The 67,507-nt window shown below is 38.7% G+C and overlaps 1 protein-coding gene across 2 annotated transcripts; it reads right to left on the reverse strand.

The window, feature by feature from the left end:
• Nucleotides 1-35,013: 35,013 nt before the first annotated feature.
• LOC309857709 (ankyrin repeat domain-containing protein 26-like) lies at nucleotides 35,014-59,946 on the reverse strand. Of its 2 annotated transcripts, XM_082750440.1 has the most exons (6): nucleotides 59,470-59,946; nucleotides 51,201-51,373; nucleotides 50,039-50,250; nucleotides 48,583-48,811; nucleotides 36,646-36,691; nucleotides 35,021-35,549 (listed from the first exon to the last, which is right to left on the reverse strand). In XM_082750440.1, exons 3-6 carry the CDS (start codon nucleotides 50,179-50,181, stop codon nucleotides 35,410-35,412), a joined length of 558 nt encoding a protein of 185 aa, XP_082606566.1. In that variant the 5' UTR covers nucleotides 50,182-50,250; nucleotides 51,201-51,373; nucleotides 59,470-59,946; the 3' UTR covers nucleotides 35,021-35,409. The 2 variants fall into 2 exon arrangements, 1 of the variants encoding a protein (XP_082606566.1); XR_014307866.1 differs by having other exon boundaries at nucleotides 35,014-35,549; nucleotides 36,587-36,691; nucleotides 50,039-51,373.
• Between the last annotated feature and the right edge of the window lie 7,561 nt (nucleotides 59,947-67,507).

A 67,507-nucleotide genomic window follows, 5' to 3' on the forward strand; every position in this document is an offset into this window, starting at 1 on the left:
GTCAGGAGCCCAGCTGGAGGGGGGCCTGCCTGGAGATGCCCTATATCTAGGCAAGCTAAGGGCAGTAGGATGGACTCTAGACCCTGCTGGCTGGTGAAGAATGAACTTGGTATACAAGCACAAGCCTGGGAGGAGCCCCCATGGACAAAGCAGGCAGGTTGCTACCGTGTCACTGTTTGCAGGCCAGTTATAATAATCCTACACAGTGGGGCTCTGCGCCTGAAAACAAACAAACAAACAAACAAACAAAAAACCAAAAAACAAAAAAACAAAAACAAATAATCTGTATGTATTTTATATGTTATTTATTTAAACAATGTCATATACTGTATTTCCCTGTTTCATTAAATCTTCTACAAGCTTATTGTAACAACAATAACAAAAAAAAAAAAAGAAAAAAGAAAAACAAAAAGACTCCCCACAAAGCTGCTAGCACTGATAAACAAATTCAGTAAAGTTGCAGGATACAAAATTAATGCAAAATAATCTGTTCTATCTCTATATACCAAAAAAGAAGCAACAGAAAGAGAAATTTTTTAAAAAACATTCCATTCATGAATGCAATGAAAATAATAAGATACCTAGAAATAAACCAACGAGATGAAAAGCTTGTACTCTGAAAACTATAAAAAAAAACTGATGAAAGAACTTGAGGATGACACAAAGAAATGGAAAGACAGTCCATGCTCATGGATTGGAAAAAGAAATATTGTTAAAATTCCTTTGATACCCAAAACAATCTACACATTTAATACAATCCTATCAAAAAAACCCACAATATGATTTTTCACAGAACCAGAACAAACAGGTTTGCAATTTGTATGGGATCACAAAAGACCTCAAATAGCTAAAGCAATCTTGAAAAAGGACAGCCAATCTGGAGGCATCACAATTCTGAAATGCAAGTTATATTACAAAGCTGTAGTGATCCAAACAGTATGGTATTGGCACAAAAATAGACACAGAGATCAACTGAACAGAGTAGAAAACACAGAAATAAACCCACAATTATATGGCCAATTAAATTATCTCTGACAAATCAGGAAAGAATACCCATGGGTAAAAGTCCTTTCAACAAATGGTGTCCAAAACTGGACAGCAACATGCAAAAGAATGAAATTAGACTACTTTCTTTCAACATACACAAAATAAATTCAAATTCAAAATGGATTAAAGACCTAAATGTGAGACCCGAAACCACAAAAATCATAGAAAAGAACAAAGACAATAATTCCTCTGGCATTGGCTATAGCAACGTTTTTTCTAGATAGGTCCCTGAAACAAAGGAAACAAAAGCAAAAATAAACTACATCAAAAGAAAAAGCATTTGTGCAGTGACAGAAACAATCAACAAAACTAAATGGCAAACTATGGAATAGGAGAAATTTACAAATAACACACCTGATAAAGGGTTGACATATGTAATAAAGAGTTAGAATCCAAAATCTATAAAGAAATTACAAAGCTGAACACACACAAAATGAATAATCCAATTTTAAAATGTACAGAAGACACAGACATTTGTCCAAAGAAGACTTACAGATGATCAACACACACATTTGAAAAGATGCTCATTATCATATATCATCAGGGAAATGTGAATCAAAACTACAATGAGATATCACCTCATACCTGTCAGAATGGCTAAAATAAAAAACACCAGATATCAGGAGTGGTGAGGATGTGGAAAAAAAGGAAGTCTTGCAATGTTGGTGGTAGGAATTCAAACTGGTACAGCCACTGTGGAAAACACTATGGAGGTTCCTCAAAAAGTGAAAAATAGAAATACCCCACAATCTAGTAATTGCGCTACTGGGGTTATTTTTTTCGGGGGGGGGGGGGTGGGGGTGGGGGTTGTTCTTGTTTTTGTTGTTGCACTACTGAGTTTTTAACCAAAGATTACAAAAACACTAATTCAAAGGGACCATGCACCCTTATATTGACTGCAGAATTACTTAACAATAGCCAAGATATGGAAGCAACCCAAGTGACCATTGATAGAGGAATGGATCAAGAAGATGTGGTATATATACACAATGGAATACTATGCAGCCATCAAAAGAAATGAAATCTTGCCATTTGCGACAACATGGATGGAACTAGAGCGTATCATGCTTAGCGAAATAAGTCAGGCGGAGAAAGACAACTATCATATGATCTCCCTGATATGAGGAAGTGGTGTTGCAACATGGGGGCTTAAGTGGGTACGAGAAGAATAAATGAAAGAAGATGGGATTGGGAGGGAGACAAACCATAAGTGACTCTTAATCTCACACAACAAACTGAGGGTTGCTGGGGGGAGGGGCTTTGGGAGAAGGGGGTGGGATTATGGACATTGGGGAGGGTATGTGCTTTGGTGAGTGCTGTGAAGTGTGTAAACCTGGTGATTCACAGACCTGTACCCCTGGGGATAAATTATATGCTTATAAAAAATAAAAAATTATATTTAAAAAAATTGAATTTGGGGAAAGTATATGCCACTGTAATATTTAAAAATGTGAGAACTTCCAAATATATATTCCTGAAGTAACAGATCTTGTGGGTCAATATATTTAAAATATATCATTAGGATCATAAGATAACAAATAATCTGGATGGGGAGGAGCGGGCGGCGCGAGGGAGGGGCCTGCGGAGCAGCAGCGGCGGCGGCGGCGGCGGCGGCGGCGGCGGCGGCGGCGGCGGCGGCCCCAGCCCGCGCAGCCCGGCTCGGCCCTGGCTCGGTGGGCGCAGCGCCGCGGGGTACCCTCCCGCCGCCGCGCAGCCAGGCGCCCGGGCACCAGGCCGCCACTGCCCCCGCCGCCGCCGCCGCCGCCGCCGCCGCTGCTGCCGGGCACAGGACGCAGAGCGCACCGGCCGGGATGAGCGCCCGGGCCCTGGCCCGCCACCACCCGCGGCCGCCGCCCGCCGCGCGCTCGCCTGACCGCGGCGCCCGCCCCGGTCGCCCCGCCCGTCCCAGGCCGCCCCCAGCCACGATGCCCGGCCCCCGGGGCCCTGGCGGCCGCGCCCCTGCTAGGCTGCGGCGGCATGGCCCGCGCGCCCGGCGCGACCTCTGCGGATTGCATCGGTGTGCAGCGGCGGGGCATGCCCAGGGCACCGGGCACGGCCTTCAATGGGCGAGGACACGGACACGCGGAAAATTAACCACAGCTTCCTGCGGGACCACAGCTATGTGACTGAAGCCGATATCATCTTACTGTTGAGTTCAACCATACCGGAGAGCTGCTGGCCACAGGCGACAAGGGTGGCCGTGTGGTCATCTTCCAGCGGGAACCGGAGATTAAAAATGCGCCTCACAGCCAAGGCGAGTATGACGTCTACAGCACCTTCCAGAGCCATGAGCCTGAGTTCGATTATCTCAAGAGTCTGGAGATAGAGGAGAAAATCAACAAGATCAAGTGGCTTCCGCAGCACAATGCCGCCCACTCCCTGCTGTCCACCAACGATAAAACTATCAAACTATGGAAGATCACGGAACGGGATAAAAGGCCTGAGGGATATAACCTGAAAGATGAAGAAGGGAAGCTTAAGGACTTGTCCACGGTGACGTCACTGCAGGTGCCTGTGCTGAAGCCCATGGATCTGATGGTGGAGGTGAGCCCACGGAGGGTCTTCGCCAACGGCCACACCTACCACATCAACTCCATCTCCGTCAACAGCGACTGTGAGACGTACATGTCGGCGGATGACCTGCGCATCAACCTCTGGCACCTGGCTGTCACCGACAGGAGCTTCAGTATCCTTTCCCGCACCATCTCTCAGGGGGCTTCCGGAAGGGGGGTGCTGGCTCAGTTCTGCTTTTACTCAGTTTCTTCAGCAAGTGAGGCTCCGATCTGGAATCCTGATGAACTGATTTATGAAAACTCTAAATCCATGGCTGCCGAGGGTTATATTTGACCCCTTGCCTTCTCTGGATGGCTGTTTTCTCTGTCGTTCTGGGACCGCCTCGGAGACCCCAGAGGAGAGAGAGTTCTGGGGTCTGTCCTCCCAGAGGAGGGATGGCAAACCCATTGGAGAGTCAGACGGAGGCTGCTCTGGACTCTACTCCCTGCAGCCCAAGGCAGGGGCCTGAGTGTGTGATGAGCAGCCTTGGGGTCCCGGCTTAGGGGGATAGTCGAGGTGTCAGGAGCCCAGCTGGAGGGGGGCCTGCCTGGAGATGCCCTATATCTAGGCAAGCTAAGGGCAGTAGGATGGACTCTAGACCCTGCTGGCTGGTGAAGAATGAACTTGGTATACAAGCACAAGCCTGGGAGGAGCCCCCATGGACAAAGCAGGCAGGTTGCTACCGTGTCACTGTTTGCAGGCCAGTTATAATAATCCTACACAGTGGGGCTCTGCGCCTGAAAACAAACAAACAAACAAACAAACAAAAAACCAAAAAAAAAAAAACAAAAAAACAAAAACAAATAATCTGTATGTATTTTATATGTTATTTATTTAAACAATGTCATATACTGTATTTCCCTGTTTCATTAAATCTTCTACAAGCTTATTGTAACAACAATAACAAAAAAAAAAAAAAGAAAAAAGAAAAACAAAAAGACTCCCCACAAAGCTGCTAGCACTGATAAACAAATTCAGTAAAGTTGCAGGATACAAAATTAATGCAAAATAATCTGTTCTATCTCTATATACCAAAAAAGAAGCAACAGAAAGAGAAATTTTTTAAAAAACATTCCATTCATGAATGCAATGAAAATAATAAGATACCTAGAAATAAACCAACGAGATGAAAAGCTTGTACTCTGAATACTATAAAAAAAACTGATGAAAGAACTTGAGGATGACACAAAGAAATGGAAAGACAGTCCATGCTCATGGATTGGAAAAAGAAATATTGTTAAAATTCCTTTGATACCCAAAACAATCTACACATTTAATACAATCCTATCAAAAAAACCCACAATATGATTTTTCACAGAACCAGAACAAACAGGTTTGCAATTTGTATGGGATCACAAAAGACCTCAAATAGCTAAAGCAATCTTGAAAAAGGACAGCCAATCTGGAGGCATCACAATTCTGAAATGCAAGTTATATTACAAAGCTGTAGTGATCCAAACAGTATGGTATTGGCACAAAAATAGACACAGAGATCAACTGAACAGAGTAGAAAACACAGAAATAAACCCACAATTATATGGCCAATTAAATTATCTCTGACAAATCAGGAAAGAATACCCATGGGTAAAAGTCCTTTCAACAAATGGTGTCCAAAACTGGACAGCAACATGCAAAAGAATGAAATTAGACTACTTTCTTTCAACATACACAAAATAAATTCAAATTCAAAATGGATTAAAGACCTAAATGTGAGACCCGAAACCACAAAAATCATAGAAAAGAACAAAGACAATAATTCCTCTGGCATTGGCTATAGCAACGTTTTTTCTAGATAGGTCCCTGAAACAAAGGAAACAAAAGCAAAAATAAACTACATCAAAAGAAAAAGCATTTGTGCAGTGACAGAAACAATCAACAAAACTAAATGGCAAACTATGGAATAGGAGAAATTTACAAATAACACACCTGATAAAGGGTTGACATATGTAATAAAGAGTTAGAATCCAAAATCTATAAAGAAATTACAAAGCTGAACACACACAAAATGAATAATCCAATTTTAAAATGTGCAGAAGACACAGACATTTGTCCAAAGAAGACTTACAGATGATCAACACACACATTTGAAAAGATGCTCATTATCATATATCATCAGGGAAATGTGAATCAAAACTACAATGAGATATCACCTCATACCTGTCAGAATGGCTAAAATAAAAAACACCAGATATCAGGAGTGGTGAGGATGTGGAAAAAAAGGAAGTCTTGCAATGTTGGTGGTAGGAATTCAAACTGGTACAGCCACTGTGGAAAACACTATGGAGGTTCCTCAAAAAGTGAAAAATAGAAATACCCCACAATCTAGTAATTGCGCTACTGGGGTTTTTTTTGGGGGGGGGTGGGGGTGGGGGTGGGGGTTGTTCTTGTTTTTGTTGTTGCACTACTGAGTTTTTAACCAAAGATTACAAAAACACTAATTCAAAGGGACCATGCACCCTATATTTACTGCAGAATTACTTAACAATAGCCAAGATATGGAAGCAACCCAAGTGACCATTGATAGAGGAATGGATCAAGAAGATGTGGTATATATACACAATGGAATACTATGCAGCCATCAAAAGAAATGAAATCTTGCCATTTGCGACAACATGGATGGAACTAGAGCGTATCATGCTTAGCGAAATAAGTCAGGCGGAGAAAGACAACTATCATATGATCTCCCTGATATGAGGAAGTGGTGTTGCAACATGGGGGCTTAAGTGGGTACGAGAAGAATAAATGAAAGAAGATGGGATTGGGAGGGAGACAAACCATAAGTGACTCTTAATCTCACACAACAAACTGAGGGTTGCTGGGGGGAGGGGCTTTGGGAGAAGGGGGTGGGATTATGGACATTGGGGAGGGTATGTGCTTTGGTGAGTGCTGTGAAGTGTGTAAACCTGGTGATTCACAGACCTGTACCCCTGGGGATAAATTATATGCTTATAAAAAATAAAAAATTATATTTAAAAAAAATTGAATTTGGGGAAAGTATATGCCACTGTAATATTTAAAAATGTGAGAACTTCCAAATATATATTCCTGAAGTAACAGATCTTGTGGGTCAATATATTTAAAATATATCATTAGGATCATAAGATAACAAATAATCTGGATGGGGAGGAGCGGGCGGCGCGAGGGAGGGGCCTGCGGAGCCGCGGCGGCGGCGGCGGCGGCGGCCCCAGCCCGCGCAGCCCGGCTCGGCCCTGGCTCGGTGGGCGCAACGCCGCGGGCTACCCTCCCGCCGCCGCGCAGCCAGGCGCTCGGGCACCAGGCCACCACTGCCCCCGCCGCCGCCGCCGCCGCCGCCGCCGCTGCTGCCGGGCGCACGACGCAGCGCGCACCGGCCGGGATGAGCGCCCGGGCCCTGGCCCGCCACCACCCGCGGCCGCCGCCGCCCGCCGCGCGCTCGCCTGACCGCGGCGCCCGCCCCGGTCGCCCGGCCCGTCCCAGGCCGCCCCCATCCGCGATGCCCGGCCCCCGGGGCCCTGGCGGCCGCGCCCCTGCTAGGCTGCGGCGGCATGGCCCGCGCGCCCTGCGCGACCTCTGCGGATTGCATCGGTGTGCAGCGGCGGGGCATGCCCAGGGCACCGGGCACGGCCTTCAATGGGCGAGGACACGGACACGCGGAAAATTAACCACAGCTTCCTGCGCGACCACAGCTATGTGACTGAAGCCGATATCATCTTACTGTTGAGTTCAACCATACCGGAGAGCTGCTGGCCACAGGCGACCAGGGTGGCCGTGTGGTCATCTTCCAGCGGGAACCGGAGAGTAAAAATGCGCCTCACAGCCAAGGCGAGTATGACGTCTACAGCACCTTCCAGAGCCATGAGCCTGAGTTCGATTATCTCAAGAGTCTGGAGATAGAGGAGAAAATCAACAAGATCAAGTGGCTTCCGCAGCACAATGCCGCCCACTCCCTGCTGTCCACCAACGATAAAACTATCAAACTATGGAAGATCACGGAACGAGATAAAAGGCCTGAGGGATATAACCTGAAAGATGAAGAAGGGAAGCTTAAGGACTTGTCCACGGTGACGTCACTGCAGGTGCCTGTGCTGAAGCCCATGGATCTGATGGTGGAGGTGAGCCCACGGAGGGTCTTCGCCAACGGCCACACCTACCACATCAACTCCATCTCCGTCAACAGCGACTGTGAGACGTACATGTCGGCGGATGACCTGCGCATCAACCTCTGGCACCTGGCTGTCACCGACAGGAGCTTCAGTATCCTTTCCCGCACCATCTCTCAGGGGGCTTCCGGAAGGGGGGTGCTGGCTCAGTTCTGCTTTTACTCAGTTTCTTCAGCAAGTGAGGCACCGATCTGGAATCCTGATGAACTGATTTATGAAAACTCTAAATCCATGGCTGCCGAGGGTTATATTTGACCCCTTGCCTTCTCTGGATGGCTGTTTTCTCTGTCGTTCTGGGACCGCCTCGGAGACCCCAGAGGAGAGAGAGTTCTGGGGTCTGTCCTCCCAGAGGAGGGATGGCAAACCCATTGGAGAGTCAGACGGAGGCTGCTCTGGACTCTCCTCCCTGCAGCCCAAGGCAGGGGCCTGAGTGTGTGATGAGCAGCCTTGGGGTCCCGGCTTAGGGGGATAGTCGAGGTGTCAGGAGCCCAGCTGGAGGGGGGCCTGCCTGGAGATGCCCTATATCTAGGCAAGCTAAGGGCAGTAGGATGGACTCTAGACCCTGCTGGCTGGTGAAGAATGAACTTGGTATACAAGCACAAGCCTGGGAGGAGCCCCCATGGACAAAGCAGGCAGGTTGCTACCGTGTCACTTTTTGCAGGCCAGTTATAATAATCCTACACAGTGGGGCTCTGCGCCTGAAAACAAACAAACAAACAAACAAACAAAAAACCAAAAAAAAAAACAAAAAAACAAAAACAAATAATCTGTATGTATTTTATATGTTATTTATTTAAACAATGTCATATACTGTATTTCCCTGTTTCATTAAATCTTCTACAAGCTTATTGTAACAACAATAACAAAAAAAAAAAAAAGAAAAAAGAAAAACAAAAAGACTCCCCACAAAGCTGCTAGCACTGATAAACAAATTCAGTAAAGTTGCAGGATACAAAATTAATGCAAAATAATCTGTTCTATCTCTATATACCAAAAAAGAAGCAACAGAAAGAGAAATTTTTTAAAAAACATTCCATTCATGAATGCAATGAAAATAATAAGATACCTAGAAATAAACCAATGAGATGAAAAGCTTGTACTCTGAAAACTATAAAAAAAACTGATGAAAGAACTTGAGGATGTCACAAAGAAATGGAAAGACAGTCCATGCTCATGGATTGGAAAAAGAAATATTGTTAAAATTCCTTTGATACCCAAAACAATCTACACATTTAATACAATCCTATCAAAAAAACCCACAATATGATTTTTCACAGAACCAGAACAAACAGGTTTGCAATTTGTATGGGATCACAAAAGACCTCAAATAGCTAAAGCAATCTTGAAAAAGGACAGCCAATCTGGAGGCATCACAATTCTGAAATGCAAGTTATATTACAAAGCTGTAGTGATCCAAACAGTATGGTATTGGCACAAAAATAGACACAGAGATCAACTGAACAGAGTAGAAAACACAGAAATAAACCCACAATAATATGGCCAATTAAATTATCTCTGACAAATCAGGAAAGAATACCCATGGGTAAAAGTCCTTTCAACAAATGGTGTCCAAAACTGGACAGCAACATGCAAAAGAATGAAATTAGACTACTTTCTTTCAACATACACAAAATAAATTCAAATTCAAAATGGATTAAAGACCTAAATGTGAGACCCGAAACCACAAAAATCATAGAAAAGAACAAAGACAATAATTCCTCTGGCATTGGCTATAGCAACGTTTTTTCTAGATAGGTCCCTGAAACAAAGGAAACAAAAGCAAAAATAAACTACATCAAAAGAAAAAGCATTTGTGCAGTGACAGAAACAATCAACAAAACTAAATGGCAAACTATGGAATAGGAGAAATTTACAAATAACACACCTGATAAAGGGTTGACATATGTAATAAAGACTTAGAATCCAAAATCTATAAAGAAATTACAAAGCTGAACACACACAAAATGAATAATCCAATTTTAAAATGTGCAGAAGACACAGACATTTGTCCAAAGAAGACTTACAGATGATCAACACACACATTTGAAAAGATGCTCATTATCATATATCATCAGGGAAATGTGAATCAAAACTACAATGAGATATCACCTCATACCTGTCAGAATGGCTAAAATAAAAAACACCAGATATCAGGAGTGGTGAGGATGTGGAAAAAAAGGAAGTCTTGCAATGTTGGTGGTAGGAATTCAAACTGGTACAGCCACTGTGGAAAACACTATGGAGGTTCCTCAAAAAGTGAAAAATAGAAATACCCCACAATCTAGTAATTGCGCTACTGGGGTTTTTTTTGGGGGTGGGGGTGTGGGTGGGGGTGGGGGTTGTTCTTGTTTTTGTTGTTGCACTACTGAGTTTTTAACCAAAGATTACAAAAACACTAATTCAAAGGGACCATGCACCCTTATATTGACTGCAGAATTACTTAACAATAGCCAAGATATGGAAGCAACCCAAGTGACCATTGATAGAGGAATGGATCAAGAAGATGTGGTATATATACACAATGGAATACTATGCAGCCATCAAAAGAAATGAAATCTTGCCATTTGCGACAACATGGATGGAACTAGAGCGTATCATGCTTAGCGAAATAAGTCAGGCGGAGAAAGACAACTATCATATGATCTCCCTGATATGAGGAAGTGGTGTTGCAACATGGGGGCTTAAGTGGGTACGAGAAGAATAAATGAAAGAAGATGGGATTGGGAGGGAGACAAACCATAAGTGACTCTTAATCTCACACAACAAACTGAGGGTTGCTGGGGGGAGGGGCTTTGGGAGAAGGGGGTGGGATTATGGACATTGGGGAGGGTATGTGCTTTGGTGAGTGCTGTGAAGTGTGTAAACCTGGTGATTCACAGACCTGTACCCCTGGGGATAAATTATATGCTTATAAAAAATAAAAAATTATATTTAAAAAAATTGAATTTGGGGAAAGTATATGCCACTGTAATATTTAAAAATGTGAGAACTTCCAAATATATATTCCTGAAGTAACAGATCTTGTGGGTCAATATATTTAAAATATATCATTAGGATCATAAGATAACAAATAATCTGGATGGGGAGGAGCGGGCGGCGCGAGGGAGGGGCCTGTGGAGCAGCGGCGGCGGCGGCGGCGGCGGCCCCAGCCCGCGCAGCCCGGCTCGGCCCTGGCTCGGTGGGCGCAGAGCCGCGGGGTACCCTCCCGCCGCCGCGCAGCCAGGCGCCCGGGCACCAGGCCACCACTGCCCCCGCCGCCGCCGCCGCCGCCGCCGCCGCCGCCGCTGCTGCCGGGCGCACGACGCAGCGCGCACCGGCCGGGATGAGCGCCCGGGCCCTGGCCCGCCACCACCCGCGGCCGCCGCCGCCCGCCGCGCGCTCGCCTGACCGCGGCGCCCGCCCCGGTCGCCCCGCCCGTCCCAGGCCGCCCCCATCCGCGATGCCCGGCCCCCGGGGCCCTGGCGGCCGCGCCCCTGCTAGGCTGCGGCGGCATGGCCCGCGCGCCCTGCGCGACCTCTGCGGATTGCATCGGTGTGCAGCGGCGGGGCATGCCCAGGGCACCGGGCACGGCCTTCAATGGGCGAGGACACGGACACGCGGAAAATTAACCACAGCTTCCTGCGCGACCACAGCTATGTGACTGAAGCCGATATCATCTTACTGTTGAGTTCAACCATACCGGAGAGCTGCTGGCCACAGGCGACCAGGGTGGCCGTGTGGTCATCTTCCAGCGGGAACCGGAGAGTAAAAATGCGCCTCACAGCCAAGGCGAGTATGACGTCTACAGCACCTTCCAGAGCCATGAGCCTGAGTTCGATTATCTCAAGAGTCTGGAGATAGAGGAGAAAATCAACAAGATCAAGTGGCTTCCGCAGCACAATGCCGCCCACTCCCTGCTGTCCACCAACGATAAAACTATCAAACTATGGAAGATCACGGAACGAGATAAAAGGCCTGAGGGATATAACCTGAAAGATGAAGAAGGGAAGCTTAAGGACTTGTCCACGGTGACGTCACTGCAGGTGCCTGTGCTGAAGCCCATGGATCTGATGGTGGAGGTGAGCCCACGGAGGGTCTTCGCCAACGGCCACACCTACCACATCAACTCCATCTCCGTCAACAGCGACTGTGAGACGTACATGTCGGCGGATGACCTGCGCATCAACCTCTGGCACCTGGCTGTCACCGACAGGAGCTTCAGTATCCTTTCCCGCACCATCTCTCAGGGGGCTTCCGGAAGGGGGGTGCTGGCTCAGTTCTGCTTTTACTCAGTTTCTTCAGCAAGTGAGGCACCGATCTGGAATCCTGATGAACTGATTTATGAAAACTCTAAATCCATGGCTGCCGAGGGTTATATTTGACCCCTTGCCTTCTCTGGATGGCTGTTTTCTCTGTCGTTCTGGGACCGCCTCGGAGACCCCAGAGGAGAGAGAGTTCTGGGGTCTGTCCTCCCAGAGGAGGGATGGCAAACCCATTGGAGAGTCAGACGGAGGCTGCTCTGGACTCTCCTCCCTGCAGCCCAAGGCAGGGGCCTGAGTGTGTGATGAGCAGCCTTGGGGTCCCGGCTTAGGGGGATAGTCGAGGTGTCAGGAGCCCAGCTGGAGGGGGGCCTGCCTGGAGATGCCCTATATCTAGGCAAGCTAAGGGCAGTAGGATGGACTCTAGACCCTGCTGGCTGGTGAAGAATGAACTTGGTATACAAGCACAAGCCTGGGAGGAGCCCCCATGGACAAAGCAGGCAGGTTGCTACCGTGTCACTGTTTGCAGGCCAGTTATAATAATCCTACACAGTGGGGCTCTGCGCCTGAAAAAAAACAAACAAACAAAGAAAAAACAAAACAAAAAAAAAAAACAAAAAAACAAAAACAAATAATCTGTATGTATTTTATATGTTATTTATTTAAACAATGTCATATACTGTATTTCCCTGTTTCATTAAATCTTCTACAATCTTATTGTAACAACAATAACAAAAAAGAAAAAAAGAAAAAAGAAAAACAAAAAGACTCCCCACAAAGCTGCTAGCACTGATAAACAAATTCAGTAAAGTTGCAGGATACAAAATTAATGCAAAATAATCTGTTCTATCTCTATATACCAAAAAAGAAGCAACAGAAAGAGAATTTTTTTAAAAAACATTCCATTCATGAATGCAATGAAAATAATAAGATACCTAGAAATAAACCAATGAGATGAAAAGCTTGTACTCTGAAAACTATAAAAAAAACTGATGAAAGAAATTGAGTATGACACAAAGAAATGGAAAGACAGTCCATGCTCATGGATTGGAAAAAGAAATATTGTTAAAATTCCTTTGATATCCAAAACAATCTACACATTTATACAATCCTATCAAAAAAAACCCACAATATGATTTTTCACAGAACCAGAACAAACAGGTTTACAATTTGTATGGGATCACAAAAGACCTCAAATAGCTAAAGCAATCTTGAAAAAGGAAAGCCAATCTGGAGGCATCACAATTCTGAAATGCAAGTTATATTACAAAGCTGTAGTAATCCAAACAGTATGGTATTGGCACAAAAATAGACACAGAGATCAACTGAACAGAGTAGAAAACACAGAAATAAACCCACAATTATATGGCCAATTAAATTATCTCTGACAAATCAGGAAAGAATACCCATGGGTAAAAGTCCTTTCAACAAATGGTGTCCAAAACTGGACAGCAACATGCAAAAGAATGAAATTAGACTACTTTCTTTCAACATACACAAAATAAATTCAAATTCAAAATGGATTAAAGACCTAAATGTGAGACCCGAAACCACAAAAATCATAGAAAAGAACAAAGACAATAATTCCTCTGGCATTGGCTATAGCAACGTTTTTTCTAGATAGGTCCCTGAAACAAAGGAAACAAAAGCAAAAATAAACTATGGGAACTACATCAAAAGAAAAAGCATTTGTGCAGTGACAGAAACAATCAACAAAACTAAATGGCAAACTATGGAATAGGAGAAATTTACAAATAACACACCTGATAAAGGGTTGACATATGTAATAAAGACTTAGAATCCAAAATCTATAAAGAAATTACAAAGCTGAACACACACAAAATGAATAATCCAATTTTAAAATGTGCAGAAGACACAGACATTTGTCCAAAGAAGACTTACAGATGATCAACACACACATTTGAAAAGATGCTCATTATCATATATCATCAGGGAAATGTGAATCAAAACTACAATGAGATATCACCTCATACCTGTCAGAATGGCTAAAATAAAAAACACCAGATATCAGGAGTGGTGAGGATGTGGAAAAAAAGGAAGTCTTGCAATGTTGGTGGTAGGAATTCAAACTGGTACAGCCACTGTGGAAAACACTATGGAGGTTCCTCAAAAAGTGAAAAATAGAAATACCCCAAAATCTAGTAATTGCGCTACTGGGGTTTTTTTTGGGGGTGGGTGGGGGTGGGGGTTGTTCTTGTTTTTGTTTTTGCACTACTGAGTATTTAACCAAAGATTACAAAAACACTAATTCAAAGGGACCATGCACCCTTATATTTACTGCAGAATTACTTAACAATAGCCAAGATATGGAAGCAACCCAAGTGACCATTGATAGAGGAATGGATAAAGAAGATGTGGTATATATAAAATGGAATATTTTTCAGCCATTAAAAAAAAGAACAAACGTGATTAAAACTAGAGAGTATAAGGGTGTATAGAGGGAGAAGAAACAAGATGACAGAGGAGGAGGAGACCTAAAATCATCAGGTCCCAGGAGTTCAGTTATATAGTTATCATACCATTCTGAACACCTACAAACTCAACAGGAGATCGAAGAGAAGAAGAGCAACAATTCTAGGAACAGAAGAGCAACCACTTTCTGCAAGTTAGGATGTATGGAGAAGTGAATCTGAGGCAATATACAGGAAGATAGACTGTGGGGGGAGGGGCTGGCTCCCAACAAACGGTGGAGCAACAGAGCACAAAATCAGAACTTTTAGAAGTTGGCTCCACTGAGGGACCTCACTCCAGAGGTTAAGCAGGAGTTAGAGCCCTCGCAGGAACAGTGTGGTCACAGAAAGAACAGGGGTGTCTGAGTGTGGCAGAGCTCCAAGGTATCAGAGCAGGGAAGCTGGCAGCAGAGATGAAGCCAAGGAGGCGGCTCTCAGCTTGGGGTTACCTTAAACTGTGATCTCAAAGAGCATGGACCCCACAAGTCGCTGACCCAGAGAGACTCACCTTCCTCTTCTGGGAGGAACAGGATGGCAGGAATCTGCTGGGTTTGGAGACTCCAAACAAAGCCCTGCGCCAGAGATAGAAATGCTTGGACACAGGTTGGAGACCAGAGAGATATGAGAGATTGACTGCTTTTCTCGCAGGGCGCACTGAGGAGTGGGACCCTGAGCTCTTGGTTCCTCCAGCCAGAGATTGGGAGACTGGTATCATTATTCCTGTCCTCCAGAGCTCTACAGAAAGCATTCGGGGAACAAAATCTCCCGAGACCAAAATTGTGCAGATTAGTTAGCCTGGCCCCTGGCAAAGGCAGTGCAATTCCGGCTTGGGCAAAGATATTTGAGAATCCTGGCTACAGGCCCCTCCCCCAGAAGATCAGCAAGAAAATCCAGCCAAGACCATGTTAACAGATCACTGAGAACTGCAGAACTCTGGAATGCAACACATAGAATTCATGGATTTTCCTCCATGATTCTTTAATCTTTCAAAGTTAAATATTTTTCATTTTATTTTCTTCTTATTCAGGTTGTAAAATTGTTCCTCTTTACTATTTTAAACTTTTTAACTATTCTATCTTATCTATACCTTTTTAAAAAATCTTTTAAAATTTTCATTGTTATATTCTATCCCTTCGTTGTATTTAACCTTACTTTTTGTATACATATAGGCTTTTCTTTCTTCAGGGATACAGTTTCTTCTAATAGATCAAAATATACCTTAAATCTATTGCATGGCTTTTTTTTAGTCTCCAGCCTGCTCACATTCTTTCCTATTTTTTTTTAACCAACTTGTCTTATCAATTAACTTTTTTTTTTTTAGTTGCTCAGCATCAGGGAAATACATATCAAAACCACAATGAGGTACCACCTCATTTAGTCAGAATGGCTAAAATTAACAAGTCAAGAAATGACAGACGTTGGGAGGATGTGGAGAAAGGGGAACCCTCCTACACTATTGGTGGGAATGCAAGCTGGTGCAACCACTCTGGAAAACAGCATGGAGATTCCTCAAAAAGTTGAAAATAGAGCTATACTATGACCCAGCAATTGCACTACTGGGTATTTACCCTAAAGGTACAAGTGTAGTGATCTGAAGAGGCACACGCACCCAAATATTTATAGCAGCAATGTCCAAAATAGCCAAACTACGGGAAGAGACTAGATGTCCATCAACAGACGAATGGATAAAGAAGATGAGGTATATACAATGGAATACAATGCAACCATCAAAAGCCCCAAATCCTGCCATTTACAATGTTGTGGATGGAACTAGAGAGTTTAGGTTAAGCAAAATTAGCCCATCAGAGAAAGAATTATTATATGATCTATCTGATATGAGAAATTTGAGAGGCAGGGCAGGGGTTTATGGGGGGTAGGAAGGGAAAAAAAGGAAACAAGATGGGACTCGGAGGAAGACAAAACATAAGAGACTCTTAATCTCAGGAAACAAATTGAGGTTCGCTGGGGGGTGGAGGGGAGAGATAGAGTAGCTTAGTTATGGACATGGGTGAGGGTATGTCCTATGGTGAGTGCTGTGAATTACAGAAGACTGATGATTCACAGACCTGTACCCCTGAAGCAAATACTATATTATATGTAAAAAAGAAAAACACAAACAAAAACAAACAGAAAAAAAAAAACCTAGAGAGTATAAGGCTAAGTGAATTAAGTCAGTCAAAGAAAGACAAATACCATATGATTTTTGGAACTTAAGAAACAAAACAAATGAACAAAGAGGGAAAAAAAGAGAGACAGACAAACCAAGAAACAGACTCCTAAATATAGAAAAGAATCTGATCATTACCAGAGGGGAGGTAGGTGGGGAAGTGGGAGAAATAGGTGATGGGAATTAAAGAGGGCCCTTGTTCATCATCACTAGCCATCAGGGAGATTCAAATTAAAACCACATTAAGATATCACCTTTCACCAGTTAGAATGGCCAAAATTAGTAAGACAGGAAACAACATGTGTTGGAAAGAATGTGGAGAAAGGGGAATCCTCTTCCACTGTTGGTGGGAATGCAAGTGGGTGCAGCCACTTTGGAAAACAGTGTGGAAATTCCTCAAGAAATTAAAAATGGAGCTTCCCTATGACCCTGCAATTGCACTACTGGGTATTTACCCCAAAGATACAGATGTCGTGAAAAGAAGGGCCATCTGTATCCCAATGTGTATAGCAGCAATGGCCACGGTCGCCAAACTGTGGAAAGAACCAAGATGCCCTTCAACGGACGAATGGATAAGGAAGATGTGGTCCATATACACTATGGAGTATTATGCCTCCATCAGAAAGGATGAATATCCAACTTTTGTAGCAACATGGATGGGACTGGAAGAGATTATGCTGAGTGAAATAAGTCAAGCAGAGAGAGTCAATTATCATATGGTTTCACTTATTTGTGGAGCATAACAAATATCATGGAGGACAAGGGGTGTTAGAGAGGAGAAGGGAGTTGGGGTAAATCGGAAGGGGAGGTGAATCATGAGAGACTATGGACTCTGAAAAACAATCTGAGGGGTTTGAAGTGGCGGGGGGATGGAAAGTTGGGGTACCAGGTGGTGGGTATTATAGAGGGCATGGATTGCATGGAGCACTGGGTGTGGTGAAAAAATAATGAATACTGTTATGCTGAAAATAAATAAATTTAATTTAAAAAAGGCAACCTATGAAATGGGGAGACAATATTTCCAAACCATAATCAGTAAGTTGTTAATATCTAAAAAATACAAGGAACTCATACAATTCAATAGATAGCTAGATAACCTCATTGAAATCTGGTCAAAAGACCTGAACATTTTTCCAAGATAAAAACACATACATGAAAACATGTTCAACATCACTAATCACCAGGGCAATGAAATCAAAACTATAGTGAGAAATAACTTTATACTTGCTAGAATGTCTAGTACCAAAACAAAAACAAAAAACAAAACCAAAAAACAAAAAAAACCCAAGAGGTACCAAATGCTGCTGAGAATGTGGCGGAAAGGAACCCTAATTTATTGTTGGTGGGAATGTAAACTGTTACAGTTACCACTGGAAACCATACGGAGGTTCCTCAAGAAATTAAAAACAGAACTACCATAGGATCCATGAGTCCCACTTCTGGTATATGTACCCAAAGAAAATTCAATTATCTCAAAAAGATATCTATTCTCCTATGTTCACAGCAGTATTCACAACAGCAGTATTCACAACAGCCAAGGTACAGGAAAAAGCCTGTTTTCATTAATGGATGAATGGAATATATATATATATATATATATATATATATATATATATATTCCATATATATATATATATATATATATATATGGAATATTGGCCTTTGGAGAAAGGAAATCCTACCATTTGCAAGAACATGAATAGATTCGAAGGCATTATGCTAAATAAAGCAAGTGAGAGAAAGACAAATACTGCATGATACCATGTATATGTGGAACCTACAAAAGTTTTTTTTTTTTTTTAAGTTGAACTCATATAAAAAGAGCAGAATGGTGGTTGAAGGGGCTGGAGAGTGGGGAAAATGTGTAGAGGTTTGAGAGAAGGACATAAGCTTTTAGTTGTAACATGAATGCGGTTTGAAGATCTAATGTGTAACATGGTGGCTATAGTTGATAATTCTGTGTTGTTTAATTGAAATTTGCTAAGAAACTAAAACAACTGTTCTCACTAAATAAATAAATAAATAAATAAGTAAATATGTGGGGGGGCAGAATGTATTAATTAGATTGTGAGAATCCTTTCAATAGTATATATATATCAATCTGTCACACTGCTCATTTTATTTTTTGTTTTTTAGAGTTTTTGTTTGAATTCTAGTCAGTTAACATGCAGTGCAATATTGATTTCAGGAGTAGAATTCAGTGATTTATCACTTACATAAAACACCCAGCGCTCATCACAACAAGTGCTCTCTTTAATACCCACCATCCATCTAGCTCATCCTCTATGCACCTCCCTCCATCACCACTGTGTTTGTTCTCTATAGTTAAGAGTCTCTTATTGTTTGAGGCACACCTGGGTGGCTTAGTTGGTTAAGCACCTGCCTTTAGCTCCAGTCATGATCTCAGGGTCCTGGGATGGAGCCCCACTTTGGGCTCCCTGCCCAGCTGGGAGCCTGCTTCTCTTTGTCCCCTTGCCTCCTCCCCCCTGCTCATGCTCTGTCTCTCTCTCTCAAAGAAATAAATAAAATCTTTAAAAAAAAATAGAGTCTCTTATGGTTTGGTTCCCTCTCTTCTTTCCCCTCCCATATGTTCATCTGTTTTGTTTCCTAAATTCCACATATGAGTGAAATCATATGGTATGTCTTTTTCTGACTGATGTATTTTGATTAGCATAATACACTGTAGTTCCAACCGCATCTGTGCAAATGGTAAGATTTTATTCTATTTGATGGCTGAGTAATATTCCATTATACATATATACTACATCTTCTCTATCCATTCATCAGTCAATGGACATTTGGGTTCTTTCCATAGTTTGACTATTGTTGATAAAGCTGCTATAAACATCAGGAGAACTCTACCTCTTTGAATCTGTAGTTTTGTATCCTTTGGGTAAATAACAAGTAGTACAATTGCTAGATTATAGGGTAGCTCTATTTTTAACTTTCTGAAGAAACTCCATACTGTTTTCCAGAGTAGCTGCACCAGTTTTCTTTCCCACCAAAAGTGTAAGGGGTTTCCCCATTCTCCACATCCTTGCCAACACCTGTTATTTTGTCCATTGTTAATTTTAGCCATTCTGGCAGGCATGAGGTGGTATCTCAATATGGTTTTGATTCGCAATTCCCTGATGGAAAATGATCTTGAATATCTTTTCATGTGTCTGTTATTCATCCAGATGTCTTCTTTGTAAAGGTGTCTATTCATATCTTCCTCCCATTTCTTAGCTGGATTATTTGTTTTCTGGGTGTTGAGTTTGGTAAGTTCCTTATAGATTTTAGATACTACCCCAGTATCAGATATGCCATTTGCAAATATCTTCTCCCATTCCATAGGCTGCCTTTTAGTTTCATTGTTTCCTTCACTGTGCACAAGCTTTTTATCTTGGTGAAGTCCCAATAGTTCATTTTTGGTTTTGTTTACCTTGCCTCTGGTGCCAAGGTCAAAGAGATTCCTGCCTATGTTCTCCTCCAGGAGTTTGATGGTTTCCTATTTCACATTTCAGTCCTTCAACCATTTTGAATTAACTTTTATGTATGGTGTAAGAAAGTGCTCCAGTTTCATTCTTCTGCATGTTGTTATCCAGTTTTTCCAAACCATTTGTTAAATATCCATTGGATATTCTTTCTGGCATTATTTAAAATTAGTTCACCATGTAGTTGGGGATCCATTTCCAGGTTATCTCTTCTGTTCTATTGATCTACATATCTGTTTTTTTGCCCGTAGTATACGGTCTTGAAGACTACAGCTCTGTAATGTAGCTTGATATCTAGAATCACAGTGCCTTCAGTTTTGCTTTTCCTTGTTCAGGAGTGCTTTTGCTACTCAAGGTCTTTTGTAGTTTCATATGAATTTTAGGATTATTTGTTCTAGTTCTATGAAAAACCCAGGTGGTATTTTGATAGGGATTGTGTTAAATGTGTAGATTGCTTTTGGTAGCATAGACATTTTAACAACATTGGTTCCAATCCATGAGCATGGAATGTTTTTCCAATTATTTCTGTCTTCTTCAATTTAATTCATAAGTTTTCTGTAATTTCCTGTGTACAGGCTCTAGTTTTCTGTATACAGTCTGTAGTTTTCTGAATACAGACCTTTTATCTCTTTGTTTAGGTTTATTCCTAAGTATCTATTTTTTATGCAATTGCAAATGCTATCAATTCCTTAATTTCTTTTTCTGCTGCTTTATTGGTATATAGAAATATAACAGATTTCTGTATATTGATTTTATGTCCTGTGACTTTGCTGAATTCATGTATTAGTTATAGCAAATTTTTTTGGTGGTCTTTCAGGTTTTCTTTTTTTTCAGATTTTATTTATTTATTTGACAGACAGAGATCACATGTAGACAGAGAGGCAGGCAGAGAGAGAGGAGGAAGCAAGCTCCCTGCTGAGCAGAGAGCCTGATGTGGGGCTCGATCCCAGGACTCTGGGATCATGACCTGAGTCAAAGGCAGAGGCTTTAACCCACTGAGCCACCCAGGCGCCCCTCTTGTAGGTTTTCTACATAGGGTATCATGTAATCTGCAAATAGTGAAAGCTTGATTTCTTCCTTGACAATTTGGATGCATTATATTTCTTTTTGTTGTCTGATTTCTGAGGCTAAGACTGCCAGTACTATGTCAAATAGTAATGGTGAGAGTGAATATCCATCTTGTTCCTGACCATAGGGGGAAAGCTCTCAGTTTTTCCCAGTTCAGGTTGATATTAGCTGAGGGTCTTTCTTATATGACTACTATGATATTGTGGTATGATCCATCTATATCTACTTTGTTGAGGGTTTTTATCAAGAACAGATGCTGGGGGCGCCTGAGTGGCTCAGTGGGTTAAAGCCTCTGCTTTCGGCTCAGGTCATGATCCCAGGGTCCTGGGATCGAGCCCCGCATCGGGCTTTCCACTCAGCAGGGAGCCTGCTTCCCCCTCTCTCTCTGCCTGCCTCTCTGCCTGCTTGTGATCTCTGTCTGTCAAATAAATAAAAAAAAATCTTTTAAAAAAGAAAGAACAGATGCTGTATTTTGTCAAGTGTTTTTTTTTTCTGCCTCCATTCAGAGAATCATGTGGTTCTTATCCTTTTATTAATGTGGTGTATTATATTGATTTGTGAATATTGAACCATTCCTGCAACACAGGAATAAACCCACTTGATTATGGTGAACACTTCTTTTAATGTATTATTCAATTTGATTTGCTAGTCATGTTCATCAGAGACACTGGACTGTAGTTCTCCTTTTTAGTGGGGTGTTTGGCTTTCACATTGTACATTTTAAAGCTTAAATTTTTTTTAAAAAGAACAAAAATGTAGTCATTCCTATTGTCTGTTTAGTGGTCCCTACCCTTAACCTTTATTTCTTTTTAAAAGCAGATCCCCGGGCACCTGGGTGGCTAGTCTTGAGCACCTGCCTTCAGCTCAGGTCATGACCCCAGGGTCCTGGGATCAAGTCCCACAACAGGCTCCGTACTCTGTGGGAAGCCCCACTTCTTCTCCCACTCCTCCTGCTGTGTTCCCACTCTCACTGTGTCTCTGTCAAATAAATATATAAAATCTTAAAAAAAAAAACCTCAGTTAATGAATTAAAAAAAAAACATATTCTCAAATAATGAAAAACTAATTATTTTAATAGATTTTTTAAAAACCCAAAGAAAATGTATTTTAAAATACAATTACCCCAATTTAAATTCCTATTCATAGGTCAGACAGTAGCCTGGATACATCAGAGTGACAACTAGGAAAATGGAAGAAATAATTGAGAATATAAGGAGAAAGACCAAAAAGCTACCATGGAAACATGAAAAAGAGGTTAAGAGATATGAAGTTTAGATTAAGTCTAAATATCTTTTGAGACACCAAATAATAGATTCAAAAAGCCAAATGAAATTTATCATGTTGTTAGACAGGATACAGTATATCATAAGTTTTTGTTGTACTGTTCAATGATTTATTAGTTGCACATAACAGCCAGTGCTCATCCCAACACATGCCTGCCTTAATACCAATCACCCAGTTTTTCCCTCGTTTGTTTCCCGGAGTCCAGAGTCTCTCATGGTTTGTTTCCCTCTCTGATTTCATCCCATTCTATTTTTCCTCCCTTCCCTGCGGTCCTCAACTCTATTCTTTATCTTCCACATATGAGTGAAACCATATGGTAATTGTCTTTCTCTGCCTGACTCATTTCACTTAGCACAATCCCCTCCAGTTCCATGTCAATGCAAAAGTAGGTATTCATCCTTTCTGATGGCTGAGTAATAGTCCATTGTATATATAAACCACATCTTTATCCATTCATCTGTTGAAGGGCATCATGGTTCCTTCCACTGTTTGGCTCTTATGGACATTGCAGTTATGAACATTGGGGTGCTGTGCCCCTTCTTTTTACTACATCCTTATCTTTGGGGTAAAGACCTGGTGGTGCAATTGGTAGGTCACAGGGTAGCTCTACTTTAAACGTCTTGAGGAACCTCCACACTGTTTTCCAGAGTGGCTGTACCAGCTTGCATTTCCACCAACAGCACAAGAGGATTCCCCTTTCTCCATAACCTCACCAACACTTGTTTCCTATCTTGTTAATTCTGGCCATTCTAACCGGTGTAAGGTGGCATCTCATTGTGGTTTTTGATATGAATTTCCCTGATGGCTAGTGAAGTTGAATATTTTTTCCATGTGTCTGTTAGCCATTTGGATGTCTTCTTTGCAGAAGTGTCTGTTCATGTCTTCTGCTCATTTCTTGACTGGATTGTTTGGTTTTTGGGTGTTGAATTTGAGAAGTTCTTTATAGATGTAGGATATCAGCCCTTAATCTAAAATGCCATTTGCAAAGATCTTCTCCCATTCTGTGGATTGTCTCTTAGTCTTGTTGACTGTTTCCTTTGCTGTGCAAAAACTTATCTTGGTGCAAGTTCCAAAAGTGCATTTTGCTTCTGTTTCCCCTACCTTTAGAGAGGCATCTTGAAAGAAGTTGTGGCCAGTGTCAAAGAGGTTACTGCCTATGTTCTCCTCTAGGATTTTGGTGGATTCCTGTCTCATGTTGAGGTCTTTCATCCATTTTATCCTTGTGTACGCTGTAAGAGAATGGTCTAATTTCATTCTTCTGCATGTGGTTGTAGAGTTTTCCCAGCACCATTTATTGAAGAAAATATCTGTTTTCCATTGGATGTTCTTTCTTGCTTTGTCGAAGATTAGTTGATCATAAAGTCCATTTCTTGGCTCTCTATTCTGCTCTTTTGAGCTGTGTGTCTGCTTTTGTGCCAATACCATACTGTCTTGATGACAATGGCTTTGTAATATAGCTTGAAGTCAGGCATTGTGATGCCTCAGTTTTGGTTTTCTTTTTCAACATTCCTTTGACTATTTGGGTTTTTTTCTGGTTCCACACAGATTTTAGAATTATTTGTTTTAGCTCTGTGAAAAATGTGTATTATATTTTGATAGGGATTGTATTGAAAGTGTAAATTGTGCTCTGGGCAGCACAAACATTTTAAAGATGTTTGTTCTTCCAATCCATGAGTATAGGATGTGATTTCATCTCCTCAATTTCCTTCAAAAATGTTCTGTAGTTTCTAGAGTATAGATCCTTTGCCTCTTTGGTTAGGCTTATTCCTAGGTATATCATGGTTTTTGGAGCTGTTTTAAATGAAATTCTAATTATGGATCATTATTAAGATAAATAATAAGACACCCAAATCTAGACACATAAGAGCATACCTGCAGTAAAAAAAAAAAAAAAATTTTTTTCCCATAAGTAAAATCTTTAAAGTAACCAAAAATTGTGGGAAAAAGGAGCAGAGTGGGGAATAGATTATGTTCAAAGGAGAAACAGGTAGACACCTGATTTCTAAAGAGCAATTATGAAAGACAAAGGGCAGTGTAATGACATTTTCTGTATTATTAAAGAAAATAACTATTCACCTAGGATTTTCTATGCAGTGAAAATGTATATAGAAAGTAAGAGGAAATAAAGACATATACTTATTTTTAAAAATATTTTATTCATTTGTAAGAGAATGAGAGAAGAAAAGAGAAAGAGGGAGCACAAGTGGTGGGGAGGGGTAGTCAGAGAGGAAGAAGACTCCAGGCTGAGCAGTGAGCCTGAAGTGGGGCTCAATCCCAGGACACTGGGATCATGACTTGAGCCAAAGCCAGACATTTAATCAACTGAGCCATCCAGATGCCCAATAAAGACATTTTTAAGCAGAGGTTCATTACCTGGCAGTTCTCATTATGAAAATTTTAAAGTATGTATATGATGTATGTACCTAACGTATGTACATAAAGTATGTATATAATCCCAAATAGAAATTCTGAGATGTAAGAAAAAAGAAAAAAACTAAATACATAGTTCAACTTAAATGAACATTGAGAGAATCATATAAAAGTTATAAAAATGGTCAATTATTTTTTAAAGATACAAGACAGAAAACACAAAGCAACAATACACATAAGTTTGAAGCCAAGTAAATTGAGTTAAATGTATTCAAAATTCCTTGTATTAACATTATCCATGGACAGGAGAAATTCCTCACTAGGATATTAGCATATCAATAGTAGCAATATATGAAACAAATGAATGAAATCACAATGAAATGAATGAAATTCAGTTTCCCTGAGAAATGCAAGGTTGGTTTAACATGAGCACATAATGTAATTCAACACATTGACAAATTAAAACAATTATCTCAATATATGCAAAAGAAACATTCATTCAACATTCATCCATTATAAAACTTAGAAAACTAGTAGTATAAGGGATCTGTTAATATAATTATAAAATAAAGACCCTTGGTGACCCCATAATAAATGCTCTTTGGTGTTCTCACCTTTTATAATCCTTTTCCCTTAAGTGTAGCCAAGATCTGTGACTTGACTCTAGTCATCAGAACATGGCAACTGTAAAGAAATCTTGCAGATATAATTAATTGTTAATTTCGAGTTAATCAAAAAGGGATTATTCTATGTAAGCCTGATTGAAGCAGGTGAAATCCTTAAAAGACCACTGAGACCTCTCTGCAGGGAAATTCTCATTACTGGCCTCACGAGTTAAAAAGCCATATTGGAGAGGTCTACCTGGCAAAGAACAAGGAACAGCCTTGCTACAGACTGAATATTTCTGTCCCCCCAGCTCCCAAATTAGTGTGTTAAATCTTAGTGTTCAATGTAATTGTATTTAGAGGTGGAGACTTTGGGAAATGATTACTCGTGAAGGTGGAACCCTCATGAATGGGATTAGTGTACGCATAAAGGAGTCCTGAGAGAGCTCCCTCGGCCCTGTGCAGTACGAAGAAACAGGAGGAAGGCCACCATCCATGAACCAGGAAACAGGCCCTCACTGGACACTGAATCTGCTACTGCCTTGAATTTGGACTTCCCAGCCTCCAGAACTGTGAGAAACAATGTAATAAGATAGTTTAGCAAGATAGGTGAATCTAAGCTCAATATGCAAAATAATTTTATTTCTATAACCTAGCAACAGGAAATGAAATTGACTTTTTAAAATAATATTTATAATAGGATCAAAAGTATTAAATAACTGGGAATAAATCTAAAAAATATCTGCAAGATCCTTATAGGAAATATTTTAAACATTGAGAGTTAATCAATTAAAATAGTATTTGGAAAACTCAGTATTATTAGAGAGAAAACACAAGCAGGGGGAGCAGCAGGCAGAGGGAGAAGCAGGCTCCCCAGTGAGCTCAGAGCTCGATGCAAGACTCAATCTCAGAACCCTGGGATCATGATCTGAACCACCCAGGCATCCCTAATCTCAATTTTATCATAAGGAAACATAAGAAAAACCTGCACTGAAAGACATTCTACATTACTGGAATTAACTCTTCAAAAAATTAAATGTCATGAAAATCTGGGAAAGACTGACTAAGGAACTGTTCAAAACTGAAAGAGACTAAGAGACACAACATCGGAATTAAATACATGGCTCTGAACGGGACCTTCCTTGCTGTAAAGGATATTACAGACAAGTGACAAAAGTTAAAAGAGCATGAGAATTAAATGATTAAATGATAGAACATATAGAATGCTTAGGTGGCTCAGTCGGTTAAGCAACTTCCTTGGGCTCACGTCATGATCCCAGGGTCCTGGGATGGTGTTCTGTATCAGTCTCTGTTTTCAGCAAGGAGCTCGCTTCTCCATCTCCATTTGCCTGCCACTCTGCCTACTTGCACTCTGTCTCTCTCTCTGTCAAATAAATAAATAAAATCTTAAAAATTGTATAGTTAACACAGTTTGAATGGGTGGAGCTATATGCAGATTTTTTCAATAAATACATGACAGTACTGTCAGTGTATTTTCTCTACCTTATGATTTTTTCTTTTTTTTATTAAATTATTTATTTTAAGAAAAACAGTATTCATTATTTTTTGACCACACCCAGTGCTCCATGCAATCCGTGTCCTCTATAATACCCACCACCTGGTAACCCAACCTCCCACACCCCCGTCACTTCAAACCCCTCAGATTGTTTTTCAGAGTCCATAGTCTCTCATGATTCACCTCCCCTTCCGATTTACCCCAACTCCCTTCTCCTCTCTAACACCCCTTGTCCTCCATGATATTTGTTATGCTCCACAAATAAGTGAAACCATATGATAATTGACTCTCTCTGCTTGACTTATTTCACTCAGCATCATCTCTTCCAGTCCCGTCCATGTTGCTACAAAAGTTGGGTATTCATCCTTTCTGATGGAAGCATAATACTCCATAGTGTATATGGACCACATCTTCCTTATCCATTCGTCCGTTGAAGGGCATCTTGGTTCTTTCCACAGTTTGGCGACCGTGGCCATTGCTGCTATACACATTGGGGTACAGATGGCCCTTCTTTTCACGACATCTGTATCTTTGGGGTAAATACCAATGAGTGCAATTGCAGGGTCATAGGGAAGTTCTATTTTTAATTTCTTGAGGAATCTCCACACTGTTCTCCAAAGAGGCTGCACCAACTTGCATTCCCACCAACAGTGGAAGAGGGTTTCCCTTTCTCCACATCCTCTCCAACACATGTTATTTCCTGTTTTGTTAATTTTGACCATTCTAACTGGTGTAAGGTGAAATTTCAATGTGGTTTTAATTTGGATCTCCCTGAGGGCTGGTGATGATGAACCCTTTTTCATGTGTCTGATAGCCATTTGTATGTCTTGACTGGAGAAGTGTCTGCTCATATCTTCTGCCCATTTTTTGATATGTTTGCCTGTTTCAGGTGTGTTGAGTTTGAGTAGTTCATTATAGATCCTGGATATCAAACTTTTGTCTGTAATGTCATTTGCAAATATCTTCACCCATTCCGTGGGTTGCCTCTTTGTTTTGTTGACTGTCTCCTTTGCTGTGTAGAAGCTTTTGATTTTGATGAAGTCCCAAAAGTTTATTTTTGCTTTTGTTTTCTTTGCCTTTGGAGACATATCTTGAAAGAAGTTGCTGATAAAGAAGAGATTACAGCCTATATTCTCCTCTAGGATTCTGATGGATTCCTGTCTCACATTGAGGTCTTTTATCCATTTTGAGTTTATCTTTGTGTACGGTGTAAGAGAATGGTCGAGTTTCATTCTTCTACATATAGCTGTCCTGTTTTCCCAGCACCATTTATTGAAGAGACTGTCTTTTTTCCACTGTATATTTTTTCCTGCTTTGTCAAAGATTAATTGACCATAGAGTTGAGGGTCCATAGCTGGGCTCTCTACTCTGTTCCACTGGTCTGTCTGTCTGTTTTTATGCTAGTACCATGCTGTCTTGGTGATCACAGCTGTGTAGTAAAGCTTGAAATCAGGTAACATGATGCCCCCAGCTTTATTTTTGTTTTTCAACATTTCCTTAGTGATTCGGGGTCTCTTCTGATTCCATACAAATTTTTAGGATTATTTGCTCCAGCTCTTTGAAGAATACGGGTAGAATTTTGATCAGAATGACATTAAAAGTATAGATTGCTCTAGGCAGGATAGACATTTTAACAATGTTTATTCTTCTGATCCAAGAGCATGGAATGGTCTTCCTTTTTTGTGTGTCTTCAATTTCTTTCATGAGTGTTCTGTAGTTCCTCAAGTACAGATCCTTTACCTCTTTGGTTAGGTTTATTCCCAGGTATATTATGGTTCTTTGTGCTATAGGAAATGGAATAGATTCTCTAATTTCCCTTTTTATATTTTCATTGTTAGTGTATAAGAAAGCCACTAATTTCTGCACATTGACTTTGTATCCTGCCACGTTGCTGAATTGCTGTATGAGTTCTAGTAGTTTGTGGGTGGAGTCTTTTGGGTTTTCCATATAAAGAATCCTGTCATCTGTGAAGAGAGAGAGTTTGACTTCTTCATTGCCAATTTGGATACCTTTTATTTCTCTTTGTTGTCTGATTGCTTTTGCGAGGACTTCTAATACTATGTTGAACAAGAGTGGTGAAAGTGGGCATCCTTGTCTTGTTCCTGATCTCAACGGGACGGCTGCAAGCTTTTTCCCATTGAGGATGATATTTGCTGTGGGTCTTTCATAGATAGATTTGATGAGGTTCAGGAATGCTCCCTCTATTCCTATGCTTTGAAGCGTTTTAATCAGGAACGGATGCTGGATTTTGTCAAATGCTTTTTTCTGCATCAATTGAGAGGACCATGTGGTTCTTCTCTCTTCTCATATTAATTTGTTCTATCACATGATTGATTTGCGAATGTTGAACCATACTTGTAGCCCAGGGATGAATCCCACCTGGTCATGGTGCATACTCTTTTTAATGTGCTGTTGGATCCTGTTGGCTAGGATCTTGTTGAGAATCTTTAGCATCCATATTCATCAGTGATATTGGTCTGAAATTCTCCTTTTTGGTAGGGTCTTTGCCTGGTTTGGGGATCAAGGTAATGCTGGCTTCATAGAAAGAGTCTGGAAGTTTTCCTTCTGCTTCAATTTTTTGAAACAGCTTCAGGAGAATAGGTGTTATTTCTTCTTTGAAAGTTTGGTAGAATTCCCCAGGGAATCCGTCAGGTCCTGGGCTCTTTTTCTTTTCTTTTCTTTTTTTTTTTAAAGATTTTATTTATTTATCAGAGAAGGGGGGGAGAGCAAGCACAGGCAGACAGAATGGCAGGCAGAGGCAGAGGGAGAAGCAGGCTCCCTGCTGAGCAAGGAGCCTGATGTGGGACTCGATCCCAGGATGCTGGGATCATGACCTGAGCCGAAGGCAGCTGCTTAACCAACTGAGCCACCCAGGCGTCCCCTGGGCTCTTTTTCTTTGGGAGGTTTTTGATCACTGCTTCAATCTCGTTACTAGATATCGGTCTATTCAGGTTGTCGATTTCTTCCTGGTTCAATTTTGGGAGTTTATAGTTTTCCAGGAATGCATCCATTTCATCTAGGTTGCTAAGCTTATTGGCATATAACTGTTGATAATAACTTCTGATGGTTGTTTCTACTTCCTTGATTTTAGTAGTGATCTCTCCCTTTTCATTCATAATTTTATGAATTTGGGCTTTCTCTCTTTTCTTTTGGATTAGTGTGGCCAATGGTTTATCGATCTTATTGATTCTTTCAAAAAACCAGCTTCTAGTTTCATTGATATGTTCTACTGTATCTCTGGTTTCTACCTCATCAAACTCAGCTCTAATCTTGATGATTTCCCCTCTTATGTGTGGAGTTGGTTTGATTTGTTGTTGATTCTTCAATTCTTTAAGGTGTAGAGACAGCTGGTGTATTCTAGATTTTCTATTTTTTTGAGGGAGGCTTGGATGGCTATGTATTTCCCCCTTAGGACTGCCTTTGCTGTATCCCATAGGTTTTGGACTAAAGTGTCTTCATTGTCATTGGTTTCCATGAATTGTTTCAGTTCTTCTTTGATCTCCTGGTTGATGCAAGCATTCTTAAGCAAGGTAGCCTTTAGCTTCCAGGTGTTTGAGTTCCTTCAGAACTTTTTCCTTGTGATTGAGCTGCAGTTTCAAAGCATTGTGATCTGAGAATACGCAGGGAATCATCTCAGTCTTTTGGTATCAGTTGAGTCTTGATTTGTGACCCAGTATGTGGTCTATTCTGGAGAAGGTTCCATGTGCACTTGAGAAGAATGAGTATTCTGTTGTTTTAGGGTGGAATGTTCTGCATATATCTGTGAGGTCCATTTGGTCCAATGTGTCATTCAATGCTCTTGTTTCTTTATTGATTTTCTGCTTCGATGATCGGTCTATTTCTGAGAGAGGCATGTTAAGATTTCCTACGATTAGGGCGCCTGGGTGGCTCAGTGGGTTGAGCCGCTGCCTTCGGCTCGGGTCGTGATCTCAGGGTCCTGGGATCGAGTCCCGCGTCGGGCTCTCTGCTCAGCAGGGAGCCTGCTTCCTCCTCTCTCTGCCTGCCTCTCTGCCTACTTGTGATCTCTCTCTGTCAAATAATTAAATAAAATCTTTAAAAAAAAGAAAAAAAGATTTCCTACGATTAGTGTATTCATATCAATATGACTATCTTGATTAACAGTTTTCTTAAGTAATTGGCTGCTCCCATATTGGAAGCATAGATATTTACAATTGTTAGATCATCCTGGTGGATAGTCCCTTTAAAGATTATGTAGTGTACTTCTTTATCTCTGACTACAGTCTTTAGTTTGAAGTCTAATTTCTCTGATATGAGAATCGCTACCCCAGCCTTCTTTTGAGGCCCATTGGCATGAAAAATGCTTCTCCATCCCTTCACTTTCAGTCTGGGTATATCTTTAGGTTCAAAATGGGTCTCTTGTAGAGAACATATAGATGGGTCCTGTCGTTTTATCCAATCTGCAACCCTGTGCCGTTTTAGGGGCACTTTAGGCCATTCACATTGAGAGTGATTATTGATAGATACGTTTTTGTTGACATTGTGTTACCTTTGAAGTCTTTCTTTCTGTAGACTGTCTCTATATTTCTGTTCAATGCTATTCTTAGTATTTTTACTCTTTTATTAAACCCCCCTTAATATTTTCTGCAGTGTCGGCTTGGTGGTTGCATAGTCTTTTAAGCATTGCCGGTCTTGGAAACTCTTTATCTTTCCATCTATTTTGAATGTCAGTCTTTCTGGATAAAGTATTCTTGGCTGCATGTTCTTCTCATTTAGTGCCCTGTATATATCTTGCCAGCCTTTTCTGGCTTGCCAGGTCTCGGGGGACAGGTCTGACGTTACTCTGATGGGTTTCCCTCTGTAAGTAAGGAGCCTCTTTGACCTAGCGGCTTTCAAGAGATTATACCTACAATTATAATTACTCAGTTTGAGTATCAGGTGTCGTGATTTTTTTGGGAATGTATAATCTTGGGTGGAGACTGTTCAGCGTCTAGTACATGAATGCTGGTTCCATTCGTGAAATTGGGAAAATTTTCACGAAGGACTTGTTCCACTATATCTTCTAGATTTCTTTCTTTCTCCTTCCCTTCAGGGATTCCAATAATTCTGACGTTGGAACGCTTCATGGCATCATTTATTTCCCTGATGAAGTTTTCATGGTTTCTAAGCTGTTTGTTCCAGGCTTCCTCCTGATCCTTTCTCTCTGTTTGTACTCCAGATCACTAATTCTATCTTCTGTCTCAGTTACCCTAGCTTTGAGAGAATTTAGATTAGATTGGAACTCATTGAGAGCATTGTGAACCTCCTCCCTGGTAGCTTTAAGCTCCACCCTAACATTGTGAACATCATCTCCCATCGCTTTCAGCTTGGCCCTAATCAATTCCGTTTGGTCATCCATGGCTTTCTCCAACCTAGCTATTGCCTGGATAATTGTTAGCCTCAATTCTCTTTCCGACATATTGTCTATGTTGATAGCCGTTGGCTCTGTTGCAGAAGGTCCATCCTCTGTATTTTTCTTCTATTGGGCATTCCTCCTCCTAATCATTTTGGTGGGAGATGACTGAACAGATGTAGCTGGATGTATCGACTGTGGTGCAGTCAAGGTGCACCCTGGAACACTTCTGAGTAATCAAGATTCCCCACCCAAACGAGAGACAAAAGAAAAGAAAAAGAAAAAAAAAAGAAGAAAAGCAAAAAAAGAGAGAGAGAGAGACAGAAAAGAAAGGGAAGATGAAAGAGAAGGTTCAGCACAAATGGGCCCCAAGGTAAGAATTATGAAGTAGACAAACAAAAACAGACAAACAAAAAGACTGATACAAGTATATGACAAGAGAAAAAAATATATATATGCAAATAAAGGAAGAACCTCATCAAAAGGAACCCCAAGTGTAAGATTTATATGCTATCAGGACAAACACAAAAACACAGAAACACTGGTGGAAGAAAAAGATGGGAGAGTGGTTATAAATTCTCAGTGTGTGTGAGGAAGTTTGTTTTGATTCTTCCTGGATGTATCCTGATATCTTTGTTAAAGGACTCAACTTTCCTAAGATAAAGGGGAATTAAAAATTGGTTTACCTATAGGGGTAGTATTGATTGGGGAAAGGCAGTATTGATTCAAACTTACTTTGAAGTTTAACTCTGTATGAATATTAGAAGATAAAAGTAAAAAGGAATAAACTAGACTAAGCTAAACTAAAATTAAAAAAAAAGAATTCAAAAAATAGAAATGCAAAAGGAAAACATAGGTGTATGTATCAAAAAGTTCAGGTTAGAAGGTTATTATGAAATTTGATGTACAGCTCGCTGTGATGGTAAATAGGTTTAAAAAAATTACCTATGTATACAAAAATAAACCAGAATAGTGGGAACAAGTGAAAAATAAAAGTTTTCCTATGAGTTAGTGGTTGTTCTCTTGTATTATTTCCCCCCCTCTTTTTTTCTTTCTTGGTTTGTTTTCTGGGGGAAGGGTCTGCCAAGTGGGTTTTCAGTCAATGATGTTCCTTGTGTTAAGTCCTCCCTTTGCCCTCAAGGGGGTGGGCTCTGAGGAAACTGGTTTTTTTTTTTTTCAGGCTTTTGTTCTCTGGCGGTTCTTATGTTTGTGCACTTTTTTTTTTCTCTCACTTTGACTGCTTTTGATGGTTTTTGTAGTTTTACAGGAAAGCAAACCGTACCCTGATCTCCCTCTCAGAGAGAAGCCTCAGTCTGGCTGCAGAGCCTAAATAAGTTCCCCCTTGGCTGCTGGCAGAGCAGGTTCTAAGTCGCAGTCCCTGGGGATATAAGATCTTTTGCTTGTACCCAAAGCCAAGGCAGTGGCAGCTGTCTGGGCAGCTCCAGACCACCAGAGAGGTTCCAAGCAGCAATAGCACACTGAGATTTTCCCGCTGGCCCAGGCTGGGAGTGCCTGGTCTTTCTGCATCTAAGAGCGCCCAGCTTGCTTGCACACACCAATTTTTTCAGGGGAGACTGTGGGTCGCCCATGGGTCTCAGGCTCTGAGAATGGGGTGCAGGTCCTAAAGCACCAGGCTGGGCCCTCCACAAACCTCTCTGGGGGGAGAGTTTGGTCTGAAACAATGGCGCATATCAAAGAGCACTGGCTGGGCCCTCCATGAACCTCTCTGGGGGGAGTTTGGTCTGAAACAATGGTGGGTATCAAAGAGCACTGGCTGGGCCTTTGTATCTCTCTCAGGGGAGTATCTCAGACTCTATAGCAGGGTTTCAGCATTCTGCCTCCCAGTGTGGCTCCCATCCCCTCACAGGAAATGGACCCCAGGGTTCTCAGGTGCCCTGGCGTTTTAGGGACCAAGAGCTGGTTTCTCCTCCCCACTCTCTCTGCCTTAGAACCAGTGGAGGCAGTCTTGGGACTGGGGACTTAAGCCCCTGTCCCTAGCAACCCCGATTCCGACAATTTCCCCCCACAATTCTTTGCTCTTTTGGAGTGCTTTCAACCAGTCTCTAAGTTAATGCTGGACCCCAGACGCAGGGCACTCTTGCTTGATTGGGGTATTACTTTCCAACCAGTCGCCTCTGGTGGCTCCCTCCCCCTTTTGTTTATCTTCCCATATCAGTCCAACTTTCCCACTCAGCTTTATCTGCCCACTGGCGTCTTCTGCCCCTGTAGAGATCCAGACGTGTATAATTCTGATCTCAGGCTGATTTCATGGGTGATCAGAGTTCTATGGTAGGTAATCAGCTCACTTTGGGGTACAGGCTGAAAAGACACCTCTTCCTACTTCCCCGCCATTATGTCCCCCTCTTCCTTGTGATTTTAATAACACTTTCTTTTATAGCTTATTATAAAAATATAATATGGAATACATATAACAAACAAAACACAGGCTAATTAACTGTTTTTGTAAAAGTTAGTTTTCTCGTCAATAGCAGACTAGTACTCAAGTGCCTGGGGAGTCGAAAGTTATTCACATATTACTGACTGCAAATGGTCAGTGCCCTTAACCCCTGCAATTATTCAAGGGTCAACTGTACGAGAATTGTCTGATTGACAAGGTTGTACAGTAGTTATGTGGAATGTACTGATTTGTAGGATATAAATGCTATGGGAATCAGGCATAATTTAACAATTGTCTTGCAAATGGTTCTGGGGTAAAAGTTATTTTTTTCCTCTAATTTTAAGACTCTCTGTCTTAAAATTAATGTCTGTCTAAATCTCTAGGTTCATATGTAGTAATAAAAATTGGAAAATACCAAAAAGTTATCAATTAACATGACTGAAGTATTCATGAAAACTTGGTTGGTTGGGTGCTGTTTAGAAAGCTGGCATTTGGGCAGCCTGAAGCATGTAAAACCCAATAATGCTGATTTCCATATTAAAAAAAATCTGTTTAAATGTTAATTAGCTACCAAGAAACATAGCTTAAAATATTATATAAACTTTCATTACACACATGATCCAAAAATATTTTCCTTTAAGAAAGATTTGTGCATATCATCCATTTAATAGGAAACTATTAAAATGTTTTATAACCATCCAGAAAATAAATTTCTACTATTTATGTTTCAGATGCTATACTTTTTCTTCAGAAACTCTGAGTACTCTCTGTGTGATTTCAGTACGTCATCACAATTTATATGTCTTTCAAAAGTAGATTCTAAAGAGGTGGCCTCACCAGATGAGCCTGATTCCAATACAGCAAAACCTGAAAAGAAAAAGAATTACAGTCTTTATCTAAAATACTTCATTCTTAACTAAATGTTAGTAAAAAAAAAAAAAAACAAAGTTGAAGTCTTATGAGTGTTATGAAGAATGAAAAATATCTAATACAGCTACAATATAAAATACAAGATTACTTTTAAATATATTTTGCTCACAGTTGCCCACTGAGGTAATTGCTATTGTGGATAAATATCAGAGCTTCTGTTTTTCTCATTACAAGATGATAACAGAGCCCACCCGTGAACAATCATGTACAACAGACTGAAAAATCAAACAGGCAATTTTCAGAGTTGAACAGAAGAACACACAGAAGGAAAATCCTAGTTTTCTATGAATATTGTCTGCTTTTTGGTGGAGGGGATATGTAAGCTGATATCTGAAGGACAGGGAAGAAGCATGCCAGGTGGAAGGAAGACGCATATACAAAGAACATATACAGAGAGTGTGGAAGAACACTTGTGGCATTGCAAGTAGTCAATGCTGAAGAGGTGCAAGAGCAAAGCAGCAGAGTAGGGTAAATGTTAGCGGTAAAGAAGGCTGAAAAAGCTGACAAGAACCAAACTGATTTGGGTGTTTTTATTCCATGTATGGAGCTTGGAATTTTACCCAATGGCAAAAGGTAAATCAATGACAAAATCAACGGCTGGATGTTTAAATGTCACCTGTCAAGTAAAGGTCATTTGAACCATAATTGCTTAACTAAGTATCACCTAAGACAAGACTGCTTTTTTCTTTTTTTAATTTTGGTTTTATATCATTAGCAGAAACAAGGATTTAAGAAAGCCCGCATATTCAGGTTGACAGTTCCAGAGGGATGGCAGAAGTGAAGGAAGATTACAGCTTGAAATAACAGATAAATAGACATTTGGAGATTTTTTTTTTAAGTCTGAAAAACGATGACTAAATGAGGAATAAGTATGTTCCTCATTATGTTTATGTTTTATATTTTTATTAGATATATATTTAAAAAATTAATATAGTACCTATTGTTATCCAAACAATAGAAAACAATGGATTTACCATTCATAGGATATTTCAGAAATCAATGACCATCTTAATTCGGAAATTTGGCAACATACCTTCTTCTAGTTCTCTAGTTATATTTTTTTCCAACTCCTGCTGCATCTGAAATAAGTCAAATATTTATAATGTTCAAGTTAAACAAGACACATAATTGTAGGAATTATATATAGCTTATGAAATGTGAACTTAAAATAGCACTATTAGAGACTAAAATTAAGTTAGGGATTGCTTAAATAGAAAGATAATCACATAAATAAAATAAATCCCTACTTATTTTAATCTTAGGTAACGGAAGAAAGAGATGTAACACTATTTAGAGAAATCTGATAAAAAGTACAAGTAATATTGGTCTATTAAATATATATAATTTCTGGGAGAAGAGGAATATGGCAGAGGCATAGGGGGCCATAGTTTTGTCCAGTCCCTGGAATTCAGCTAGATAGCTTTCAAATCATTCTGAACACCTGTGAACTCAACCTGAGATCTGAGAAAAGAACTGTTCTAATTCTACAAATAGAAAAGTGACCACATTCTGCAAGGTAGGAGGTGTGGGATGGAGAAATGAATCGAAGGGGATACATGGGAAGATAAACTGTTGGGGGGGATGCATAAACTGCTTATCAGAAAGTGATACAGCAGTGGTGTGAAACAGGAACTTTTATAAGTCTAATCCGGTGAGGGACATCCCTGCTTGAAAAGCACTCAGGTGGAGAAGTGGGGTAGAATCCTAGGTAGAACTGCCTGATCTCAGGATCCCCAGGGTCACACAGAATGGGGTGCCTGAGTATGGGAGAGTTCCCAGGAGTTTCAGCAGGGAAGCCAGCTGCAATCAAAGAGCAGAGGAGGGGGCTTTCAGCTCAGTGTTTCCATTAATCACAAACCCCAGCCCATTGGGTAACCACTCTCAGAACAGGGCCAAACATGCAGAAGAACCAGGGCAAGACCTCCTCCTTCCCCCAGAGGACTGGCATGAATGCAGCCACAGGAGACTGCAAAGTTTAGAAACTCCAAAGGGGGTTGCATGGCTGAGATAAAAATGTTCAAAGCCTGGGTGTACACAGAGTGCATACAGAAACCAGGGAGATGAGAGTGATTGACAGCTCCTCTGTGAGGGCACACTGAAGAGTGGAGGGTGCCCGCTTTCAGCTCTAGGGCTGGACACTGGGAGGCTCACATTTTCATTCTAATCCTCTCAAGCAGTGTGGAAAACCGTCAGGGAACGAAAGCCACAAAGAGGAATCTGGAGGCCCTAAATTAGCCTGGACCCCTGGCAAGGGCAATGCAATACCATCAGGGCAAGGACCTCTGAGAATTAGCACAACAGGCCCCTCCCCCAGAAAATCAGCAAGAACTTCCCGCTAAGATCAAGTTTAAGGAATCACAGACAACTGCAAAACTCTAGTGCTGGGGGAAAATACTATATAGAATCCATGGCTCCTTAAACTTTCAAGTTTAATTTTCTTTATCTTTTTCCATTTCAATGAATTTCTCATTTTATCAACTCAGGTTTTTTAAACATTTTTAATTGTAATTTTTATAGTTACATTCTATCCTTTCATAGTGCTTAACTTTATTTTCGCATATATATATTTTTTCTTTCTTTACAATTTTGGGATGTAGTTTCCTCTAAGAAACAGACCAAAATATACCCAAATCTAGTGTATTGCTCTGTTCTCATCATCTGATTATATTCTCACTTTTTAAATTTTTATTTTATTTATTTATTTATTTTGGTTTATAGAGATTATAGAGATTTGGTTGATAGAGATTATATTTCTCTGGGGTTGTTGTTGTTATTTTAGTATTTTGTTCTCTTCATTTTCTATTCTTCTCTAGACAGAATGACTAGATGGAAAAACTCACCTGAAATAAGAGGACAGGAGGTACTACTGACTGTCAGTGACCTAATCAGTATGGATATAACTAAGATGGCAGAATTAGAGTTTAGGATAGCAAGTATAAAAATACTAGCTGGGCTTGAACAAAGCACAAAGGACACTGGAGAATCTTCTTCTGGAGAAATAAAAGAACAAAAATATTACCAAGTTGAAATCAAAAGGTTATTAAGGGGATGCAATAAAAAAAATGGAAGCTCTACTTCTGAAAACAATATGGAGGTTCTCCAAGAAGTTAAAAATATGACCCAGTAATTGTACTGCAAGGTATTTTCCCCAAAGATGCAAACATACTGATCTGAAGGGGCACCTGGACACCAATGTTTATAGAAGCAATCTCCACAATAGACTAACTGGGGAAACAGCCCAAATGTCCATCAACAGATGAATGGATAAAGAAGATGTGGCTACCAGGCGCCTGGGTGGCTCAGTGGGTTAAGAAGATGTGGGATATTGCAAATGGAATATTACAAAGCCATCAAAAAGGATAAACTCAACAATTTACATTGATGTGGATGGAAACGGAGGGTATTATACTGAGTGAAATAAGTCAATCACAGAACGACAATTATCATATTGTTTCATACATAGGGGGAATATAAGAAAAAGTGCATAGAATCATAGTGGAAGGGTGGGAAAACTAAATGGAAGAAATCAAAGAGGGAGACAAATCATGAGAGACTCTTAACTATTGGAAACAGACGTTTGCTGAAGGGGAGGTGGGATGGGGGTAGGGGTAATTGGGTGATGGGCATGAAGGAGGGCATGTGATGTGTAGAGCACTGGGTATTACATACAACAGATGGTTAACTGAACACTATATCTGAAACATATATCATATATCAGCTAATTGAATAGAAATTCTAAAAAATTCATCACGTACATAATGGGTAATGGAGAAATAAAACCCTACTTATCTTTTACAGACTTACTGAGCTATAATTAACTAATAAATATTAGCTATTTCAAATTTTAAAAATTGGAGGCTCTAACTGCTAGGATAAATGACACAGAAAGGAGAAGTAGTGACAAAGAAGACAAAATGATGGAGAATAAAGAAGTTGAGAAAAGAAGAGAGGTAAACAATTACTGGATCAGTAATTCAAGGGGAGAATTCAAGAGATAAGTGATACTATAAAGCAAAACAATATTAGAATAACAGGGATCCCAGAAGAGGAGGAAAGTGGGTGTGGAAGAAGGTGTACCTGAGAAATTACAGCAGAGAACCTCCATAATCCGGGGAAGAAAAAAGTCATTCAAATCCAGGAGGCACAGAGAACCCCCTTCAATTTCAATAAGAATAGGCCAACACCTTGATATAGAGTAGTGAAGTTTGCAAATTTCAGAGACAAAGAGAAAATCCAGAAAGCAGCTCAGGACATGCCAGAAAGGACTGGCATGGTATAGTCAGGGTGCTAAACCAGAAGAATATGCAGCCAAGAATATGTTACCAGCAAGGCTGTCATTCAAAGTAGAAGGAGAGATAAAGAGTTCCCAGGACAGACAGAAATTTAAAAATTTGTGACCACCACACCAGCCCTTCAAGAAATACTAAAGGGAATCCTGCAAGCAAAGAGAGAGACCCAAAGTGTCATAGACCAGAAAGGAATAGAGACAAAATACAGAAACAATGACATTACAGGTAATACAATGGCACTGAATTCATATCTTTCGATAGTTAGCCTGAAAGTGAATGGGCCACATTTCCCAATCAAAAGACACAAGGTATCAGATTGGATAAAAAAGCAAAGACCCATCAATATGGTGTCTGCAAGAGACTCATTTTAGACACAATAACACCTCCAGATTGAAAGTGAGGGTGTGGAAAACCATTTACTGTGCTAATGGACATCAAAAGAAAGCTGGGGTGGCAATCCTTTTATCAAATTAGATTTTAAGCCAAAGGCCGTCATAAGAGATGTGGAAGGACGCTATCATAATCAAAGGGTCTCTCCAAAAAGAAGATCTAACAATTGTCAAGATTTATGCACCTAACATGGGAGCAGCCAATTACATAAGCCAACTAATAACAAAATTAAAGAAACACATCGAGCGTGATACAATAAATAGTAGGGGACTTTTACACCTCACTCACTGCAATAGACAGGTCATCTAAGCAGATCAACAAGGGCACAAGGGCTTTGAATGACACACTGGACCAGATGGACTTCACAGATATATTCAGAGCATTCCATCTTAAAGCCACAGAATACACATTCTTCTCCAGTGCACATGGAGCTTTCTCCAAAAGAGATCACATACTGGGTCACAAATCAGGTCTCAACCAGTACCAAAAGTCTGTGATCATTCCCTGCATATTTCCAGACCACAGTCCTTGAAACTTGAACTCAATCACAAGAGGAAATTTGGGAAAAATTAAAAAACATGGACGCTAAAGAGCATCCTATTAAAGAATGTTCATGGGTCAACCAGGAAATTAACAAACAAGTAAAAGAATTCATGGAAACAAAGGAAAATGAATACACAACTGCTCAAAATCTTTGGGATGCAGCCAAGGCAGCCCTGAAGAGGGAAGTATAGAGTGATACAAGCCTTTCTCAAGAAACAAGAAAGGTCCTAAATACACAACCTAACCTTCCACCTACAGGAACTGGAGAAACAACAGCAAAGAAAGCCTAAATCTGGCAGGAGAAGAGAATTAATAATGACCAGAGCAGAAAGCAAAGAAATAGAAACCAAAAGTACAGTAGAATATAGCAACAAAATTAGGAGCTGGCTCTTTGAAAGAAGTAATAAGATCGATAAACCCCTGAGAAGACTTGGCAAAAAGAAAAGAGAAAGGACCGAAATTAATAAAATCATGAATGAAAGAAGAGAGATCACAACCAACACCAAGGAAACACAAACAATTTTAAGAATGTATAATAAACAACTATTTGCCAACAAATTAGACAATCTGGAAGAAATGGTAAGAGAAAAACCTGGACAGTTCAACCAAACATTTAAAAAGGAATTAATACCTATTCTTCTGAAGCTGTCTCAAAAAATAAAAACGACGGAAAACTTCCAAACTCTTTCTATGAGGCCAGCATTACCTTGATCCCCAAACCAGACAAAACCCCAACAAAAAGGAGAATTACAGGCCAATATTGCTGATGAACACGGATGCAAAAATTCTCACCAAGATACTAGCCAACAGGATCCAACAGTACATTGAAAGGATTATTCACCGTGACCACGTAGGATTTATTCCTGGTCTGCAAGGGTGGTTCAACATCTGCAAATTAATCAGTGTGACACAATACATTAATAAAAGAAAGGATAAGAACCATATGATACTCTCAATAGATGCAGAAAAACCACCCGACAAAGTACAGCTTCCCTTCTTGATTAAAACTATTCATGGTTCAGGGATAGAGGGAACATACCTCAATATCATAAAAGCCATCTACAAAAAGCCCACAGTGAGTATCATTTTTAATGGGGAAAAACTGAGAGCTTTACCCTTAAGGTCAGGGACACGGCAGGGATGACCACTCTCACCACTGTTGTTCAACTAGTACTGGAAATCCTAGCCTCAGCAATCAGACAACAAAAAGAAATAAAGGCATCTGAATCAGCAAGAAGTCAAACTCTCACTCCTCACAGATTATGTGATACTCTACGTGGAAAACTCAAAAGACTCCATCCAAAAATTGTTAGAAGTTCTACAGGAATTCAGCAAAGTGGCAGGATATAAAATCAATGCACAGAAATCAGTTGCATTTCTATACACCGACAATGAGATAGAAGAAAGAGAAATTAAGGAGTCAAAGCCCCTTACAATTGCACCAAAAACCATTAAGATACCTAGGAATAAACCCAAACAAAGAGGCAAGGGATTGGTACTTTGAAAACTATAGAACACTCATGAGAGAAACTGAGGAAGACCCAAAGAAATAGCAAAAACATTCCATGCTCATAGACTGGAAGAACAAATACTGTGAAAATGTCTATGCTTCCCAGAGCAATTTATACATTCAACACAATCCCTATCAAAATACCATCAACATTTTTTCAGAGCTGGTACAAATATTCCTAAAATTTGTATGGAACCAGAAAAGATCCCAAATGGCCAAAGGAATGTTGAAAAGGTTCACCAAAGCTGGTGGCATCACAATTCCAGACTTCAAGCTCTATGACCAAGCTGTCATCATCAAGACAGTATGGTATTGCCACAAATACACACGCATAGATCAAAGAGCCCAGAAATGGACCCTCAACTCTATGGTCAACTAATCTGTGACAAAGCAGAAAAGAATGTCCAATGGAACAAAAGCCAGTCATTCCAACAAATGGTGTTGGGAAAACTGGACAGCCACAAACAGGAGAATGAAACTGGACCATCTTGTTACATGACACATAAAAATAAGATTCAAAATGGGTGTAAGACGTAAATGTGAGACAGGAACCCATCAAAATCCTAGAAGAGAACACAGGTTGTATTCTCTCTGGCTTTGGCCAAAGCAACTTCTTGCTAGGCACGTCTCCAAAAGCAAGGGAAACAAAGACTTCATCAAGATAAAAAGGTTTTGCATAGCAAAGGAAACAACTGACAACACTAAAAGATGACCTACAGAATGGAAAATGGTATTTGAAATTGACATATCAGATAAGGGGCGAGTATCCAAAATCTATAAAGACTTATCAAACTCAACACCCAAAGAACAATCCAGTCAAGAAATGGGTAGAAGAAATGAACAGACATTTCTCAAAGAAGACACACAAATGGGCAACAGATATGAAAAAATGCTCAGCATCACTTGGCACCAGGGAAATAAATATAAATCAAAAGCACAATGAGATATCACCTCACACCTGTCAGAATGGCTAAAATGAACAAGTCAGGAAACAACAGATGTTGTCAGGCATGCAGAGAAAGCAGAAGCCTCTTACACTGTTGGTGGGAATGTAAACTTGTGCAGGCACTCTGGAAAACAGTATGGTGGTTCCTCAAAGAGCTGAAAATAGAGCTACCCAATGACCCAGCAATTGCACCACTATGTATTTACCCCAAAGATATAAATATATTGATCCAAAGAGGCATCTGCAGCCCAATGTTTATATCAGCAATTTTATTGATTTATTTATTTGAGACAGAATGAGATATAGAGAGCACAAGTGGGAGAAGAGGCAGAGGAAGAGGAAACAGCAGATTCCCCACTTAGCAGACAACCTGCAATGGGGCTCTATCCCAGGACTGAGGAATCATGAGCTAAGCTGAAGGCAGTCACTTAACCAACTAAGCCACCCAGGCACCCCTCGGTACCCTACATTAGACCCCATTTTGAGCATTCAATGAGAGGGTACCTTTTATAAGAAAGCTCTAAGTAAGAAAATTCTAGATGAGAATACTTGTAATATACAGCTGACCCTTGACCAACATGGGTTTGAAGGGTGCAGGTCTACTCTACTTACACATGGACTTTTTTTGATACAGTATTTTAGTGTATTTTCTCAATAACTTTTTTAAATATAGCTTTATTATGAGAACATAGTATATAATACATGTAATGTAAAAAAAAAACTGTGTTAATGAACTATTTATGTTATCAGTAAGGCTTCCAGTCACTAGTAGGCTACTAGTAGTTTAGTTTTTTAGATACCATGCAGAAGTGAAATCATATGGTATATGCCTTTCTTTGCATTATTTCACTTGGCAAAATACTAGGTCTACCAATGTTGTCACAAATGACAAGATCCCATTCTTTTTTATAGCTGAATAAATATTTCATTGTATATGTATCACACATCTTCTTTATCTGTTCATCTATTGATGGACACTGAGGTTGCTTCCATACTTTGGTTATTGTAAATAATGTAAATAATGTTTCAAAAGACATAGGGGTGCACATAACTTTTCAAATTAGTGTTTTTATTTTCTTTGGATAAATACCCAGTAGTGGAATTGCTGAATGGTACTGCATTTCTATTTTTAATTTTTTGAGGAATCATAACACTTTATGACAATAACATTATATTCAGGCCTTATAAAATTAATAATATGACAACATTACTAGACAGCCTTGTAAAATTAATAAATCAATACCACTTGATGGGAGAAACTTTTATTGAAGCAATTTTATAAAGCATTAATAAATAATAGGTAAAATATAAGACACTTTTTTATATGACATGACTTAAGGAATTACCAATGTGATGTTATTGTCTTTTCCTAAATATTTACTTCTGCGACCTTTATTTCCAAGTGAGAACTGTGTTTAGAAGGTGGAAATAGCTTCAAGTCCACTAATAAGGAGAACCCATTTGCAATTTTATTTATACTTTTCCATTTATCCAAAAAATAGGAGAATAAAAAAATTATAAACAGAAAAACAACATGCAATGTATCAGCAAATTTTAATTCAAAGAATTATTAATGAAGGATTTTCTCATAAATGTTAGTTTTCAAACTATGGCTCATAGAAATCTAAGGGTCTCCTGGGACACAGCAGGACTGAGGGACAAGGAAGTCTACAGGTGTAGTCTTATCTCGCATTTAGCTAAACAGCTCTACTTGTCTGTGTTTTATATAATACAGTTTAATGCAAAAAAAAAAAAAAAAAGATAAGTTCTATTCTTTGGAAAAAACAATTTTTCCCCAGAGGTATAAAAGTCACTAACTTAGTCAACATCCCTAATTTCACATAAGAGACAAAAAGGCCTCAGAGAGATTGTAGTTTGCCTGAGGTCAAAAAACCACCTAGTTGCAGGCCAGGAATGTGTTTTAGTTACTTCCTCATATTCAGGAAATACATGCATTTTTAACCAGAAATCAGAGAAAATGAATACATAAAACTTTGTTCTGTGGCTCCATAAAGTTAAGGCATTAGACAGAAAACAGCTTTCTAACTAAACTATAAATTTTTACAGTCATGAACAAAAATAAAGGACGAGTAGTTATCTTAACTCCTATTAGTAACAGTCAATATGCTCAATTTATAAGCAAAATTTTTTTAACTTGAAAGGACAGGGAACTTGAAGGAGAAAATCTTTGGTTGAACCAAAGAACCTGAACCTGAGGAAATTCTTCCTTAAAAGAATTATTCATTTCCTTCAAATAAAACTTGGTTTATCAAAGTCAATCAACAAATGGTTACCTATGTTGTGAGCTATTTATTGCAAAGTCTAAAACACTGAACAGATTTCTCTTTGCCATCTAGCCTTCCCATTAGTTCACATGTACAAAAGACACGATTAACTTTAATTATAAATTAAATCCACTCGGAAATTATAGGTAAACCTTCATTTCCATGTGAGAACATTTCTCTACCTTCTTCATGACAGGAAGAGAGATTTGCCTAATGGGTGAATTTGGGAGAAGGCACTAAGCAGTGCCTACATGCTTCCAGATCTTTTATTTGAAAAGCTATGCCTGCCCTAGTAACATGAATTGAGGTCTGCTTTCATCTTTGTGGGATGGGCATCAAACATCTCTTCCTTCCATTTACAACTGTGTGTGGAAGTGCCTAATTTGGAGTAAAGGAGTAAAGTATTAGGAAGTTGGCAGTGGCTACATACCTAAGCCACATCCTCCAATCTGTTAGTATGTATTACAGTTACTAAGCTTATCTCCATCTGCCTGACTCCTGTGTTCTCAACTCAGAAAAAGAAGAGCAATGTCATCTGCCACCTACTCCACCACAGCTCCAACAAGAAAAATGATCAGACAATACTTAGAAATGGTTTCTTCTTCCTTGACTTTATACCTAACATTCATTGTTCAAAGTGACATACTTTAAAGAGGAAAAACGTTGAATACAATTTCAGAAATAAACACAGAAAGTCAGACAAAATGAGGAGATAGAGAAATATGTTCCAAATGAAAGAACAATACAAAACTTCAGAAAAATAGCTAAATGAAACAGAGATAAGTAATCTACCTGAATAAGAGTTCAAAGTAATGGTCATAAAAATGCTCAGCAAACTTGGGAGAAGAATGGATGGATTCAGTGAGAACTTCAAGAAAGAGAAAATATAAAGAAGAACCAATCAGAGCTGAAAAATAAAACAACTGAAATGAAAAATACTCCAGAGGGATCAGCAGCACATTAAAAGCTGCAGATAAACAGATCAGTGATCTACAAGACAGGGTAGCAGAAATCATCCAAGCCAAAAAACAAAAAGATAAAAGAATTTTTAAAATGAGGACAGGTTAAGAGACCTACTAGGATCGAGCCCCACACCACGCCCTGTGCTCAAGGAGTCTGCTTCTCCCTCTTTCTGTGGCCCTCCACTCCCATCTGTGTTCTCTCTTGCTTGCTCTCAAAAATAGATTAAAAGAAAGAAAGAAGGAAACAAAGAAAGAAAGACAGACAGACAAGGCCATAACTAGAAATAAGAAAATTATGAAAGAAAGAGTTTTATTGGTAAAAGCAAACATACAATAAAAGTAATAGATCAATCACTTTTATAAAGCCAGTATGAATGTTAAAAGACAAAAGTAGTAACAACAATTGTGTCTACAGTAATTAGTAAAGGGATACACAAAATAAAAAGGTGTAAACTAAGACATCAAATACATAAAACAAGGGGGGGTCGAAAAATGTAGTGTTTTTAAAATGTGTTTGAACTTAAGTAGCCATCAACTTTAAAAAGACTTCTATATATATGGGATGTTATATATGAACTTCACTGTGATCACAAAAATCTATAATATACAAAAAAGAAAAAGAAAAAGAAAGGCAACCAAGCATAACACTAAAGAAAGTCCTCAAATTAGGAGGGAAGAGAGCAAGACAATAAGGAAACCAAATGAAAGAACAAGATTGAGGCCTCATTTACCAGGGGTCTATGCTACTTTTCTCTACATTAGTAAGAACATGAATATACCTTCAAAACCATAAACCTATGTACATTGATTGAAATGGATATTTTAATAACAATGATATACAATGGAAACTAGCTGCTACTTAAAGACTCCCTATTATTCCCATCTTAGTCATCAATCATTAAAGTGATGGCAGGATAGATATATGTGAACTTCATTTAAAAAATTCCAATTGTGGGGCACTTGCACGGCTCAGTCAGTTAAGGATCTGATCTTGACTTTGGTTCAGGTCATGATCTCAGGATCGTTGAGACTGAGCCCTGCATCAGGCATTGCACTGAGTATGGAGCCTGCTTACCCTCTGTACCTCACCCCCCACCACCAGCTTGCACACATACTCTCTCTCCCTCTCTCTCTCTTTAAAAAAAAAATGCAGTATTTGCTTGATTTAGCCATTTAGAAAATGTTCTACAGTTGCTCAGCAAGACATTTTGTAAAAATTGAAATAGAAGTGTTATAAGTATTTAAAAAATGCTCCAAATAAGACAAAAATTAAGGATGTACTCTCAGGTAAGAAAATGACAACAATTACAAACTTAAAAAGAAAAATTAATCTTTTTAGCATTACAAGTTTATTTAATTCATAAAAAGGACTTATCATGGATTCTTGAAATAATAAATATCCATATGTGAGTAAGTGTTTGGATTCTTATTGTTGACTTATACATAGGGGTGGGAAAAATGGGTAACAGCGAACTTTAAAATTGTTATGAACAACTGCCAAACAGGAAATTAGTCAAAGCATCTAAGTATAGATTTCATTCGTGAGCAATAATATTTACTTTCTAAAATCGAATTTAGATGTAGGTTTTCAAGAAATTTAAAATGTGTTCGTTTTGGGGTGCCTGGGTAACTTAGTCAAGTGTCTGACTCTTGTTTTTGGCTCAGGTTATGATCTAAGGGTTGTGAGACTGGGCCCCATGTAGGGTTCCACACTCAGCAGAAAGTCTGCTTGAGAATCTCACACTCTCTCCCCCTCTTGTACACTCTCTCTCTAAAATAAATAAAATATTGAAAAATAATAAATGTCAGTTTAGTTATAATTATTGAATAAAGGTAATAATAGGTACCTCTTGAAAATAAGAGCTCCAGGAACAAAGAAAAAAAATCAAAATTTATGTCTCATTTCTTTATCAGCAAAAATAATTATGACTTTTACTTAGTGTGTATTAGTTAGCTAAGCAACTCAGAATCTTACCAAATTAAAAACAAAAATTATCTCAGAAATCTGAAACCCAAGGAAAAAAAGGTAAGATAATATAACCAACCTTGATCAAGAAAGTCTCGAGGTCATTACTTGAACGCCATGAGTTTGAGGTAGGAATCACCACGTTTTCTCTTAGAGCAACGTTTCTATTGAATAGTGAACTATTATTAACATTTCTACCATAAGGCAGATCTAGGGATGGCCTCATATTAATAGTGTCAAGCAAAGTTTGCTTTTGCTGTTTCTCCACCAGAAGTTTGGCACTGGTCTCTGCCAGCCTCTCACTAGTCCTGTTAGGATTACAAAACACAATACTTAGTATTTCGTTTCTCCCCACATCAGTCCTAAATTACTTGCATTTTTTTAAGTCTCCATAATAGTAAACAAAATGTGCCATTAAATAGTGTTTTAACATGGTAAATGTGACAGAGCAGACCTATTATGTATAATTATAGGTTTAAAACTGTTCTAAAGAAGTCCATATATCTCTAGGGTTCCTAACTAACAAGTAATTCAAATTAAAGAGGGAGAGAAATGGTGATCAGTGATGTCCATGGCCTAACAGGTTATACCTGCTGCCTTCTGGAATGGTTGTACTTAAAAGATTCTTGGGGACGCCATGATACATACTTATATTTAGTAAACCAGTTTAGAGCTGCAAAAATAAACCATCCTGGGGTCTGGGTGGCTCAGTCGGTTAACCATCTGCCTTCAGCTCAGGTCAGGACCCCACAGTCCTGGGAATGAGCCCCATTCTGGGCTCCCTGTTTGAGGGAAGCCTGCTTCACCCTCACCCTCAGCCTGCTGCTCCCCTCTGCTTGTGCTCACTTGCTTGCTCTCTCTGTCAAATAAATATGTAAAATCTTTAAAGGAAAATAAAAATTTAAAAAATCCCTCAAAGACATTTTTCAAGCATTGGCTTTCACCACTCTTGTATATTTCGCACATTACCTCAGAGAGATTGAGCATTTGGCACTGAGGAAAAATTTAGACGAACAATTGCTAGAGGACAAGTAGATGGCAGAGTTGTGATCAGATAGAACTGAAACAGCTCCAGAAACAATTAGGTTATAACACAGATACTAGGGTACTGGACGTGGAATCTACCGTTTCCATCTTGACCTTTTGGGTTAAAGATGTACTCTTCCAAAAATAAACTAACATTAATAAATAAATTTTAATAAGCTCATTTCTATTTAGGGTAATTTTGACAATTTTATAATAATATGCTGTCTAAATTATAAATCTTCAAACAATTAGTTTAAAGACTAGGAGATCAGATTAACTGAAAGTATTCAAAGGAAAAAATAAAATCATTTAAAACAACAACAAAAAAGAGAAATGCAAACTAACTTAAACTAGCATTTTGACAATAAGTTCATTTACAAACATCATTTTTCAAAATTATATTATCTAGTTGGCTTTCACTTACTACTGATCTCATGAACGTGGCTCCAAAAAATTATGGTTTAGATGCAAATTAATAAGCTAACTCTACTTTCTATGATTGTTTTAACTTGTTCAGTTCATTTGTCAATGACATTCGATGTGTTACTTCTAGGTAGAGGTGCTTGTATCTGTCCAATTCTGCTTTAGTAACGTCTTGAGAATTTTTCATTTTGGATAATTCAAATTCCAGCTCTTTAATTCTGAGTTCCATTTGACTTCTTCCTGAAGCATTATTATTTTCTCTTAACTGTGCTACACTTTCTTGAAATGCTGCTTGCGTCTAAAGCAAATTAAAAGCATAGTTTTAAAATTGTTACAACCTGGGTAATTACAGTATATTTCTTTCTTTTAGTTTTGTGTCAATGATTCAGAGAGAAATTTTTAAAGTGGAAAAAAAAAGCTGAAATGTAAAATATTTATCATTAATGTGAAACTGAATTAAATGTGAATAATGTTCATTCTTACATTAGAACGCATGCAATCTGATAATTCAAAGAATAATAATATCATTTAGTTTTTTAAAAAGTGAACAATACAACTTCAGAATAATTGAGGTACCTGGGGTGCCTGGCTGACTCAGTCATCTGAGTGCCTGACTCTTGGTTTCTGCTCAGATAGTGATCTCAGGGTTCTGGGAGAAAGCCCTGTGTCCTACTCAGCATGAAGTATGCCTGGAATTTTCTCTCTACCTGTCCATCCCCCACTCGTTCTTTCCAAATAAATAAATAAATAAGATATTAAATATATATAAAAAAGGAATAATCCAAGTATGGTACCATTTCTTTTATGTAGGAATGCCCAGAATGGAGCCCAAACAAGCAACTGACTGAGCCACCCATGGACCCCATGGTCAAAATTTTTAAAGCACAGTTTTTTCTTTTCCTCTCAATAGCCTTGTTTTATACTAACTGGTCTTAAAAAATAAAATGACTTTCTACTGTGAATCATTCTGAAAGATCAATTTAGTGTGAATTATAATGAAAACTGAAATTTTTAAAGGGAAGGAACAAATGCTTTCAGAAATTTACCAAGTTGTTATAAAGGAAGTAGAGGAAAACTCTACACTGCATATAACCAAAATGTAATTTGGAGTAAAATGAATTAAAGCATTTTATAGACAAATAAATTAACCTCTAAAAATAGATCAACTTCTTTTAATTTTTTTTCTACATTCAATCTTGTCCTGTCTTCAAAATCCCATTTATATTGTTCTATTTTACTATATCCTACCACGTTGACTTCTACACAACTTCTGAGGTTTACTTTCTGTTGTTCCCCAACTTCTTTTTATTCTTCTCTAGAATTTCACATTTTGTTGGTTTTTTTTTCATAGATGATAACTCCTGAATAAGAACCTGGTTTCTTGAAGACATAGTTTCCAGTTTTGCTGTTAGATCATCAACCTGCATGAATAAAATAATATATAGTTGGAAGCAGAGTGAAAAGAGTCCAATGCAAAACTAAGACCCCACATTTTTTTCAAAGATTTTAAATCTCTGCACCAAAGATGGGGCTTGACTCAAACCCCCAAGATCAAGAGTCACATACGTTACTGACTGCTCCCCGGGCAGGTGCTCAGATTTTAAAATAAGTTCATTTTCAATAAAATGTTATCTATATTGTAGTAAAGTCTTGTAATGCAGAACCTCAAATAACTAAGAAATGAAGAACAAAATTCAAACCACTAGGAGTTACTAAAATCGATCTCTGCTGTCATCCTCTTTGCAACACATTTGTATTTAATATTTATACTTTTATTTTTCTGATTGTTTCAGATTTTTCCTCCATAAAATAACTGTAAGTCACATCTTAGTAGAAAGTCTCTTAACCCTTCCCTCGTCTTAACACTCCATAATTTTTTTAAAGATTTTATTTATTTGAGAGGGAGAGAGAGCAAGACAGCAAGAGCACAAGAGCAGGGAGAGGGAGAAGCAGACTCCCCACTGATCAAGAAGCCCAGCATGGGGCTCAATCCCAGCATCCCAGGATTACAACCCAAGCCAAAGGCACTTAACTGAGCCACCCAGGTGCCCATGTACTCCATAATTTTTAAAGACGTTTTAGGAATCCCATATTGACTTATGTAGGTCTGAGCCAATAAATGCTTACCAAAATAAGACATTGAAAATAAGACTCTAATTAATGAATCTATAAATACTGATTCTATTGCCATCAGCCTTTTTCTGAATTACAACTGTTTTATGCTAATTTCAATTGCATTCTGAAGAGAAATGATTCACGAGGTTAAAAAATCACATCTCTCAGTAAAAAAAAAAAAAAAAATAGTGGGGAAAAATTTAGTGAGATTATCCATATATTTTTGGATAAAAAAAAATTCTTTAACTCGACAGTGTTACAATCCTTTGTTACTTCCCACAAAATAAGAGAATATACTAAGCAATGAAAACAACCAAAAAACTTGCTGGAGCTCAGTGATGCTGAGTTGGGAAGATCTCCTTTCCTTTAGATATGACTGGAAAGACAAGTCGATGTGGTGGTTTTATAAACTGACACTTCTCCCATGACAATCCCTCCACTTCATATGTGTTGGTCTTAGTAACTGGTTCCTAGTGAACAGAATATGGCAGAGCTGCGGTGTGATTTTTAAGGCAAGGTTAGAAAATGTGATATAGCTTCCATATGACTTTCTTCTTCTAGGAAACGTCACCCTTAGAATCCAGCTGTTGTGGGAAAGCCCAGGGTACCTAGTTAAGTCTTCATGCAAATATTCCAGCTGAGACTGCCCTAGCTAACATCCTAGCCAAAAGCCAGCCTCAACAGCCAAACATGTGCATGAACAAGGTTTTAGATGATTCTAGTTCCCAGTTTCCAGTCATCCCAGGTGATGCCAAATGAAGAAGAAATGAGTTGGCCTGACTCAACCTTGTCCGAAGATTTGTGAACAAGATGAATGCTGTTTTGAGCCACTAGGTTTTGAGATTGTTTATTATACAGCAATAAATAACTGGCACAGATACTGATATTAAAATGGGGTGCTGCCATTAAAAAAGAAAACCAAAAAACTGAAACTAAACCTTCTTTGAACCAGGAAGTGGGTGGAACCTGAAAGACGAGTAAGAGTGAGAAGTAGAGAAGAGTAAGAATGAAAACCAAAAGGGCTTCCAAGAGACTGTGAGTGGAAACCTGATGGCCCTTGAGAGGCTTACAGCAAAGGTTTCTAGACAAGTGAAGAAAATGACACTAGAGGGAAAAGGAACTCGTGCCACAAACCACATGAAAGTAAATCTGGTAGGAGAGATAAGCTAAAGAAAGACGATTCAATATGAAGGAACCAGGACTTACTGGGTTCACCTATCTGTTCCTCATTTACAGCTTCTCCACATGCTGTATTGTCAAATAATGCTAAAATAAAGAAATGGCTTCTGGGTTAAAAGCAAATCCAGGACAACATGGCCTATGGATGAAGCCAAAACTATAAACCCTTTATAAGTCCTTGAGAAGGACTTAAGGTGTGCCTCAAATTTCTTTAAGGATCTTAAGAGTGTGAGAATTTGAAAGGCATTGTTAAATGAGAGCTGCACAGGAAACCTGAGGTGAAAGCTTATCTCAAAAGACCCGGGAGAATGGATTTTCTAATGGCATGAAATCCAGTCGTATTCACAGAAAATTCTGTTCTGTTTTTTCCCATTTAGGGTGTCATTACCTGTGCATTTTTTATATATGACCTTTATTATGTTGAACTATATTCCTTCTAAACCTACTTTTTGAAGCTTTTTATCATGAATGGATTTTTTACTCTTTTATCATGAATAGATGTTGCACTTTGTCAAATGCTTTTTTTAAAAGATTTTATTTATTTATTTGACAGACAGAGATTACAAGTAGACAGAGAGTCAGGCAGAGAGAGAGGGGGGGGGGAAGCTCCCCCAATTATCAGGGAGCTTGATGCGGGGCTAGATCCCAGGATGCCAGAATCATGACCTGAGCCAAAGGCAGAGGATTTAACCCACTGAGCCACCCAGGTGCCCCTCAAATGCTTTAACTATATCTTTTGAAATTATCAGATGATTCTTCTCCTTTTATTAATTTGGTGTATCACAATGATTGATTTGCAGATATTAAAACACCCCCATATCCTAGGAATAAATACCATTTGATCATGGTGATGATTTTTTTAATGTATTGTTGGATTCAGTTTGGAGTATTTTGTTGAGGATTTTTGCAACCATGTTCACCAAAGATACTGGCTTAGAGTTCTTTTTGTGGTGTCTTTGTCTAGTTTTGGTATCAGGGTAATAATGGCCTCATAGAGTGAATTTGGAGTTTTTCCTTCCTTTTCTGATTTTTGGAATAGTTTGAGAATAGGACTAACTCTTCCTTTAAAATGCTCTGTAGAATTTGCCCCTGGTCCTGGACTTGTGTTTGTTCATAGTTTTTGGATTAATGATTCCATTTCTTTGCTGGTTTTCAGTCTCTTCAAATTTTCTATTCTTGTTTCAGTTCTGGTAATTTATATGTTTCTAGGAATTTATCCATTATTCTACATCGTCCAAATTGTTGGCATACAGTCATTCATAATATTCTTTTATAATTGTCTGCATTTCTGTGGTGTTGATTGTTATTTCTACTCTCTCTTCTGTGATTTTATTGGGGTCCTTTTTCTCTTCTTTCTGATAACTCTGGCTAAAGCCTTATTGGTTTTATTAATTTTTTCAAAGAACCAGCTCCTGGTTTCATTGGTCTCTCCTATTTTTGTCTTTTTAAATTTTCTATAGTGTTTACTTCTGCTCTAATTTTTTAAAAAATTTATTTGAGAGAGAGAGAAGGTGGGGAGAGGGTCAAATGGAGAGGGAGTAGAGAATCCTCCAGTTGACTCCCCGCTGAGCACAGAGACAGAAGCAGGGCTCATTCCCAGGACTCTGAGGTCATGACCTGAGCTGAAATCAAGAGTCTGCTGCTTAACCAACTACTGCTCTAATTTTTATTATCTCCTTCCTTCTGCTGCCTTTAGGCTTCATTTGTTGTTCTTTTTCTATATTCTTTAGGTGATGGTTAGGTTGTTGTAGATTTTTCTTATTTCTTGAGTTAGGCCTGCATTGCTATATACTTCTCTCTTAGAACCATATTTACTGTATCTCAAAAGTTTGGGAAATTGTGTTTTCATTTTCATTTGCTTCCATGTATTTTAAAAAATTTATTCTCTTATTTCCTCATTGGTCCATTCACTGTTTAGTAGAATGTTACTTAACCAACATGTATTTGTGGTCTTTCAGACTGTTTCCTGTGGCTGACTTCTAATTTAATAGTATTGTGATCAGAAAAGGTGCATGGTATGACTTCAATATTCTTGTATTTATTAAGACCGGTTTTGTGGGTATTATGGAGGGCACATATTGCATGGAGCACTGGGTGTGGTGCATAAACATTGAATTTGGGAACACTGAAAAAAAAATTAAATTCAAAAAAAGACTTGTTTTGTTGCCTAATATGTGATCTATTCTACAGAATTTTCCAGAATGTGTATTCTGTTGTTTAAGAATGGAATATTTTGAATATATCTCCTTATTCCGTCTAGTCCAGTGCATCATATAAAGCCACTGTTTCTTTGTTGACTTTCTGACCTGTCTTTTGATGTAAGAGGTGAGTTAAAGTACCCAACTATTGATTATTTCTATTCCTTCCTAAAATATCTGAATTGTACATTGACTTCATGGATACTTTTGCAATTGGGAATAAAAGAAATGAATTTCATTTAAAACATATATAATAAAATTAAAGGACCCTAGTATTACTGTATTATTATCAATTATTTCTTTTATGTTAGTCATTAATTGTTTTATATACTTGGGTGATCCCATGTTGGGTGCATAAATTCTTACAATAGTTAGTTCTTCTTCCTGTCAGATTGTCCTCTTCATTATGATATAGTGCTCTTGTCTCTTACTGCAGTCGTTCTTTTAGACTCTGTTTTGTCCAATGTAAGTATTACTATACTGGCTTTCTTTTTATATCCATTTGCAGGATACATGTTTTTTCCATCCCCTGACTTCCAATCTGCAGGTGTCCTTATGACAAAAATAAAACTCTTGCAAGTGGCTTATACATGGGTCTTCTTCTTTTTCTTCTTCTTTCTAATCCACTCTGACATCCTATGTATTTTTATTGGAACACTTACCCCATTTATATCCAAAGTAATTATTGATAGTCATGTATATGTCATTTTACTACTTGCTTTGTGGTTGTTTCTAGAGATTTTCTCTGATCATTTTTTGTGTCTTTGATATTTTACTGGTTTTCTTTAGTGATATATTTCATTTCTTTTTCCTCTTTGAGTGTTTATCGGTGGCTTTGTTTTCTTTTTAGAGAGGGCATGAGTGGAGTGGGGAGAGGGAAAGAGAAGCTTAAGCAGACTCCATGGCCGGAATAAAGTACAGTGCAGGGCTCAATCTCACAACCCTGAGATTATGACCTGAGCTGAAATCAAGTCAGATGTTTAACCAACTAAGCCACACAGGCACCACTATTAGTGGGTTTTGATATATAATTTGTGTATAACCTCTTCTGCATATAGAAGTCTATATTAAGCTGCTGGTCTTTAAGTTTGAGCCCATTCTTTTCTCTTCTCCCCATGCTTTAGGTAAAGTATTATATTTTAAATCCTTTTTTCCTGAGTTCCTTAACTTATTTTTTATATAAATTGTTCATTTTTGCTACTTTTGTGTTTCCTGCCTTTATACTGTCACTCAAAGAGTACCTTTAATATTTCTTATGGTGCTAGTTTAGTAGTCCAAACTCCTTTAGTTTTTATCTGGGAAACTCTATCTCTCCTATTCTGAGTAATAGGCTTGCTGGATAGACTATTCTTGGCTACAGATTTTTCTCATTCACCACGTTGAATAGATAATACCACTCCCTTCTGGCTTGCCAAGTTTCTGATGAAAAAGTTCCTGCTAGCCTTAAGGGGTTTCCCCTGAAAGTTACTGACTTGCTCTCCTGCTTTTAAGATGTTTCCTTTATCAGTGTATTTTGCAAATTCAATTACAATAGGTCTTGGTGTTAGCCTACTATTGTTGATTTGGATAGTTTTCTGTGTCTCCTGGATCTTGATGTCTGTTGCTTTCCCTAGATTAGGGACATTTTCAGCTATATTTCTAGAAACAAGTTTTCTTACACCTTTTTTCTGTCTTCTTCTACTGGGACTCCTATAACATGAATGTTATTACATTTGATGGAGTCACTGAGTTCCCTAGGTCTGGTCTCATTTTGCATAATTCTTCTTTCTCCCCCTTCTTTGGCTTCATTGCATTCCATTACTTTGACTTCTTAGTTGTTAATTTGTTCCTCTGTCTTTTCCAGCCTACTGTTCATTGCATTAGGTGTGTTTCTTAACTCATTTATTCCACTCTTCAACTCTGATTCTTTTTTAACTCTTTTTTCTCTGTTGTAAGGGTCTCACTGATGTTGTCATTCTTTTCTAAAGTCCAGTGAGTGTCCCTATGGTCACTGCTTAAATCCTCCATCAGCCATGATATTTACATCTGTCTCACTTCAATCTCTGGACCCGTGGCTTTATCCTGTTCTCTCATTTGAGATAAAATCCTCTGTTTTCTCATTTTATCTAAGTATCTGCCAGCTTCTCTGTGTTAGAAAAGCCAGTTATGTCATCTTCTCCCAAAAGTAATGGACTTATGAGAAAAGACGTGATGTAGCACCCAGGGTCTCGTGCTTAGAGGGGTATGTCTAGTGTGTGCAGCATGCACTCTGCCGTTGAGTTCTGGCTGCTCTATCCTTCAGGCCAGACATCTGCAAAGGCACTCCTTCACTGCTGTGGGCAGTGTTTGGTACCTGGCCTGAATGTAGCAACTTTTAACTAGGTGTGCCCTGGTGTGCTTGTGAAATGAGACCTGTCACCACATCCACTGGAACTCAGGCCTTCCTGAATCTGGTTAGATGAGGTGTGGGCAGGGGCCTGTGCTGATTTTCTGGGGGAAAGGCCTGCTGTGGTGGAACTGAGGTAAGAATGATTGAGCAGGGCAGTTCCACTGGAGTGCGAGGGGATGGTGCTTGGTGTAAGCAGATTAGGCAGCCAGTGTCAGAGCTGTACTGCATCCCGCAGATGGCTCTGTGCTTGTGCTGAGGGGCACTGGAGGGAAATGGTACCAGCTGGTTCCTTTGTTCCTAGAGTGTGGTTTCTGTGAAAGTCAATTAAAAAAAAAAAAAGACTAAGAGATGGTGAAATCAACACAATTTACTGAGAGGATAAAATGTGATGCCAGGGAAATAAAAAGATATGTCCAGACAATAACTAACTGAACGTTCACAGCAGCATTATTAATGGCTAAAAAGTGGAAACAACCCAAAGGTGCATCAAATGATAAATGAACAATGGTTTTAGCCCACAATGGAGTACTGTTTGATAATAAGGAATGAAGCACTGATATATGCTATGACACAGATGAACCCCAAAAACATTAAGCGAGGGAAGCTAGTCACAAAGGACCACGCATTGTGTGATTCCCCATATATGAAATATTCAGAATGGGCAACTCTATAGAGGCAGAAAGTAGACTTGTGGTTGCCTGAGCCTGGGGGCAAGGATTAAGAGTTTCTTTTCAGGGTAATTAAAATGTTCTACTCGATGGCAGTAATGGTTGCACAACTCTATCAATATGCCCAAACACTGAACTACAAATATTAAATGGGTGAATTGTATGGAATGTGCATTCCATCTCAATACAGATTTTGCTTTAAAAAAATCCAATGGCAAGGCCTAGATAATTTTCTTAATTCTCTCTTTTGGGTGTATATAGTATACATGAACTAAATACTTCTGTGCATTTATTATATACTGAAGAGGAAAAGAAAATGAAGGAAATGCCAAAGTTCAACTGGTTTGTGAAATCACTTTTCTGTACAAGTTATCCTGAACTCAGTACAGATTCTGTATCCATTCAAAAGAGTGAAGATGAGAAATAAGACAATTTTCTTAAACATTCTATTAAACATTATCTTCTGCTTTTACATGGCTTAGCTCATGATGGTAACAGAGGGATCATTAAAAAACATTATTAGCACACCTGGGTGGCTCAGCTGGTTAAGCATCCAACTCAGGATTTTAGCTCAGGTCATGATCTTATGGGTCATGGAATCAAGCCAGCATGGGGCTCTCTGCTGGGCAGGGGTCTGCTTGAAATTCTCTCCATCTCCCTCTGCCTCTCCAACCACCCCCACCACAAATAAATAAGTAAGTCTTTTAAAAAAATTATTTAGTAGGAAAAAAGTCCCAATTTCTGTGAAGAATGATGTATAAGTTTCACCTTTCCTAAGGGTAACTACTATAAGAAAAAAATATATAAAACAAATAACAGAATGAAAGTCAAAGTTTAAGAAATAAGTACATTGTGAAGATACTAAAATTATACTAAATTAATTATAATGAAAAAGGGAAGGAAGTGATCCATGGAAATAAGTATCCTAAAACACTTCATATTATTTAACCACCTACAGATTAACTTGACATGTGACATTTCATACATACCTGACTCCTACTCTGAGTCAGTTTTTCCTTTAAGTCTTTTACCTCATCTTCTAAATTCATACGACAACGTGATGTCACCTCCAGTGAAGCCTCTGACATAGATAGTTTCTTTAGGGTATTGGCCAGTTCTTCTTGAAGTTGTCTCACAGCAACCTAATGAGACATTTCTGTTACTGGATTTATAAAATCATCTTACTATTAAATTATGTTAACAATATATAACTTGAACCTATGTACTTGGAAAATTTCACTACAAACATCAATTCATCTCCTTTTCCTAACATGTACACATTATGGCTGTTTAATGAATTTGGCTAAAGACACAAAAAGATGTTCTCTGCCTAGTCAGTATTATGTTACTTAGTTAATTAATTCAGCCCCACTATCCTTTCCTTGTGGGTGAATTTTCCCAAAGCTTCCCAATCGACTGAAGTCTCAAAAAGAAATGGGTATATAGGTGGGACTAACATTGGTAAATTCTACAATATGAAATGTTTTCCTTCTTTTTTATTAGAGGCTTCAATTAATGTCAGAATTACCCACATGTTCAATCCTCTGCTCAAATCCTTTTAATAGATAACTAAGTGAGGTCATTCTAAGGGCCTTCAAGACCCTAGATGACCTGGCTTTCACCTCTCTCCCTGACCTCCATTCCTGCTACACAAGAATCCTGCCACCCCCTCATTAATATGAAAATGGAGATCCAATGCCCAATTAATAAATTACAGAGATACAACTCTCTTTGTGTTCGATAAACTTAGGCCCAAATGATAGCAACTGAGATTTAAAATGAGCAAATTATTTGTAAAATTGCTTACAAAATTATAAATAGCAGTGGGAAGATTAAATCAAATATAGTTTTGCTAAAGCTCATCACAATTGGCCCAAATTATGATTTAATGAAAAGGAAGGGCCTGCAAAGGATTAAAAGGTCATAAGGATACATGATTTCAGACTAAAAATTCAAATTTATATAAATAAGAATAAAATTATGCCAACCTAAAATGTATATAAAGCTACTATGTGTAGTTTGCATAAATGTATAAATATATAAAAGTATATATGTATAAACATATATATTTTTACTTATAAATATATACTTATATATATGTATAAAAAGTACTGAGATACTGTACTTTTTATTCAATTCACTTGGGAAATCTGGAGCTAACTGTCAAGTTAATTCACTTAATTGAATCTCAATTTCAAAATATTTATGCTTTAAAAATCCTCTATGCTTGCAGTGTTGGCTTTTAAAATATATATACATATATACATGGAGAAAATATATATATACAAACACACACACAGATATATATATATACATACATATGTATACATATATATATACACACACATGAAGTATAGATATATATACACACATACACACAGATATATGTACATACACATAAATAAAACAATAATTTCAGAAAATAAAATATATATGTGTACAAATACATACACAAGTGAACTTCAAAATAACTACAGAAAATATCCCAGAACTCCTTTTGTTACCCACTTCTATCTCCTTTTGTTTGCAAAGGTGATTCTTTAGAATTCCATCTTGCAAATCAATCAATGTGATACAACAAATTAATATGAGAAGAGAGAAGAACCACATGGTCCTCTCAATTGATGCAGAAAAAGCATCTGACAAAATCCAGCATCCGTTCCTGATTAAAATGCTTCAAAGTATAGGGATAGAGGGAACATTCCTGAACTTCATCAAATTTATCTATGAAAGACCCACAGCAAATATCATCCTCAATGGGAAAAAGCTGGCAGCCTTCCCGTTGAGATCAGGAACAAGACAAGGATGTCCACTTTCACCACTCTTGTTCAACATGGTATTAGAAGTCCTAGCAACAGCAATCAGACAACAAAGAGAAATAAAAGGTATCCAAATTGGCAATGAAGAAGTCAAACTCTCTCTTGGCAGATGACATAATTCTTTATATGGAAAACACGAAAGTCTCCACCCCAAACTACTAGAACTCATACAGCAATTCAGCAACGTGGCAGGATACAAAGTCAATGTACAGAAATCAGTGGCTTTCTTATACACTAATAATGAAAATAAAGAAAGGGAAATTAGAGAATCGATTCCATTTACTATAGCACCAAGAACCATAAGAAACCTGGGAATAAACCTAACCAAAGAGGTAAAGGATCTGTACTCGAGGAACTACAGAACACTCATGAAAGAAACTGAAGAAGACACAAAAAGATGGAAGACCATTCCATGCTCTTGGATCAGAAGAATAAACATTGTTAAAATGTCTATACTGCCTAGAGCAATCTATACTTTTAATGTCATTCTGATCAAAATTCTACCAGTATTCTTCAAAGAGCTGGAGCAAATAATCCAAAAATTTGTATGGAATCAGAAAAGATCCTGAATCACTAAGGAAATATAAAACAAAATATAAAAATTAACTATAACAATAAGAAAAATAAAGCTGGGGGCATCACGTTACCTGATTTCAAGCTTTATTACAAAGCTGTGATCGCCAAGACAGCATGGTACTGGCATAAAAACAGACACATAGACCAGTGGAAAAGAGTAGAGAGCCCAGATATGGATCCCCAACTCTATGGTCAATTAATCTTCGACAAAACAGGAAAAAAATATCCAGTGGAAAAAAGACAGTCTCTTCAATAAATGGTGCTGGGAAAACTGGACAGCTATAAGTAGAAGAATGAAACTCGACCATTCTCTTACACCGTACACAAAGATAAACTCAAAATGGATAAAAGCCCTAAACGTGAGACAGGAATTCATCAAAATCCTAGAGGAGAACAGAGGCAGTAATCTCTTCGATATCGGCCACAGCAACTTCTTTCAAGATATGTCTCCAAAGGCAAAGGAAACAAAAACAAAAATAAACTTTTGGGACTTCATCAAAATCAAAATCTTCTGCACAGCAAAGGAAACAGTCAAAAAAACAAAGCGGCAACCCACGGAATGGGAGAAGATATTTGCAAATGACAATACAGACAAAAGGTTGATATCCAGGGGCGCCTGGGTGGCTCAGTGGGTTAAAGCCTCTGCCTTCGGCTCAAGTCATGATCCCAGGATCCTGGGATGGAGCCCCATGTCGGGCTCTCTGCTCAGTGGGGAGCCTGATTCCCTTCCTCTCTCTCTGCATGCCTCTCTGCGTACTTGTTTCTACTACTACTGTCTGTCCAATGGAAAATAAAATCTTTAAAAAAGAAAAAGAAAAAAAAAAGGTTGATATCCAGGATCTATAAAAAACTCCTGAAACTCAACACACACAAAACAGGCAAACATATCAAAAAATGGGCAGAAGATATGAACAGACACTTCTCCAATGAAGACATACAAATGGCTATCAGACACATGAAAAAATGTTCATCATCATTAGCCCTCAGGGAGATTCAAATTAAAACCACATTGAGATATCACCTTGCACCAGTTAGAATGGCCAAAATTAACAAAACAGGAAACAACATGTGTTGGAGAGGATTGGAGAAAGGGGAACCCTCTTCCACTGTTGGTGGGGGGGAATGCAAGTTGGTACAGCCTCTTTGGAGAACAGTGTGGAGATTCCTCAGGAAATTAAAAATAGAACTTCCCTATGACCCTGCAATTGCACTCCTGGGTATGTAGTGAAAAGAAGGACCATCTATATCCCAATGTTTATAGCAGCAATGGCCAAGGTCACCAAATTGTGGAAAGAACAAGATGCCCTTCAATGGATGAATGGATAAGGAAGATGTGGTCCATATACACTATGGAGTATTATGCCTCCATCAGAAAGGATGAATACCCAACTTTTGTAGTAACATGGACGGGACTGAGAGAGATTATGCTGAGTGAAAAATGTCAAGCAGAGAGAGTCAACTATCATATGGTTTCACTTATTTGTGGAGCATAACAAATATCATGGAGGACAAGGGGTGTTAGAGAGGAGAAGGGAGTTGGGGTAAATTGGAAGGGGAGGTGAATCATGACAGACTATGGACTCTGAAAAATATTCTGGCATCCTGTTCTCGACAAAGTTGTTTTTCAGTATAATACCGTTCTTCCACAACCAAAAGACATATTTTCATTAGGATTTTGGATGACTCTGTTAAAAAAAAAAGTCAACAGCTTAAGAGAACTTAAAAAAAATGTTCAAAAGAAATGGCCTTTTTAAATACAATGATTTTTTCCTACATGAATAACTCAAATTTTAATTTAAATAACAGTTAAATTTGTCATAGATATACAGGTAGATATAGTATGTGAAATAAACTTTCTTTACAAATCACTTAACTAATTCCATCATAGTCTCAAGGTGATTTAGCCCTTATTTTAACATAAAAGATCCAAAACTGGGATGCCTGGGTAGCTCAGTTGGTTAAGTGTCCTACTCTTGGTTTCAGGTCGAGTCATGATCTCAAGGTTTTAAGATCCAACCCTGAGTCAGGCTCTGCACTCAGAGTCTGCTTGAGATTCTTATCCTTCCTTTTCCCTCCCCCTCTACACATTCCCCTACTCATGCTCTCTCTCTCTAAAAATAATATTTTTTAAAAAAATAGCCAACATGCATATTTATCTCAATTTACCCTCCATCCCTTCATTCAGAAAATATACATAGGGTTTATATGAGAAGCCAAGAATTCCAATAAATTAATGATTTTAGCTATAAATATCATAGTTACTATTAGCATAAAACTAAATTTTTTATATATTTTATACCTAAGTAATATACATTAAATCAAAGTAACATTATAAATAATAGTGATGGAAATATGCATATATACAATGGAATATCCCTCAGCCATCAAAAATGGTGAATACCAACATCTGCATCAACGTAATGGAACTGAAGGAGATTATGCTGAGTGAAATAAGTCAAACAGAGACAATTATGACATGGTTTTACTTATTTGTGGAACATAAGGAATATCATGGAGGAATTAGAAGGAAGGGGAAAATGAAGGGGGGGGAAATCAGAGGGGGAGATGAACTATGAGAGACTATGGACTCTGGGAATCAAACTGAGGATTTTAAAGGGGAATGAGGTGGGGGAGTTGAGTGAGCCCAATGATGGGTATTAAGTAGGGCATGTGTTGCATGGAGCCCTGGGTGTTATACACAAACAACAAATCACAGAATACTACATCAAAAACTAATGATGTACTGTATGGTGAGTACCATACGATAATAAAAAAAGAAATCACTGGATTGTAACTAAGAAGCGAAAAATAACTTGCCCTAGCCTGAAACAGAAGAAAAACACAAATCCATAAACTTAACTTTGTCAGTTTTTTAAACTAAACAATTCATTACTTGTTACATCTACCAAAAAATGAATTACATGATTTTCAATGTTACAAACTTAAAAACATTTTATCTTACCATACCTTAAACAGTGAGCCCCAATAATGCCTTTGAGGATGTTTTTTAAAGATTAATAACTCGAGAATAGGCAAACTTATTATTAGGAGCCAAAATCAATAAGCATCAATCAGAAAAGAAAAACAAATTCCTAAATTTTAATTCAAATTATATACTATGATAGTAGTATTATACATCACTATAAATTATCTGCCTGTATCCAGCTATTGTTACGTCCACAGAGAGTAGATAAGAAAAAATGTTAATAATATTTACAGATTCCCTATACTGAAATGAAATAACTGAAAATGTGCCTGTTTATTACCCAACTAGAAACGTCCCATCCTGGAAGGTGTGATTCTACAATGGGCAATTGTGTTGATTTTATGACCCTACTCTCTGAAGTCAACTACACAGAGATCACAAGGCAAAATAAATCTTTAATCTTGGCATTAGTGACAGGCAATACAGAACTGCACATTTTGAACCACTGAGAACTGCACATTAAGAACGACCAAGAACCACTCCTTCTACATGAGTCTAAGTCAGTAGTCATCATTGTTATACTGCTCATAATTTCAACTGCTTAAACATAGGGTTCAGTATTTGATGTTACCTTTTTAGCATGTAAAAACTTACAAAAATGGAAGAAGCAAACAATATTCAGGAATTTTTTTGGTCCAATTCCAAGGATAAAGTTTAACTATAAGCTACGATAAATTCTAACAATATTTTAAATTTGGTAACTTATAAAATTTTACAAAAACTAAATATTGGGTTATAATCTATCAACTTCAATACATTCTGTTCAGAAGATCATTTCAATTGAACTATGTTACATTCTTAAAGCAGGGAAAACAATATAAAATTGGAAATTTAAATTTAAATTTGTATATACCTGCAGGTGTTTATTTTCACTTTCATTAAAACATTCTTCCTCTTTTTCTGTTGTCATTTCTAAGTCTAGTTCTGCTGAAAAATCTATATATTTTATTAAAATGGACAAATTAGAATGGTTAGATAAAAACTTTAACTTTCATAAAGATAGAAAACAACATCTTATCAATTAAGAGTTTAAATTAAACTTAATCTTTAGCTGAATATTTAAGAAATACTTTTAATTATCAAAAATTTCAGCAAACCAAACAAACTGAGGGTTGCTGGGGGTAGGGGGTTTGGGAGAAAGGGGTGGGATTATGGACATTGGGGAGGGTATGTGCTTTGGTGAGTGCTGTGAAGTGTATAAACCTGGTGATTCACAGACCTGTACCCCTGGGGATAAAAATATATGTTTATAAAAAATAAAAAATTAATTAAAAAATTTTCAGCAAACCATTTGGGAAATACTAAATGTCACTAGGTTAAAGGCATACAAACATCTCAAAGAATCATTCACAAATTCGCCCACGTAATATCAAGAAACAAAACAATCAGAAACAAATTTTTAAAATGCAGCAGAATGAGGGGCACCTGGGTGGCCCAGTGGTTAAGCCTCTGCTTTTGGCTCAGGTCATGATCCCAGGGTTCTGGGATCAAGCCCCGCAACAGGCTCTCTGCTCAGCAGGGAGCCTGCTTCCCTTCCTCTCCCTGCCCTCCTCTCTGTCTACTTGTAATCTCTCTCTCTCTGTCAAACAAGTAAATTTTTAAAAAATGCAGCAGAAAGATATAAAATCACAAAAGACTATTCTTTATCTTGTTGTAGTATCTCTTAAACAACACCCTAAGCTTCAACTACAACATTATTCATGGTTTCCAAAATTACCAGTATTTTTTATGCCTGTATCAGTGTACAACCTTCCTAGGGGTGTATTTCCCTGATGAATGGAAAGATTCCTAAAATGTTTTCCTCTACTACTTGACAAATTTCTTCACATCTTATAGGACACAGACTGCTATGTAAAGTCATCCTTGATTAAGGCTACCCTTCCTTAGATAGATAGATCACTTTCTTTGGGGCTACATTAGTACTATACAGATTTTTCTAGTGCATCTTCACCACATGAACTGTAAGATACTTCTTTATGTATATATATTCCTTTTGTTACTAAACTGTATGAGACAATCTCTCTATTTCTCTTTTTTTAAGGGGGAAGGAGGAGAAGAAGGAGCAAGAATTTTGACCAGGTTCCATGCCCAGCACTGAGCCCCACATGGGGCTTGATCTCACAACTCTGAAATCATGACCTAAGCCAAAATCAAGAGTTGGACACTCAACCGATTGAGCTCCCAGGAGTCCCTGTGTGGGATAATCTCATAAATCATCTCTGTGTAAACACTCTTTATTTTACTCAGTAATTATTTACTGAGTACCCAGTAAGTGCTAGGTACCCAGGTTTAAAGAAGCATGTAGATAAAAGGTGTCAGGAATGGATTTTGTAGAGATAATGCCTGAACTGAGACAGCAACACTGAGGTCAGACAGATTCAAAGGGGCTAAAGGGCAGAAAATGGGGGGAGTATACAAGCCCATAGTAAGACAAGGGAGAGATGCACACAACAGGGTAAATACCTGTCTAAAATACAGGAATCAAAGAGGAAGACATCACCAGCAGTTCAGAATGCCAGAGAAAAGGGCAGACAGTAGAAAGGGTTGGAGAGCTTAGCAGAACTCAAAATTATGAAAGCTTTATATGTAATTTTAAGATACCTGGACACAAACATATTTTCAGCAATGGTTCACAGTCATATTTGC

The sequence above is a fragment of the Mustela nivalis genome, assembly GCF_964662115.1.
Source record: "Mustela nivalis genome assembly, contig: HAP1_SCAFFOLD_1103, whole genome shotgun sequence".
NCBI lineage: Eukaryota > Metazoa > Chordata > Mammalia > Carnivora > Mustelidae > Mustela > Mustela nivalis.

Coding starts and splice junctions, on each gene's coding strand:
- LOC309857709 (XM_082750440.1), bottom strand. CDS start 50,181: ATGGAACTCAGAATTAAAGAGCTGGAATTTGAATTATCCAAAATGAAA. Junction 36,692..48,582: donor TCGAGACTTTCTTGATCAAG/GTTGGTTATATT, acceptor GACTTATTTCAG/ATGCAGCAGGAGTTGGAAAA. Junction 35,550..36,645: donor AACTAGAGAACTAGAAGAAG/GTATGTTGCCAA, acceptor TTTTCTTTTCAG/GTTTTGCTGTATTGGAATCA.